The sequence below is a fragment of the Giraffa tippelskirchi genome, chromosome 4, assembly GCF_054371585.1.
Source record: "Giraffa tippelskirchi isolate mGirTip1 chromosome 4, T2T-mGirTip1v1.2.pri, whole genome shotgun sequence".
Classification (NCBI taxonomy): domain Eukaryota; kingdom Metazoa; phylum Chordata; class Mammalia; order Artiodactyla; family Giraffidae; genus Giraffa; species Giraffa tippelskirchi.
In genome coordinates, this window is record NC_137278.1 from 27,282,232 (window position 1) to 27,343,179 (window position 60,948).

At 53.0% G+C, this 60,948-nt stretch overlaps 1 protein-coding gene across 3 annotated transcripts; it reads right to left on the reverse strand.

The window, feature by feature from the left end:
* Positions 1 to 23,171: 23,171 nt before the first annotated feature.
* Positions 23,172 to 57,504, reverse strand: HS1BP3 (HCLS1 binding protein 3). 3 transcript variants are annotated; one of them, XR_014051718.1, is made up of 8 exons: positions 57,406 to 57,504; positions 50,695 to 50,860; positions 45,827 to 46,034; positions 44,058 to 44,271; positions 32,113 to 32,273; positions 30,681 to 30,816; positions 25,115 to 25,441; positions 23,172 to 24,462 (listed from the first exon to the last, which is right to left on the reverse strand). XR_014051718.1 is itself a non-coding variant. In XM_081483953.1 (7 exons), the coding sequence occupies exons 1-7, from the start codon at positions 57,435 to 57,437 to the stop codon at positions 25,177 to 25,179; spliced, it is 1,182 nt and encodes a 393-aa protein (XP_081340079.1). In that variant the 5' UTR covers positions 57,438 to 57,504; the 3' UTR covers positions 23,172 to 25,176. The 3 variants fall into 3 exon arrangements, 1 of the variants encoding a protein (XP_081340079.1); XR_014051719.1 differs by having other exon boundaries at positions 23,172 to 25,005; XM_081483953.1 differs by having other exon boundaries at positions 23,172 to 25,441.
* Between the last annotated feature and the right edge of the window lie 3,444 nt (positions 57,505 to 60,948).

A 60,948-nucleotide genomic window follows, 5' to 3' on the forward strand; every position in this document is an offset into this window, starting at 1 on the left:
TCTCCTGCTTTATGGAAAAAGGGCTGAGTCTGGCTTGAAGCCACCCACCACCAGGTTACAGAGAGCCTCAAAGGTGATGGTGGCCACTGGCCCTCAGAGAGCCACAGCCACTCAGAATCTGGGAGCCCCGAGAACCAGAAGCTGCCCCAGGATTTAAGGCCAGAGTGTCTGTTGTCAGACTTCTGACGGGCCACATGTGTGGCCCGTTGCCATCTGGCCCCTTGGTGCCTCAGATCGTCCAAGGGCAGCAGAGTCCTGGCACGGAGCCCACACTCCCTCCAGAGGCTCCAGGGGAGACTCCTTCCCCACTTCCGTGGCTCCTGGTGTTCCTTGGCTTGTGGCAGCATCACTCCAGTCTCCACCTCTGTGTTCCCATGGCCTTCGCCTCTGTGTCTGTCCTCTGTGGTCTCCTAAAAGGAGACACTGAATGTAGGTCCCCCTTGGATAATCTTGAACAATCTTATTTCAAAATACTTAATTATCTCTGTAAAGACCCCATTTCCAAATAAGGTCACATCCACAGGTTCTGGAGGTTAGGATATAGACTATCTTCTGTGGGCCACAACTCAACCCATGAGCCAGTAATAACACACCCCAAGTCTTCACACTGACCAGTGAGGCTCTATAGGATCTGACCCCCCATCCAACCTTGGCATCTCCCATCTCACCCCTCAGCTCCCAGGCCTCAGACCACAACGCTCCACCCTTTGGCCCCCTCTCCTCCCACCCCAGGTCTCCTGCCCCTCCTCTAGCACAACAGCCTCATGCCTGCCTGGGCTTCACAGATGCTAGTCCCTCCATCTAGGATATTCTTTCCCCAGAGATCTGCAGGGATTTCTCCATCACTTTCTGCAGGTTCAGTCAATGGTCTGTTACTGATGGGGCCTTCCCTGGCCACCTGGTCTGAACGGTGACCCTCTCTGGAACACTTCCTGTCTCTCTCCTGCTTTATCTTTGCCAGCACTGGTCACCATTAAACACACACGCATTTCACTCATTGGTTGTCTGACCCCTTCACTGGACGGGGTCTTCACTGGACCCCTCTGACTCATCTCTACTCCTGGGCACTCAGCACATCAGAGGGGGCTAAAATAGTTGCCTCTTATCTACAAACTCCAATACCTCTGTTGTGACTGCCTAGAGCACTGTGTTGAGGAGGGTTCTGAGATTCTGTCCAGGCTTAAAAGGTAAAGAAGAGCCGTGATTAATCAGTGATGTCTGCCGTGGAGGCAAGGGAGAAGAGTGAGTGCCAAGGCGTGTGAAAGCTCAATGAGATGATTTGGGAAGATGCTCCATGCTCAGATCTATGTGTGTCTAAGGAGGTCTGTGTACAGAGAAAATCCTGGAGAGGTAAATGGGCCAGAAAAGAACAGCTGGTGGCACCAACAATGCTTGCTGAATGCAGATGGTGACTAGGAGGCAGTTGGTGTGGGCTGCCTGCCTGGAAGCCTCGATGACCCTGTGGAGAGACAGCTTCTTCCCTAGGCTGGGCTGGGTCAGCTGAGAGCCGTGCTCTTTAAGGCACTTCCCGTGTGGCCATGGTGCTTGGCAGCAGAGGCTGGTCTCTGGCTTGGCACTTGGATCAACAAGGCCAGGGGGTACTTCCCTGTTAGTCCAATGGCTAGCACTCCTCACTTCCAATGCAAGGGGCCTGGGTTTGATCCCTGGTTGGGGAACTGGATTCCACATTTTTCAACTAAGAGTTTGCATGCTGTAACTGAAAAAGATCCTGCATGCTGCAACTAAGACCCAGTACAAATAAATAAATAAATAAATATGTATATGTATGTAAGACCTGGGGCACTGGCTTGGCCTGGCTGGGTGCCGTCCATAGCTGCTGGGAATGAGGCCTCCCCAGGACAGCAGTGGACCCCAGCACGACCCTTCCCACAGCATAATGAGCCTCAGTTTCCCACCCTTGAGGTAGAGATCACACCTGCCATCAACTTTTCAGGCAGACACCTGTGGCTGTGCTTTGCAGTAAGGCAATGACTGAGAGAGCAAGTAGGGGTCACTCACCCTGGAACAGAGCTGTACACTCCCAGAGAAAAGGGTGCCTTTTTCCAATTTGCACAAAAGTGCCCCATGAGCCAGTGGCAGCTCTAGAGTTCCACATCATGCAGAACCATCATCATCATCATTACAATTACTCATGCAGGTAGGTCCAGTAAGAGCGAGTTGTTCCTACACCACACCAGGAGGGCTGCCTGGAGGAGGTGGGATTTGAGCTTTGCCTCACAGGGCCTGTAACAGCCAAGGATCACATCCACAGCCTGTGTCTGGCAACTGACTCAACCAAAGGATCCTGATCTGGTCTGTACTGTTGCCCTTCCCAGCATGACTGTTTTCTTTCCTATATCTATTTTTTGGTTCCCACTGACTTCTGTGACATAAATGCAAATGAGACAACAGTCACACCAGCTTCAAAGCCAAGGGAGCCAGCAGCTGAAGTCATTTCTGTGGGACCCTGCTGGGCAGGGAAGGTGGGTGGGGTGACGGCCACCTGTGTTCATCTTGTTCGCCCTCCAGGGCTCAGCCAGGTGAGGAGGCGGGGCCCTGAGTCCTCTGAGCGGCCATCTAGAAATGGTGGCCAGGAGGCAGAGCCCTGGACTAATCGACAGGAGCTTCTAGCATGGCTTACAATTGATAGCTCGGGTTGTGTTTTTAATCACTGGGAACTTAGTTCAGAGATTTTCCTGTGTGCAGGTCCACAGTAAAAAGTAGAAGAGGAAGTGACCCAGGTCTTCCCCATCCACTGCATCAGGGCCCCAAAGCACTCCCACCAAACCCAGGGCTCCAGGGGTTTGATGAGACCTAAACGTCCACAGTTCTTCATGACTTTCCTCTCCGTCCCGCCAACACCCCTCTAACCCCACCTCTGGCCATAGTAGATTCTCCCTGTTCCTGTCCTGGCCCTCTATGTTTTGAAACTCTGCTTTGTCATCTTGGAATGCCCAGTCTCTCTCCTCTTCTTCCCCTCTTCCCTCTCATTCTTCTCCCGGAAAACTACCAGTCATCCTTCAAGACCTCAGCTCCTCTGAGACGCTACCTCGATCTCCCTCCTCCCTGCTGCCCACACACAAGCGAAGTGGTCCCTTCTTCCTCTTTCTCTACTCCATCGTGTCTTTTCATCACTGTGTTCCCTGGCTAGGCCCTCAAGGTACCCCACTGGCAACTGTTTAATGTAGACTGGAGGCAACCACCAAGGACCTCAGCAAACTGGACCCTGGGTGGGATTTGGGCCACTTGTGTGTGTCTAGGGTCCAGCTAAGGGCTCCCCTCATAGCCATAGAAAGTGGCTGAGCCTGCATCACTGCTAATCTCCACCTGAAGGAGGAAGCCCAGAAGAGCTGCGAGAACACACCACTCAGAGGTGCCTCATCATCCATCCCAGGGCCCCTGGACTCCCTCCATGTTCGTGGTGTGGCCTAGAAACATGGGATTCACAGGCCACAGGCAGCACGAGGCCCTCAGCCTTAGCCCTGGCCATTTTCCTCCAGTCCAGCAGGAAATAAGCATCTGTTCTAGGATTCTGGAGCAAAGGGTCACTTCCTGGGCTGAGGTAACCACAGCAATGTCATCTCTCCCTACCCCTCCTCTCCCAACCCTTCTCCAGCAGCCTCAGACTAGTGAAGGGTCCTCCTAAGCTCGGATTTTGTCCATGTTTCTTTCTTTCCTTCAGGCTGAGGAAGGTCTTGTGCTGGTTTTTTGAGTGCTGGCCAGGAGTCTGGGGCAATCTTGGATCTGCCGCTGACTTGATGGGAGCTCCAGCGAGGCCCTGAGTGTCTTTTCTCCATTTTCTCAGCTGCAAGAGGAGGAAGTTGATTCTGATGAGTGGTGATCAAAACTGGACTATGGGAACGTTAGGGATCCCCCAGACACAAGAGCACTTTTGCCAAGCAAAATACTTTGCCTGGAGGAAACTTCTCTGATTGATATTTTTTTATGGGCAAGATTTTTTTGCCTGAGAAAAAAAAAATAAATATTTTCATTAATTAAAAAAAAAAAAATCCCGAGGACCTCCCTAATGGTCCAGGGGTTAAGAATCCACCTTGCAATTCAGGGGATGAGGATTCAATCCCTGGTTGAGGAGCTAAGGTCACACATGCAGGAGAGCAACTAAGCCTGGATGCTGCAAATAAGACCTGACACAGCCAGATAAAGAAATTTTTTATTTAATTTATTTTTAAAATTCCTGAAAACTACTGGATTTGATTCTATGAGACACAGTTTCGAACCTTGAGTCACAAAGATCCCCTGGAAAAGGAAATGGCACCCCACTCCAGTATTCTTGCCTGGAGAATCCCATGGACAGAGGAGCCTGGTGGGCTACTGTCCATGGGGTTGCAAAGAGTTGGACACGGAAGTGACTTGGCACGCACTCACGCATTTAGAAATCCAAACAGTAAGCGCCGTGATAGGTTCTCAAGGACTTAGACTGAGAGAATTCAAGGGAAGAGAGAGGCTTTGTTTTCCATCTCATAAACTTGTTGTTGTTTTCATTCTTAATTATCTTTTCCATGTGTGGCTAGAGGTACTGGCACCCTCCTTATTAGCGGCTTCATCGCCTCGATGCCTGGAGCAAGGCTCAGCTCCAGGTGGTTAGGGAGACAAAAATGGGGACCCCCCCAAGGTTCTCCCACTTGGTGTGAGGTAGGTATGCCAGGAAGACCTCTTTCCACCCTGAACTTGTCTTTAATGTTGGAATTTCTCTCGTATGAGTTTAACTTCTTTGAGCATCTGCGTGTGTGCTAAGCGGCTTCAGTCGTGTCTGACTCTTTGAGACCCCGTGGACCGTAGCCCGCCAGGCTCCTCTGTCCATGGGATTCTCCAGGCAAGAGTACTGGAGTGGGTTGCCATTTCCTCCTCCAGGGGATCTTCCTGACCCAGAGACTGAACCCTCATCTCCTGCATTGCCGGCGGATTCTTCACTGCTGAGCCACTGGGGATGTCCCCAACTTCTTTGAATATATCACTATGCAATTTAAATTCTTCTTTTAAACCTCTTCTTCCTTATCCAGGGGGCACTGAGAGGGTCAGCTGAGCTTCTCCCTGGCAGGAGGTCCTGAACGCCTGGGAGGGAGGGGACTGGTGCTGGGGAGGTTGGGTGAGGGGTGGGGATTGACGGGAAATGGTAGAGGGTGGAAATCTGAGACAGACACAGGAACCCAAAGTCTGAGCTCTGTCCCCTGGGATGAGCAGCCTGTTGGAGAGATTGCTAAATGCTGGTGGAAAACTTTCTATTTTTCAGCTTAGACTTCTGGCATCCAGTCCAAGCCAGTAGCAGAGGCTGTTGGGATTCCGAAGCAAGAAAAGGGGCAAGAAGATGGAGGAGCTGTCACAGCCCAGGGCTGAGTGAGGACACCACAGTGCCAGCGTGTCACACACTCAGTGCCACCCTGGGGCCAAGGAAGTGTATCCTGTGTGGGCAGTCCTGCCAACCACTGCGAGCCACCTGGACTCATCCCCAGTTGGGGACATGGGCCTGGATCACCCCAGCTGTCCTGGCCACCCAAGTAAATGAGATTTGGGTAATTTAAAATCAGATTTGGATGCCTACTAAACCAGGACTCTGTCTCAGGGGATAGAACTGGGGCTGGAGGCAGAGACCAAATGAGGCTTTGTGCCTCCTCTGAAAATTCCCATTTTATTTTTTATTTTCTCAAGAAAAATGTATTCATGGGTAAGAATGAATACATTGGGTATGTATTCGTACCCAACTACTTGGGTAATAATAAAAAGAAACTTAAAAAAAAAAGATCAGACCTTAAAAACTTATTATAAAAATATTAATAGTCTAAGAAGGGACTCCTGTGTTCCTTTTCAGCCCTGGAGGTGGGGACTGGCTGGTTGAGACAGTGCTCCTGACTTGCCGAATGGTTTGGCATCAGATCTGGTCCTTGGGCTTCAGTTTCCCCATCTGTACCAAGGGGAGGTGGACCCAATAGTCTCCGAGAGTCTTCGGCCCTGACATCAGGTAACGAGAAGCTTCACTGTCTGGTTGGGTTATGCGGGGCCTTCTCTGCACTGTGAGGGTTCCCTTCAGAAGCAGAGGCGTGGGCCTTGGTTTGGGAGTGGGTGCCACCCACCCAGGTCTGTGGGTGAGAGCAGAGCAGCCCTGGGCTCTGTGGGCAGACCAGCTGAGCTGCCCGCCTGTGGGGGAGCTCTGCCAGGCCCCTGAAAGCCTTCAGAGATCCCAGGCCTCAGGACAGTCAGGCCAAATGCCGGCATCGCAGTGAGGTTGATTGTGTCTCTCTCCGGGTTTGGGATTGAACAGCCGTGACCTGTGTGTGTCATTAAGACAGAGATGGTCTGGTTAGGGACATTGGCCCAGTGACCCTGCCCCCCAGCACCGATCACTATGACAACAGCTCAATAGGGTCCCAAGGGCCCAAGAATCCGGCTTCTACTGAGAGCGAGGTTGTCTGAGGTCAGACAAAGAGGGATTAATAGAGCCCTGTTCTCATTAAGCCACAAAGCACCATTATTACCAGTCGCAATGGTCCTACCAGGAGATGTATCAAGCTTTCAAGTCACAGAGAGCCCAGTACACTGAAGAGAATGGTTCCAGCCTCAGCCTCAAAGTCACCCCACGCACAGAATCAGAGGAAGAGGAGAAAAACCAGAAAGAAACCCAAATATCTAACAGTGACATAAAGAGCACAGACAGGCGAATGATAGCACAGATTGCACTCATTCAGATGACGGTGTCAGTTATATTTATTACATTAAAGTCCCTGTGATTCACAGAAACAAGGTCACAAGACTGTCAATAAGATGTTATTTTTGTAAAAAAATAAAAATAAAAAAAGATATGTATGTATCCAGTAAAAATATAGAAGAAAATATTTCAAAATGTTAGCAGTGATTATCTTTGGAAAGTGGGATCATGGATAATTTTCTTTCCTTTGGTCTATCTGCATTTTCTCTAATGAACACACAGTTCTCTTGCATTTCTAAAAACATTATTTTTTTAAAAATTGGTTCAGAGAATTAGAGGGTGCTCATCCTTTCCCTCTGTAATCAAACTTCAGTTAATAAAACTCAGGAGAAGGCTTTGTTTTGGAGAACCAAGTTTTCTTTATAACTAATAATTTATTGATTCAAGAACAAATATTTTTTAAATGTTATATCAAAATGTATATAAGAAAATCATTCTAAACAACACCATATTCTCATGCCTTCTTACAACAGAGTACCATGTAAAGAATTTATCATTAACTTTATCATTGCAAAGGGTCCAAATTCCAACTTTTTATATAATAGGCTGATCTTCAGGGCTGTTGGATGAGCAGAAATATTTGTGCCTGCATTAAATGGCTTTAGATTACTCAGCTTATTGTGTATTTAAATTTGCCATCTATAATTTATCAGTCTCTTCCACTGTTGATAAACTGACAATCTGTGTCCCACCTGTAACAACTCTTGTACACTGTTTTAAATTTGGTGCTTTTAATCTACTGTCATCTTGGGAAAAAAAGCATACACTTGTCAGAAGTGTGAGTAAACTAAGAGAATATCGATCTGAGTGGGGGCTTCAGGGTGGAGGCATTGATAAGCTGAGATCCAGAATGGGAAAGGGTTCAGAATTCATGACTCTTATATGCTGGGGTTAAATCATACCCAATCACATAAGTCATGTTAAAGAATTTGAACTTTATCCTGAAGGCAATCGGGAGCTACTGAAGGATTTCAAGAAGGGAAGTGAGATTCTCATACTTGGGTTTTTAAAAGATGACTACAACAGGGACAGTTTCATGCATGGGAAAGCTGTCAGCAGGAAGAGATGTGGGTCTGGAAACACAAAGAGAAGGGGGACTTGGGCTAGGAAGAGATAGCTTATCGGGGATGTTATATATGTGCTCTCTTTTAGCCAATAAACCCAAACATATCCTCCCTTTAAGAGAGCCATAGGCCTCTGTGCCAGGAAAAGCAATGCCTCCCCTAAGATATAGACATATTTTCTAATCTCTTGGGCCTGTGAATCTTATAAATAATTACATTTTCTCTTTGCTTTGGTCACTAGGAAGCTCTACTGTATATAATTCAACACACTGACTTTCTCCTTGGCTTCATTGCCGACACGTGTTTTCCTTTTGCCTAGAATTTTTAATTTATGGTACACTTTTTGTATCATTTGAATCTTCACAAGTGGTGTAAATTTTTTTTTAGATGTATACACACTGCTTTATTTTATTTATTAATATTTATTTTTGGCTGCCCTGGGCTTTTGTTGCAGCATGTGGACTTTCTCTAGTTGCGGAGAGCAGGGGCTACTCTCTAGTTGCGGTGCACAGGCGTCTCATTGTGGCGGTTTCTCTTGTTGTGGAGCACAGGCTCTAGGCACACAGGCTTCAGTGGCTGTGGCACAGGGTCTCATTAGCTGTGGCTCGCAGGCCCTAGAGCGTGCAGACTTCAATAGTTACAGCATGTGGGCTCAGTAGTTGCGGCTCAAGGCTTCTAGAGCACAGGTTCAGTAGTTGTAGCACACAGGCTCAGTTGCTCCACAGCATGTGGGATCTTCCCAGACCAGGGATCAAACCCATGTCCCCTGCAATGGCAGTGGATTCTTATCTACTGCGCCACCAGAGAAGTCCTGGCATCATATTATTTTTGGAATGCAGTATAATAAATAAGAATTCTTTAAAATTCTGAGCTTGAAAAAACAGAAGAAGAATTGATACTGCTTGCTATTTCGGTATGGGCATATTTCTCTGTGTTAAATATTGCTTTAAAAAACTTGAAAGTCTGTGACACCAAAAGCATAAACTGCCAAAGAGAAGCTAGATGAGTTGGATTTTTTAAAAATTTAACATTTTTATGCTTCAATAACCTCAGATATGCAGATGACACCACCCTTATGGCAGAAAGTGAAGAAGAACTAAAGAGCCTCTTGATGAAGGTGAAAGAGGAGAGTGAAAAAGTTGACTTAAAGCTCAACGTTCCGAAAACTAAGATCATGGCATCTGGTCCCATCACTTCATGGGAAATAGATGGGGAAACAGTGTCAGACTTTATTTTTTTGGCCTCCAAAATCACTGCTGATGGTGATTGCAGCCATGAAATTAAAAGACGCTTACTCCTTGGAAGGAAGGTTATGGCCAACCTAGATAGCATATTTAAAAGCAGAGACATTACTTTGCCAACAAAAGTCTGTCTAGTCAAGGCTATGGTTTTTCCAGTGGTCATGTATGGATGTGAGAGTTGGACGGTGAAGAAAGCTGAGCACCGAAGAATTGATGCTTTTGAACTGTGGTGTTGGAGAAGACTCTTGAGAGTTCCTTGGACTGCAAGGAGATCCAATCAATCCATCCTAAAAGAGATCAATCCTGGGTGTTCATTGGAAGGTCTGATGTTGAAGCTGAAACTCCAATACTTTGGCTACCTCATGCGAAGAGCTGACTCATTGGAAAAGACCCTAATGCTGGGTAGGATTGGGGGCGGGAGGAGAAGGGGACGACAGAGGATGAGATGGTTGAATGGCATAACCAACTCGATGGACATGGGTTTGGGTGGACTCCGGGAGTTGGTGATGGACAGAGAGGCCTGGCGTGATGCAATTCATGGGGTCGCAAAGAGTCGGACATGACTGAGCGACTGAACTGAACTGAACTGATGCTTCAAAGGACATCATCAAGGAAAAGATGGCCTACAAAATGAAAGAAAATATTTGCAAATCATATATCTAGTAATGGGCTTGTATTTAGAATACATAAAGAAATCTTAGAATTCAATAATAAAAAATGTAACCCCATAAAAATGGGCAAGTGATCTGAATAGACATGTATTGAAAGAAGATATGAAATGATTAATAATCACATGAAAAGATGCTTGGTATTATTAGTCATCAGCAAAATGGAACTCAAAACTATAATGAGGTATCACTTCATATTCCAGCATTTGCTAGAAGCAAAAAGACATATTAATACGTACTGGGGAGGCTATGGAGAAATCAGACCCTTCATATACCACTGGTAAGATTGTAAAATGGTGTGTCTACTTTGGAAAACAGACTTGGTAGTTCCTCAAAAAATTAAATACGGAACTACCCAATGATCCAGCAATTCTACTCCCAAGAGAAGTATCTACCGAAGAAGTATACTCCCAAGGTATATACCCAAGAGAAATAAAAGCATATGTCTGCACAAAAACTTGTACATGAATATTCATAACAACATTATTCAGAATGGGTTTCCCTGATAGCACAGTTGGTAAAGAATCTGCCTACAATGCAGGAGACCTGCATTCTGTCCCTGGGTTGGGAAGATCCCCTGGAGAAGGGAAAGGCTACCCACTCCAGTATTTTGGCCTGGAGAAGTCAATGAACTGTATAGTCCATGGGGTTGCAAAGAGTCAGACATGACTGAGTAACTTTTACTTTCACTTTTCACTTTCATTATTCAGAATACCAAAAGGTAGAAACAACCCAAAAATGTCCATTAACTGGTGAGTGGGAGATGAAATGTGGTCTAACCACACAATGGAATATTATTTGACCATAAAAATGAGTGAAGTACTGATATATGCTATAACCAGCTGAGAATTGAAAACAGCATGCTAGTTGAAAGAAGCAAGCAATAAAAAGCGATACACATTCATCCCACTTGTATTAAAAGCCCAGAATAGGCAAATATAGAGAAAGAAAATAGATTAATGATTGCTTAGGGCTGAAGGAGCTGGGGGAATTGGACCATGACAGCTAAGGGCTGTGGGTTTCTTAGATGATGAAAATGTTCTAAAATAGATTGTGGTGGTGATTGAGCCACTTTGTGGATGTAACGAAAACCACTGAATTGTACTCTTTAAATGGGTGAATTGTACAGTGTGTGAATTATATCTCAATAAAGCTGTTTTTTTAAAAAAACTGCGAAGTCACCATGCTTGGCCCAATCTGTAGGCTGGGCGTTAATGGGAACCCAAGTCTACATGACAGCACAGAGGTGGGTTCCTACATGACAGCACAGAGGTGGGTTCCAAGTCCAGCTTAGCCACTTCCCAGCCATGCAACCTCCTCAGAGAAATAGTTTCATCTCTCTAAAATGGAAACAGTGGTATGTGGTGCAAGGTGGGCTTGTGCTGGGTGGAAGGGTGCTGGTGACTCAGTAGGAACTGAATACACTGCTCCCCAGAGGACTCTCCAAGGCAATCGCCCTTGGAAAGTGCAAAACTTCCTAAACGAGTGGGACCTGCAGACTGTCTTTATTAGAATTGACTACCATTGGCTTTGTTGATGTTTCAATATTTAAATGATTCATCAGGCTTTACAGCTCTGAGAAACTCAGGGAGGGTACTAGAAGGCAGGAATGTAGCTGGGACCATCTTTTCCGTCTCTGTTCCCTGGGAACCTGGCCCAGAGTGGGACTGGGTTTTGTTGTCTTGGGAATGGTTTGAGAGGCAGCCTACTGCCCTCAGTGGTCATTCAGCTGTTTGACTCTCAGCTTTTCAGTCAATACCCTGCACCTTGTTTCTCTCAGCTCATGTACAAGCCACCCTCCTTTTAAACATTCCCCAGGGACAGCCCTGGATCTGGAGTTCTCAGTCATAAAAGTAACAGTCAGTTCCAGGCCCCCTCATGTTCATTTGGGAGACGGCACAGAGATGACTCTCGAGCCCAGTTCTCTGGAGGATTTGGAAGCATTTTCCTAGACCCTCCAGTGTGCTCCACTCTGCATCGCCTCACTTAATCCCAACAACCAACCTGCTGCTGCTGCTAAGCCGCTTCAGTCATGTCTGACTCTGTGCGACCCCATAAACGGCAGCCCACCAGGTTCCCCCGTCCCTGGGATTCTCCAGGCAAGAACACTGGAGTGGGTTGCCATTTCCTTCTCCAATGCATGAAAGTGAAGTCGCTCAGTCGTGTCCGACTCTTCGCGACCCCATGGACGGCAGCCTACCAGGCTCCTCCGTCCATGGGATTTTCCAGGCAAGAGTACTGGAGTGAGTTACCATTGCCTTCTCCAACAACCAGCCTATGATGTAGATATTACTTCCCCCTTATACAGACGTGAACACAGAGAGTAAAGTCAAGGTCACATAGAGAGTAAACAAGCTAGATTCAAGCCCAGGTAGTCTGATGCCAAAACCCCTGCTCGTTCTCCTAGGCTGCTTCCCAATTTCTCCATTTCAGAAGTTAAGAAGGTCACAGAGAAGAGGGGTCTCCTCCACTCCCCCCACCCCAAGAGGGACTCTGCTCCCAGACTCCAGATTCTCAGGACCTTCTTGGACCTCACCTGCTTGTGCTGCCTGCCCTCATTTGCTCATTTCTCTCCCCTAACACTGGATTCTCTGTAGCTCAGCCTCCTCTGGTCTGACCCTCTCTAAACACGAGCTTGGGAACTTCCACTGAAACTCCCATAGGAGAAAAGGAGAAAGAACTATGGATGCTCCCAGTTGTAAGCCTGGGTCTATCTCTCAGGATGCCTTTTGTTGCCAAGGAAAATGAAACAGATGTCTTGGCAATAGTTTCAAATGTTTCCTGCCAAACCAGAGGAGAGCCTGTCTTCAGTTTAGATGCAGCCAAGAAAGAAAAGTCCCAGCCCTTAGCATTCCCAGGAAACATGCAAACACATAAAACCTGGGAGGCCTATACTCCCAACGGCCCTTCTTACCAGGATTCAGCATCGGCTGTAAAAACATGCTGCTTCCCTCTGCCTTTACTGGCTTCACAGCTTCCATCCTCCATAGCCCCCCAGATTTCACATCACCCCCTGGTCCCTATCATCGGATGACTCCTGGGACTCATGGCCAGGTAGGGGCAAGGCTACCTTCCTCACTGGGCTTGTTCCTCCATCAGGTCCTAGAAACATTTGTGTGTATCTGTGTTAAAATATACACAACATAAAGTTTACCACTTCAACCATTTTAAAGTGTACCATTCTGTGGTATTTAATACTTTCACAATGCTGTATAATTATTACACCATCTACTTCCAGAACATTTCATCACCCCAAAAGGAAAGCCTACACTCATTAAGAGAAAGTTTTCAGTCTTCCACAAAGTACTCCCTATTGGTTCATCTCCCCACTCTGTTCAGGCTGCCTGTCTCCTTGCCTTCACCCACTGCTCCCCCAAGGCAAACCACTCTTCAGTCTTGGTCACACCCTCCACTACCCACCTCTTGCTCTCTGCGATCCCATCAAGTTCCCCATCCTTCAAATCTAGAGTTTTTTTTGAGGAGTTCTTTGAATCTCACCCCCGTGGCCCCAGATAGGCAGTGTCTCTCCTCCCTAGTACTCTGATTCGGTCCTGACCATAAAGGGGACAGGAATGAATCGCATAAATGCTGAAGTCTTGAAAAGCATCTGTTTTTCGAAAGTCTGAGAGGTCGGCTTGCTGAAAAGAACTATGTTGGGACTTGTCTGACCACAGGAAAAATAAATCACCAGTTCTTGTTGGCCTGATTGGCAGGAGCCCAGAGAGAACCGATTGTCATCCAAGAGATACAGGTGTTCCAGGGCACCTGTTCCATGGCAGGTGGACCCTGCCAACTTGGCATGGAAAGCTTTTGGGCTAGACCCTTTGCTGTTTTCCCTCCTGGTTGAAGGGGACTACTATCAGTGCCCACCCTGATACCCATGCCCCTGAGGCCAGGCACCTCTGTGAAGACAATGGCTGGAACCACACACACACAAAAAAAGCAGGCTTGGAGCATAAGTCCTGAGACGGGAGCCAGGTGAGCCCAGGACCATGAGCTCCTTTGGTTAATGAGAGGTCATCTCCTCATGGGAGCCCTCAGCATCTCTGAGACCACAACCAACATTGTGCCTCAACCACTGCTGACACTGACCAATTCCCAGGAGGACTGGAGAAAACCATCCTGTCGGTGGGATGGTTACAATCCCCACCTCAGGGCCAAGTGCACCCAGAGGAAACAAGGATACAAAATTCTAAAAAATATAATCAATACTTTCAAGATTATATGTATATATGTTCTACAAATAGAATATATATTTAAAAATATCTACGGAACATTTGAAATTTGGCTACATCCTAGATCCCAAGAAAGATTTTTTTTTGTGGCTGTGCTGCCCGGCATGTAGGATCTTATTTTCCTGACCAGGGATTGAACTCTCATCCCCTGCATTGGAAGCACAGAGACTTAACCACTGGACTGGAAGTCCCAAGAAAGGTTTTTGAATTGCAGAAAGTCGCAGTCATACAGATTTGCATTCTGAGACCATAATGCAATAAGGCTAGAAATGAATTACAAAGAGATAATAAAAATTGTGCTAAAATCTTGGAAACAAAAGTACAAACATACCAACACTACTAGTATTTAAAATAGCTTTTCAGTTTTAAATAGGAGATAAAAACTACACATTTAACTTCTTGGAAATTAATGAAAACAAGAACATTATGTGCTTGCCAAAACTCTGATAGAGGAAATTTTGTAGCCTTGTTTTTAAAATTAACAACAAAAAAGGAAAATAAAAACGTGACTAAAAAAAACTAAAAGGAGAAAAAGATAAAGCTAAAATAGAAACGAATGAATTAGATGGGAAAAAAAAGTAGTAAAGCAGATCTTTAAAACCCAAGACTGGTTCTTTGAAAAAATGAAAAGGATAAATTTCGGATGAATATAACCAATTAAAAAAAGAGAGAGAACACCACTAGAAATGAAAATTGGACCATAACCACAAACATGATGATAATTTTTAGAGTTAAAAGAGAGTATGTTATGTATTTGAAATCTGGATGAAGTATACAATTTTCTAGGAAAATATAAAGGATCAAAATTAACTTGAAAAAAGTTAGAAAAACTTCAGCAGATTAATGTTCATGGAAGAAACAGAAATAATTACTCAGTGAGCTAAGTCCCTCCTAAGACCAGGCCCAGGAAGGATTACCTTTGAGTGGCAGGTGAAGATGAAGCCCCGAGGTGGAGAGGAAGGGGTCGGCTTGGGGAGCTGGATGGATTTAACCCCCAGCTCTGTCTTTTTTAACTGTTGGCCTGCTGTCCTGTTCTCCACATGAGCCTGGAGACCCAGTTCTTGGATTTGGTCTCTGTTGGGCTTCCCCGGTGGCTCAGAATCCGCCTGCAATGCAGGAGACGAGGGTTCGATCCCTGGGTCAGGAAGAGCCCCTGGAGGAGGGCATGGCAACCTACGTCAGTATTTTTGCCTGGAGAAGTCCATGGACAGAGGAGCCTGGCGGGCTGCAGTACACGGGGTCGAAAGTGACACACACACACACACACACACACACACACACACTTCACTCTTCTCCCTCAACTAGACTTGGAACCTTTGAGCCTCAGGTCTAAAGGGGTCCTCCTCAAGCCGAGCCCAAAGGCACCAACGTCAAGAGAAAAATGACTTCAAGAATAGGCGGGTGCATCAGCCGGACTGCTTGCAACTAATTAGTAATAATAACGCTTTCGGCTTAGATTAAGGGAAAGTGAGGTGCTGTGTGTAAAGCTGCTGGCCTGTGACTGTGCAGTGTGTCCATGCTCATGTGACCACGAGACAGCACACAACACCTCCCCCCTCTCTGATCAAAGCCTGCGGCAGGAAGAGCCACCCCACCCCACCCCCAGGATCCCACCCACTGCTCTTTGAGAGGCTCGGTAAGCAGTCTTCTCTCTGGCCCTTGAGAACTCTGCCAAAGCACTTCCTTGACCCCAGCAAGCAAGGCTCCGTGCACTTTCCAGCCCAAAGGAAGAGCTGGTGGACACCTCTGGCAGCACTGAAACCTGAAAACTGCTCCAGGGGTCCAGGTGGACCACTGGGTCTTTTCCCAGGAAGGCTCATTCTCATCAAGGCCCTTGTAATCCAAGTCCCTGGGGCTTGATGAGGCCCTTGAGAGCACCCTGGGCGTGTTTTTCTGATTCTGAGGCCCTCAGCCTCATTCCACAAAGGGAGGGAATCCATGGATTTGCTCAGGCCATCTCACCTACCTCCGAAAGGTGGTGAACCACCTTATAATAAATCCTCTGTATCTGCCTGCCCCAGACAACACAGGGCTGCAGGAAAGTATAAGGAAAGTTGGAGGAGGAGAGATAAGCCTTTGATGAACTATGCCAGTCAGGGCCCAGGGCTTCCAGGCCTCGAGGATTTGGGCCTCTCATTTCCCCAGAGGACTCTGGGGGCAGGTCCTCCCCTTCATCACGTGCCCCCAACTTCTTCCCTCCATTTCGCGTGTCTGCTGAACCACAAGCCCCTTCTACCACCAAATGTTCACTGAGCCTCAGCTGGAGCCCAGGGAACCTGGAGGCTATGGGGAAGCTCACTGAAGGTAGGGCATTGTTCTGGGGAGACAGAGCTGGTCTCTGAGACTGCTGAGTGTCTTCTGGACTAAAGAACTTTCTCATTGTGGCTCATTTTTTTAAAAAACAAAAATAGATTTTTATATTTATATGCGTGCTTTATATTTATATGGGTGTTTCCCAGGTGGTGCTAGTGGTAAAGAACCCCTGTGCCAGTGCAGGAGATAAAAGAGACTTGGGTTCGATCCCTGGGTCAGGAAGATCCTTTGGAGGAGGGCATGGCAACCCACTCCAGTATTCTTGCCTGGAGAATCCCATGGACAGAGGAGCCTGGAGGACTACAGTCCATAGGGTCACAAAGAGTTGGACACAACTAAAGTGACTTAGCAGGCATGCACACACATTATACTGTATGGATGTACCTGCTAAGTCTATCCATTGCCTTTTGATGGATATTTGGGTTGTTTCCGTTGGTTGTGGGTGGGGCTGTTTGGAATAACTGCTGCCATGGACATCTGTGTGTAAGCCTTTGTGGGCGTGGCTTTTCAAAGGGGTTGCTGGACACCCTCTGCCCAACGGTTGCCCTGAGTGAACCAGGGATGATGAGGAAGTTGGCGGCGGAGGCTCCAGGAGAAAAGAGGAAGGGGTGTCAGTGCTGAGGCTCCTCATGCCCTCTTCACAGCCCAGTCAGGCCACAAGGCTGCCAGAAAACTCTCCCTGACCTTCCCTTTCTAGTCCTGCCCCACCAGTTGCTCTGAACAATAGGTCGGGGGCAGGGAGAGGAATGTGTGATGTTTACTTCCTCGTCTCCATGGTGAGGGGAGGGCTGCACCAGGTCTGGAGTGTGGGGATTGTAGGGTTGAGTTCCTGGGGCCACAGCCCCCGCTGGGGTTATTAGGAATCTGCATAAGAATGACATCTTTCAGCAGCTCACTTCCAGCACGTTCCATCTACTGTGCTTCCTTGGCCTTCCAAGGCCCATCCAGATCTAGGCTCCTGCTTACCTCCCAGAGCCTGCAGACACCAGGAACCTCAGCACCAGGGCCCCTCAGTGGGTCTCTGATGGCACCACCGATTCGATGGACATGAGTTTGAGCAAACTTCAGGAGATAGTAAAGGACAGGGAACCCTGGCGTGCTGTAGTTCACGATGTCGCAAAGAGTCAGACACGACTTAGCAACTGAACAACAACAACAACAAATAGTTTTGCATGTAGTTCTTTCATGATCCCTACCCTGTGAGACAGCAGGAGGAGACTATCTTAGCCCTCTAAGCAGACGGGCAGATAGCGGTTCAGAGAAGCTGAGAGGTTGGCATAGATTGACCCAGCCTCTCCTCTCTCCAACACCCATCCTAATACACAAGCCCCAACGGCGTCCCTTTCTACCCAAAGGTCTGGCTCTCATTCCGAGGTCAAGAGAGGAATCCTAGAATTCCTTACAGCACAAAAAACAACCAACAACTCAATATAATTTTGACTATTCATATAAAATGTGTACTGATCAAAGAAGTTCACAAATATTCATTAACTTTCTCCCTAGAACTACCCTAATGAAGCAGGTACAATTATTATCCCCATTTTACAGGTGAAGAAACTGAGGCACAGAGAGAGTAACTAACTGATCCAGGGCCACACAGCGAGGTGGCTGGAGAACCAGGAGCTGGCCCACACTTTCAGCCACTGCCCTTTGCTGCCCATGGATTTTTTTTCTTGTTTGTTTCATTTTCCAGTCATTAATTTTCTTAATGGTTTTACTGAGGTAGAAATTACTGGTATAATTTAAAATTCACTCCCTTAGAGTGTACAATTAAAGGATATCAATAAATTTACAGAGTTGTGTAACTATTACAACAAACCAATTTTAAACATTTCCCAGTCCCCTCCCCAGCCCCCAAAAAGATCCTTTGTGTCCATTGGCTACTGTTTCAACCCCAGTCAAAGGCAACTACTAATCGTCTTTCTGTCTCTATAGATTTGTCATCTGGAAATTTCTCATGTAATATATGGTCTTTCAAGTGTAACTTCTTTAACTCAGTATAATATTATTGAGGTTAATCTGTGTTGTAGCATGCCATTCCTTTTTGCTGCTGAATAATATTCCATTGTGTGCCTGTTCCACATTTCATTTATCCGTTCACTAGCTGATGGACTTTGTGAGTGGTTCCACTCTGGCCATGATGAACAAAGCTGCTGTATTTGTGCACAAGTCTTTGTGTGGATATATATTTCCCTTTCTCTTTGGGTATATTCCTAGAAGGGGGAATGATGGGCTGTGTTGTAAATCTATGCTCAGCTTTTTAAAAACCTGCCGAACTCCTCCCTCATCCCCGCCAAGGTGGTGCAACATTTTCCATCCCCATGTCTGTAGATTTTATACAGTCTGTGAGGCCAGGGTTCCAATCCTAGGCCCACGCTAGGGTCACCCATGCAACCTGACTGAGCCTCATTAGAGCCTCAGGCAGGAGGAGGCGGCCCTCAGGCCAGAGGTTGAGCTGAGCCTCCACTGCTCCTGGTGGTCCGAGAGACAGGTGGACAAGAAGTTAGCTGTTCCGAGCTTATGGCTGCCGGGGGGAGGTATGGGGGAAGGGATGGTTAGGGAGTCTGAGATGGATATGTACACACTGCTGTATTTAAAATGGATAACCAGCATGGACTTACAGTACAGCACAGGGAACTCTGCTCAATGTTATGTGGCAGCCTGGATGGGAAGGGAGTTTGAGGCAGGAGAATGGATGCATGTATATGTATGGCTGAGTCCCTTTGCTGTTCACCTGAAACTATCGGAGCATTGTTTGTTAACTCCAATACAAAATAAAACGTTTTAAAAACTAAACTAGCTGTGACACTCAAAAAAAAAAAAAAAATTGTCCCCTGGGACTGAGAGCCCTTCTTAGGGATAAATGAGCCAAGTGGCTATTAGACTGAAAGGAAAAACAGAAACATACACGTGGAGAAGCCAAGAGCAGCCTCGTCAAGGGGCGAAAACCAGCTTGAGAAACCGAGGCCGAGGCAGACCCCTCAGGCGCCCGCGAGTTGGCCAGCAGCAGCTCTCAGGCTCTGGAAGCCAGTCCTGCTACCTGCTTTGTCGAGACTCTTCCATCTTCTTCAGGGGCTCAGAGGGAGGGTGGTGGGTGCTGGGGGGAGGGAAGATGCCTGGGAAAGCCATCAGGAGGCTCTGGAGCCAGGGCTCCAAGCAGGAGGCTTAGCAGGTCCCCAGGAAAGGCCCTCAGAGCCGGGCGACCCTCCGGGGAGGGAGTCTCAGCCTGCGGTGAGCCAGGACGATGGCTCTGAGCTCTGCTCAGTCTCCATCTTGTCTCACATGGTGCTCTAGAGAGTCATTCTTACTAAGATTTGAAGAAGTTTTGACATTTCTGGTGGCGGCCACAAATGAGAGAAATCTAACCCTGGCACCAGGAACATCTGCAACAGAGGTTCCTCCCTTCTGGCTCCCTCCCCGACCCACCCATCCCCTCCTCAGACAGAGTTGGAGGTGGGAGAGGGGTGGGAGTGATGCTGGGCACTGCTGAAATGCAGCGCCCACAGGGCCATCACAGAGGCCACGGCCTGGACGGGACAAGGTGGGACGCTGCCTGTCTCAGCTCACTCCTGAAAGGCATCCACTCAGAGAAGAAGGTCACCAGACCCACCGGGGGCCTGCCATTGCCCTGGAGAAGGAGCATAAGGGCCCAGGGGGTCAGGCCCTGGGCTCTACAAGTCACGTCCTCAGTGTGTCCTGCTCCCACCACTGGACACAAGCGATGTACACAGACCGGGGACGGCTGTTAGTGGTGGGGAAGATTTCCCCAAATTTGGTGTGATTACAAGGCCCCAAGCCCACATGGTACCAGATAGTACCCAATAAGCCTGGAAGCTGATACAGGAGATAAGAAAGTCCTCACTTCTGCACTCAAGTAACTCAGATTCCTGAAAGGTACCAGACCGTTCGGGACTGAACTGGGTGGAAGAATGAACTAGGTGGAACCTTGTGAATGAGAACTTATGTGGAAATGGGGTCTTTGCAGAGGTAACTAAGGGAAAATGAGGTAATGCTGGATTCGGTGGTCCTGATCCAGTGACTGGCTTACTTACAAGAACAAGGAATATTTGGACATGGATACAGAAAGGATGCAGAGGAGACAACGGTGTGAAGACAGAGACACACAGGGAGGAGGCCGTGTGAAGACAGAGACTGTAATGATGTAGCTATAACCCAAGGAACTCTAAGGATTGCCAGCAACCTCCAGAAGCTGGAAGAAGCAAGGAAGGATTCTCCCTAGAGAGCATGGCCCTGCTAACATCTTGATTTTAGACTTCTGGCCTCCAGAACTGAGAGGGAATAAATTTCTGCTGTTTAAAGCCACCCAGTTTGTGGTACTTGCCACGGCCACCCTAGGAAATGAACACAGTGATCAAGGACTGGGGTCATGTGGCATGTAAAGCTGTATGTGCTGGAGCAGCAGGGGCTGGGGGATGGGCAAAGAGGGCTACATGGGAGGAACTAAGTTGCAATTGTGTCTGCTGTTTGGGCAGGTGGTCCAGGGAACAGAACAAAACCTATGGCTCAACGTGGCTCATGGTGGATTTGGCTTTGATGGCTCACGTTTTCTCATTTTTACATCCTCCATTGTTCCTGGAACAGGTACTGCAGGAAACGTTCATTGGCTGGGTCGCCCTGATCTCTCTTGCCCTGCATCCCTGGGGCACCAAGGTCTACACAGTCTTCGCCTCCTTCTGCTTCATGCTGCATTGTTCATGCACTTTTCTTGCTCCCTGCATTTGCTTATTCACCAAACTGACTGGTGCCCAACACAATGGGGAGCTTCTAGACTGGAAGGGCTGACCAGCATCTCCCCTGTCCCTCAACCCACCAAATTCCCCGGGTGCCACAGGTTACAGTGCCTGCACACAGTAGGTGCCATTAAATGCTTAGTGTTTTTGGATAAAACTTGGCATGTGAAGAAATAGATGTGACTGGCTAGCTGCGCTGGAAAAAGCTATTCCAGCTTTCCTTAAAAAGGAATTTGGAGGCTGCTGCTACGAATATTTGCTGAATTAGCAAGAAGCATCAGCACCTCTGAAAGTTGAGCCCGTAATTCCCACTCCAGAAATGCGGCGCTACCCTGAGTGCGACCTGAGAAATGACCCGCCTTGGCTCTCACCGGTGGCCAGAGCTGTGTTAAACCAGAACCAGAGGCCAGCCGGGAGAGGCATGAGCACTGTTGTACATCTTGGTCCCCTTCACCACAGCATACACAGCAAGATGCCTGGACGTCCACGTCGGTGCCCGTGGCTGGAGGCAAGGCGGAGCTGAGGCTTGTCAGTGCCTCTGACCACCCAACCTCAGCCTGTCATGTCCACTACACCCATCTTGTCCTGGGCAGGGGGCCCTCCGGGACGAACTGGAGTGACCAGACACAAATAGGATGTTACAGTCTACCTTACCCAAGGAAGTCTCTTTACTTGGTACTGCACGGCGAGGGGACATCATATAGCTGAGCTGGACGTAAATCCCTCCAGGCCCACGAAGCCTGGCCCTTTGGTCAGCTGCCCCCAATTGTGAAGCCTCAGGGAAGGGTTTGGAGTGATCAGAGTTTGCACTGAACGGCACTGTCCATAACTTAACACCAAGAGGTCAGTCACTCAAAGGGCTCTGAGCATTGACCACGCCTGCTCTGGGCAGCCGTCAGCCCACACAGAGACGCAGCAGCGCTGGGAGGTGCCTGTTGTCTACCCAGGGCCACTGACCAGGAGAAGGCAGTTCTGCTTCCCTTCTCTTGTCTGCAGGTGATGCTCCGCTGGGCAGCTGGTGAACTGGAGAGCTGAGCATGACTTTCACATGAGGTTTCCCTGGAGACAAAGTCTAACACTGAAGGTTGAAGCCACCGCATGGAGTCTATTGACACCACCAAGCTGGCCGTTGGGCACGAGGGCCACGGAGCCCTGAGAGGCACCTGGACTTCTGCTGGCTCCTCTGAGTCTGGGAAGAGCTCAAGCCTCGGGGCCGCCCCAGGGCACAGGGAGGTGGGCTCCAGAGTGTTACAGGAGTCTACTGTGCCCCCACGGAGCTTGCCTTCTGGCCCGGCGGGGTCAGGCATTACGATGGGGACTTTCCAGGAGAACAGGCCGGAGTTCCCGGCTTCCTGAGAGGAACAATGGGGGACAGGAGCGGGGGCCCCCCGTAGCAGCCGGTACATCCTGTCCACAAGGGTCACACGGCTTCGAAACAAACAAACGCTGCCCTCCATGGTGCTCCCTTTCTTTCTATGGTGAGCTCTCTGCTGCAGGCTCGTGGGCTCTGCAGTCCTTCGCAGAACAGCCCCTCTGCTGGTCCCTCGAAACCACAATACCCCCATTTGGAGCTTAGCTGCAAGATCCAAAGCCAAGTAGTGGGGGAAGGCCAGGTGGGCTCATGGACTGCCCTGTGTGGAGCTCCCTGGCTCCTGGGGACCTGTTTCTAGGTCTCTAGAGGTGTCAGCTTGCAGAGCCATCTGCTCAGAACCTCTGGATCCCGGGCAGGAAATGGCATCTCGGAATCTGACTTTGGGAGGAAAGCAGAGTCCAGGGCAGCTCTGGATACAGAGGGATGGGTGTATTCGGCAGGGCTGTCTGGTGTCAGAGCCGAAAGTGCCTCAAAATGGCCTGGTCGAGCCCAGACCAGTTCCCACGCTGAGGAGAGACGGGTGTGAGGTCTGGAGAAGGGCAAAGTTCTCTTTCCAAGCCAGTGTTGGCTGAGCAGTTACTGACCAATGGCCCCACCCGGCCTGGGGCTCTGGCCCCTCTGCCTGCGTTTATACATGGGAATCCTCGCTCTGTCTGCCCCCTCCCTATCCAGCAGCAGCCTGGAAGCCTCAACATACCCCAGGTCCTTCTGGGGCAGCCTTGTTTGTTGAGCCCACCGTTGTAACGACAGCCTCCACATGGTCCTCCGTCAGCCCGGGGAACAGAAAAGACTGCCACTAACAAACATGGGATGAGCCCCGACATGGACTTTTTATTGGATGTCCAGGTCCTGGGTTGGCTGGTAGGTCACAGAGCATTCGTATCCGGAGACAGGCATCTCTGCTGAGGGGTCCCAGTGGCTGGCCACCTGGGAGGAGGCCAGGCTCACAGTGGATGAAGGCACCCCAGAGTGGTGGGTTCTGCCTGTGACCCCCACAGGAGGACCAGCACTCCCCCCCACCGGGCTCCTGCCAGCAACACCCTCTGTTCCTATGTCACATGTGGTGGGGCGGGGCGTGGTGGAGGGGAGGGTGCCAGGGAGGGATGGACCCAGAGGAGAGAACAGGGAGGGGAAAGAGCCCGAGGTGGCCCCTCACCCAGCACTGCGCCTTCCTTCGGGGGCCCTCCTGCAGTCAGACAGGTGCAGACCCCAGGGCAGGGTCGGGGCGTCCACCTGTGCTTGAGGGATGGGGGTGTGAAGGCCTGGCAGTGAGAGGGAAGAGGGGTGGCACGTGCTGGAGGTCCCCGGGGAGAGCACCCTCGGGGCAATGTAAGGCAGGGAGAGGGGGCCCCCAGAGCCACCTGTTTCTTCTCACTCTGGCACACGTGGTGGGAGCCGATGGCCTTTTCACGAGGGTGCATGAGACACAGGACAGACTGAGGGCTCCCACCTGCCTGTGGGTCCTGGCACAGGGCGCTGGGTGCTACAGACAGAGACTCTAACACCAGCCCTGGTCGGTGGGGGGGACTCTGTCAGGGTTGGCTGTTGGTCCCGATCAGGAAGGGCCTGGGGTCCTAGCCCCAAACCCCACCTTCCAATCCTCTTGTCAAGTAGCACACCCCCAGGGATGACAACGGTTGCATTTCCTTAAAAACCTGTGTTTCGTTAAAAACTAACTCTGTACGTGAAGAATGTATCAAAAAAAAAGGCATTCTTTCCTCCATTAAACATCACTTGTTCACGGAGAATTTCCTGAGCGCCGCAGTACGCCCTGACCCCGATGCTGGGGCGTGGGGCTCGGGGAGAAGTCTAAGGCACTGACTGGTCCTGCCCGGCCCAGGGCTCCTGCTCTCCGCCCGGTGAGCAAGTCCAGACCCCGAGGACGGGGGGAGGCCTGACAGACAAATCCACCGTCAGACAGAGGGACCTTCCAGAGCAGCCCGAGAGCAGCCAGCCCAGGCCTGCCGTGAAAGGGAGAGGCAACTGGGCCGCAGGGGGACCTGGAGGACGTGGGGCCCACTCTGCTTGAAGCCGCGATGGCGGACACTATTCCTATGGCCGGAGGCCCAAGAAGGCTGTGGTCTGGCCAGGCCTTCCCTAGGAAAGGAAGGGGGAGGAGATGGAGGGCTTTGTCAGGCTGTCCACACCCCGGGGGCAGGGCCAGGCCTGACATCTCCCTCAAGCTTTGGCACAAGGGAAGGCACCCCGCTCAGCGCACTGGTAAGCAGAGGTGGCTCAGGGCCAGCCACCCCAGCCAGGCCCTTCCAGGCCCCCACTCAGCATCGCTCTCCTAGGGACCCTCCCAGGGCCTGCAGGCCTCCGGGGGCTGTGCTGACTGGAGACTGCAGAGTGCCTTGGCATGCGGACTCCCACCCCAACCCCAAGTTGGCCAGGGCCCCCTGTCCTGTGCTAGGGCTTCCAGACTCAGTGGGCATGAGTGGGCAGAAAAGTTTCCCTGCCCTGAGTGGAGCCTCCCTGCCCCTCCACCAGTCCCATGACATCCTGGGGGCTTGGGCTCCTGGTCAACAAGCCTCCCCACGTGTCGCCCCCTCCCATCCACGTGGCTGAGACAACCGAGGCTCCAGGTCCTCTGGTGACCTTGTTCTCTGCATGGTGCAGGGTTCCATGACCCCGCAGGCCCTGAGAACAAGGAAGAAGGCAGTACAGGGGTCCTCTGACCCGGGCTACCACCCTCCCTCCCTTGGGAACAGATCGGCTCCGGCCCTGCAGGGCAAAGCCCGCCCCTCACCAGGCGCCCCTCCACGGGAGAGGGTCTGCTGGCCCGGGAACAGCCTGGAGGCTGGCAGGTGGTCAGAAGAGGCTGGGGGCAGCCTGGCCAGGCGCGTCGTGGTCCCGGATGTACTGCAAGATGTCCATCTCATCCATGGCTTGGATCTGCTGCTGCCTCCGCTGCTGTGTGGCCACAGCCTCAGGTGGACCCGCTCTAGGGGGCACGGCTGGCTTTCTGGGCAGCGCTGGCTTGGCAGCCACTGGAGGCTTGGGCTTGGGCCGGGGTTTGGGCTGGGGTTTGGGCTCAGCCCCCAGGTTCAGAATCTGGTCCAAGTCCTCTTCGATTCTAGAGAAGCAGAGGGAGAAGTCCCTGAGCAGAGCCTGTTGCAACAGGAACAAGGTTCCCCGGCCAAGGCAGGCAGCCCCACAGGGCACCGTGCCCCCTCGCTCCTGCCCTGCACACCGGCTCCCCCAGCCTGGCCCTCCTGCCCACCCCGCCCCTGGGGAGGAATGGGAGGGCAGGCCTCTCCTTCCATGTAGCCCCACAGCCCAGGGTGAGGGGAGCTGGCCCTTCAGCATCCTCTGCAGAATGGCTTCTCGGGGGACCCCACCCTAGACAAGCCAGCTTCCTCAGGTGACTTTCCCTTCAGCCCCTCAAGAAGTTAACAGCTGCCACATACGGTGCTCCTGCTCCGGGCCAAGGAGCTTGTTCATCCCCTGATGACCCCTGGGGACGTACAGCCCCATCTTCGCCCCACAGAGGCGGACGCTCAAGTCCCAGGAGGCTGAGCCACCTGCCTGAGGTGACAGCGTGTGATGGGCCCTGAGTTGGAACCAGGAGGGCTGACGTCAGGAGCTAAACTCTCATCCAGACCCAAGTTCGGCCAGAGAAAGAATGAATGAGGGGCTCTGAGCAGTGGTGGGGTGGGGTCTGCCTGCCCACGGTGTCGCCTGGTGGGCCACCTGTGTGCTGGACAGCCCCCCAACCCCACCCCGAGGGCTGGAGCTGGCCACACCCTGGACCAGACAGCCCATCGGTGGGTGGGACTGAAGGCGGAGGCAGGGTGACGGTCACACGGGACCAGCCCAAGTCCTGAATGGCAGGAAAGAAAGGCACCCTGCTCTGCACTCTGTCCAAGGGAGTGCCTGCTGCCAGCACTTCGTGCAGGGACTCAACGCCTGGAGACCCGTTCAACCCATCCCCAACCCAATCAACATGGTGCTGAGTACCCACACATCACAGCCATCTCCATCCATTAATTCATCTAGTAATCAAAGACCCTGATGCTGGGAAAGATTGAAGGCAAAAGGAGAAGAGGGCAGCAGAGGATGAGATGGTTAGATAGCATCAACAGCATCAATGGTTAGATGACTCAATGGACAGGAATCTGAGCAAACTCTGGGAGATGATGAAGGACGGGGAGCCGGCCATGCTGCAGTCCACAAGGGCAGCAAAGAATCAAATACGACTCAGCAATTGAACAACAATAATCATGAGACACAGTCTGGTAGCAGATATTAGCTCCATTTTGCTGATGTGAAAACTAGGGGCACAGCAAGATGAAGGGCCCGGCCGGGGGCCCACAGCCAGCTGGGGACGAGGGAGGGAGGGCACAGGCACTGGAGGCAGAAGACCAGGAGGCCTCACACAGGCCACATGGCCTCTCCAAGCTTTGGTTCCCCATCTGCCAAATGGGAACAAATGGCATCACCCCCACGGGGCTGTAATCCCATGTGCAAGACACACAGTCCAGCAGGCGGAGTGCAGTTCCCTTCCTCATCCTGCCACTCCCCACCGCCTGGTCCTTCATCTCCCCATCTGTGAACCGGATCCAGCTCAGACACTGGCTGGGCTGAGTAAAGGCAGGAGCAGAGGGGCAAGGCCTCTGGTCAGAACAACTCCTGGCAACACAGGGCCTGGCAGAGGCTTGCATGATGGCGGAGGTGCCCTTCCTGGGAGGGGCCGCCTGCTAGGTACCAGCTACTGAAGGAGCTGTCACCTGCCCACTTCCCGGGTCAATCTCCTGTAATGGTTCACAGATCCACCAGGAGAGTGCAGGGTTTCCTATGGAAGGCAGAGAAGTGAGCAAAAAGGGGTCCTTCAGACCCAGAGTGACCGGCCCAAGCCAGGCCTTGAAGGAGTGACTTCCAGGCAATACCTGGAGGCATTACTGGGGGACAGGCTGCTCCTGGCGAGCTCAGCTCAGCTGTCTCGGCTCCCTCCAAGCGGCCGCCCTTCCTCAAGCTCCCCTGGACAGGTGCACACTCGTCCCGCATCCTCCACTGGAGGCTGGGTGCCCAGGAAAAGCTCTGAGGGGGTGAACTACCCTCAAACAGGGAAACAGAGTGGCAGCTAAAATCTTGCATCAGAATTCAGGATTTATACTGCCTGGCATAGCAGTGATGCTCCAGAGCTAACCAGAAGCTGGATTTGCTGAGTTGGGAGGTGGGGCAGCTGCACTGGGGATCCAGATGGCCACCCAGCACCCCTTACCAAGCACCCCATTTCCAACTGGGCTCCCTAAAAGTGTTAATCGCTCAGTCCTGTCCAACTCTTTGCGATCCCATGGTCTGAAACCCACCAGGCTCCTCTGTCCATGGGGTTTTCCAGGCAAGAATACTGGAGTGGGTTGCCATTTCCTTCTCCAGGGGATCTTCCTGACCCAAGGATCAAACCCAGGACTCCCTCACTGCAGGCAGCACTGAGCCACCAGGGAAGCCTGGGTTCCCTGAGTCATGGCTAGAAACAGCTCCCACTGATGCAAGGTTCAGCTCCCCTCTCTTCCAGGCCCTGAAGACGTGAGGCTAACCACTGAGGGGCTGGAGAGAGGTCTGAAGACCCCTGGCCCACTCCTCCTCCTCAGGTCCCTGCAGAGAACAGAGCTCGACTGAAGACTAAAGCTGGGGCCCCATGGCAAGAAGGAACGGGGGCTTCTCAGACTCCAAACCCTGTTCAAATGCCCCCCACTGCCAACGCTGCTCGGGAGGGCTGATGCCAGCTGTGGAATGAACAGGTGAGGAAAGCATTGGAGGATGAAAGAATATGAGAAAGTTCATCATAAAGACACCTGATCACCACCTGGAGAGTCCCAGGACACACACAAAGAAAAACAAAATACGGTTCCTGCTCTCAAGAGGGTAATTCCTTCTTCACCAGATGTCTGACGGAGTGAAGGCAGGGCCACGGGACTCACATTCTCTAAAGCAGTGACTCCCAGAGTGGCCTGGGGGATGTAGGAGGCGTTAACCACGAGAGGGTCCCCGGCACCAACTGGAACGTGAAATGCCACGTGGTCTTCCCCTCAAGCCAAGTGTGCCCACACAGTACAGGTGCAGAAAGTCCTGCTTAACCCTGGTGCTGCCCCAGCCCTCCGGCCACAGAAAGACTTTGAAGGTGATACCTTTCAACACCTCCAACCCAGTGTTCTGCAGAACGCTAGTCTGAAAGTATGTGTATGTCTGTGTGCTGAGGTTGCACTGTGGTATGTCTGTGTGTGTGTGTCTGCGTGCTGAGGTTGCACTGTGGTATGTGTGTCTGTGTGTTTGTGCTGAGGTCACACTGGGATGTATCTGTGTCTGTGTGTGTGTGTCTGTGTGCTGAGGTTGTACTGCGGTATGTGTGTCTGTGTGTTTGTGCTGAGGTCACACTGGGATGTATGTGTCTGTGTGTGTGTCTGTGTGCTGAGGTTGTACTGCGGTATGTGTGTCTGTGTGTTTGTGCTGAGGTCACATTGGGATGTATGTGTCTGTGTGTGTGTCTGTGTGCTGAGGTCGCACTGCAGTATGTGTCTGTCTGTGTCTGTGTGCTGAGGTCACACTGCGGTGTGTGTGTGTGTGTGTGTGTGTGTGTGTGTGTGTGAGCGCGTGCGTGCACGCTGAGGTCACACTGGGATGTATGTGTGTCTGTGTGTGTGTATCTGTGTGCTGAGGTCGCACTGAGGTATGTGTCTGTGTGTGTATTTGTACTGAGGTCACACTGGGATGTATGTGTAATGGATTTAATATTGATACTAATGAGGCCCAACGCTCCCACTGGCCCCGCCCCTCTAGGACATGCTGCGTCCTCAGGACAGCAGAGGCTCCCGGGGCTGACCTTCCCTGGGCCTCAGAGTCACCCGAAACCCAGAACAACAGTCCCAGCTTCTTCCAGGGAGGACCGCTGCCAGGACGTCAGCGGCGAGGACACAGGGATGAGAGTGAACAGCTGCCAGGGGCCTCGGGGACGTGTAATGACAAGGAGCCGTCGCGGTGACTCAGGCCCGGCGGGCACTCAGGGGGCTAACAGCCCATGGCTGCTAACGAGGGTGCGGATGACAGTCTCCTGGGACCTCAGGCTGGCGCCACGTAACCGTCCCTGGAATGAGGCAGCTCGGCGTCCTGTAATCGCCAGGCTCAGTCTGCATCCCAGGGACGTGGATGACGTGACGATGGGAGGCAGAGACGCACGGTGCCGAGGGTGCTGAGAAGGCAGCCCCACAAGCCCAGGGAGGGCCCGCCGGACCCAAGGCGGGAGGTGATCTACCAGCCTCTCATCCTCTGAGCGCTCAGGGTCCCGGCAAGGTGGGAGGGCCAGACACAGGCAGGCTGACCCGGGTCCCCTTCCTGTCACTTGGACTTGGGACCTATGGTCTTGGGCCAGTTACCTCTCCCACCCTCCATTTTCTGTAAAAAGGAGATAACAGCACCTACATGGGGGGTGGGGGATGGGGATGGGAAGAGGATGTTCTTATGAGGATTAAATAAGATAACATGTAAAGAGCCTGGCAAACTTGTCTGAGGCACAGCATGTACCCTGTGGCTATCAGTCTTGCACATTTTGTCAGTCAACCTCCATGTAACAGATTAAGTCTCGTTCTCCCCTCTGTAAGATCCCCTGGAGAAGGAAATGGCAACCCACTCCAGTATTCCTGCCTGGAGAATCCCATGGACAGAGGAGCCTGGCAGGCTACAGTCCATGGGGTCGCAAAGAGTTGGACACGACTGAGCGACTAACACTTTCCCTGCTGTAAAATCTGCCGATGGGTCCCTGCTGCTGTCCAGAACATCAGGACTTTGCTCCCTCCCTGTGAGCTATATGCTACCCACAGGTCAGTTTTATTTCTTTTGAAACCTATTTATGCCAGTTATACTTGCTCTTGGAATTATGTAATTTAATTATTTTTTATATAAACTGCTTGCATAAATGAAGTTCTTTCTAGACCTTGCTGAGCTGCTAACAGTCCTGACCCCTCCCTCCAGCCTTTCCACTGAATCCCCTTCACTGCCTCCCGATCAATCAGCTCTCTCCCACAGGCTCCCACCTTTTTTTTTTTTTTAAATGATTTATTTATTTAGCTGCATCAGGTCTTCGTTGCAGCATGTGAGATCTAGTTCCCTAACCAGGGAACGAACCTGGGCCCCTTGCACTGGGAGCTTGGTGTCTTAGCCGCTGGGCCACCAGGGAAATCCCGGGCTCCCACCTGTGATGGGTCAGGACTCCCTCCCTCCAAGCCCAAGGGTGCTGAACTGCTACCACCCAGGGAGGAGTCCCTGGTTCCGTGGGACACACCCAGACCTGGGGAAGTATCACTGGAGACAAGTGGTACCTGAACAGCTCCTCGGAGGCCTCCCTGTGGCCTTCATGGGGTGTGGGTCCTCCACTCTGGGGGGCAGCTGGCAGCAGTAAAGGGTCACCCAGGGGGACAGCTCCACCAAGGTCAGGATCGTCAAACAGCTTCAGGGCTGCAGAGAAGGGAGCAGCAGAGTGGTCAGAGGACATGCTAGCCTGTCCTCGGCTGCCTGGGGGGTGCAGGGTGGAGACTGTCTGGCCCAACCTCCTGGCCCAGCTGAGAGAAAGGGAGTAAGGTTGTCCCTTTGGTCTGCAAGGCAGAGTGTAGAAAAACCAGGCACTTGTGGGGGCCTGGTGCACCTGTGTGCCTAGCCCCGACCCCACCTCCCTGCAAGCTGGGCCAAAAGCCACACGGAGGCACCTCCATGGTTACAAGTCCTCACAGCCTCCCCACTGCTTTGAGGAAGAACCTAACTCCTGAGCTCACTGCCCCAGGCTCCCCAAGCACCCCTCCATCTCTTAGCTCAGCCCCCAGGGCTATGGCCCTGTCTTCCTACAAGTATTCACTGAGTGCCAACCACCAGCTCTGGAAGTTGAGGTCTGCTCCCCACCCTCTCCCGTCTCAGTGCTCAACGCCGCCCTTTGTGACAGGCAGCTGCAGCCTCTTTGCCTGGAACCAGCTTTGTCAGCAGCCATGGCAAACTTCGCTGACCCCTTGGGATCCAGTTCCTCCACCCGCCCCTCAACCAAGAAGCCCCTCAGCCTGGGGGTCCCCACAGGCACTGACATTCTGCTTGGACCTGTTACAGGCCCAGGCCACCCCCTAATGGTCAGGAGATGTCCTGTCTACCCCATGAGAGACCCCGAGGCCGGGACTGCGTCTCCCTCTTCCAGGCGTTCTTGGGCCCCCGCACAGAGCCTGGCCCTCACTGGGTGCCCGGTGCCAACTGAATTAATGGGTGACATCAATTCCCTGCCCTGGACGTAGACCTGGGAGTTGGGGGGAAAGATCAGACCCAGGAGTGAGTGCAGAAGTGCCAGGGCTTCCCAGCTCCAACTCCACACTGGATCCTCTCGTGGGGTCTCTGCAGGGGACACGGAGTCTCCTGTTACAATCCAAGCCACACAGAGCCCCAGCACCCTCTCTCTATCTGGTGGCCACATCTGGCTGTGGAGGTAACAAAGATACTTTTAAACCAGTCAAAACCCACACTTTCCAAAGCAACAAAGAAAACCACCCTTTGCTTCCGAGGGATGGCTAGCATAAACACAGCCCCAGAATGTTCTGGGCTGTGGGGACACAAGGTGCAAGACTAGATTTCTCCAGCAGAAAATCCCCACCAGCCGAGTCTGTATCGTGTCAAGACTGGCATCCTGCTCGTGTGTGGTGGGCCCGATGCCCCTCGCAGAGGTTGGTGGGTCACCCGGGAGACACTGAGAACGAAGGGACACCCTGGGGCTCTACTTACGGTCCCCGGGGTGTGAGTCCTCTGCGTGGCCCCGGGGAGAGGGCTTCCTGCCCGGGCCGAAGAGCCCCTCATCAGGGTCAACTTCCTCATCAAAGATGGTGAGCCGGGGCGTGGCTTTGGGCTTCACGGCCACTTCGGGACATTTCTTGGGCTTCTTGGAGCTGGAGAATCACAGGCAGAACTCAAGGTTGGGACCTCTCACGAGAGCCCTGCTGGCCCAGGGGCACCCTGGTCAGACCCACACAGGCACGCGGCAGGCTGGCGCTTGTGTCAGTACACATGAGGCTGCCAACCCCAGGGCCTGGGCCCAGGGGAGAACAGAAGGCAGCCTTGGTCAGTGCTCCGTTTACCCCACACAAATCCACCTCCTTGATGGAACCTCCGTCATTCTAGAAAACATTTCAGCCTCACGGAGCAATGCCCCCCCCCCCCCCCCCCCCGCTACTCAGAACCCAAATCGGCTCTGCACCCCCAGGTCCCTTTATGTCTCATTCATTGACTGGCCAAGGTCCTGCTCTGGGCTGGACATTGCTGCGGGAAACCAGGAAGGGGCTCAAGGGAAGTTTCTGGGCCCTGGGAGGGCTTTACTTCCTGATTGGGTGGACACGTCAACCTTCAGGGACCCAAAGGCTGCAGACCTACACACGTCACTGGAAGTTATCCCGCCAGTAAATAAACAAACTTGGTTTTATTTTAACAAGGTGATCCAGTCCCTGTTGGTGATGCCTAAATTAGCCATTTTAAGGTTCATGCAAAGAACAGACATAAGCTTTTAACTGGAAGCGGGATTTCCATGGGCCAATCTGCCTGCAGGGCAGTTCCACTGGACTGAGGTCACCATCTGAGCTCATGCTGGTGATAACTATGCAGTTGAATTACGCTGATACCACCGTAAACAAGGGCACAGATCAACCAGCAGCAGATAAAAATAGCAGCGGGGTGGCCCCGGGTGCTGGAAGGCAGGGCGTTCAGAGGCGGCCGTTCCCATGGTCTGGATTTAGATGTCTGGGAGAATTTTGGGGTCCTGGTGGAGACGGGGAGAAGCTGGGAAACGTGGGGTGTACCTGCTTGAGGCCGCAGGACCCACACACCTCCACGCTCAGGGCCAAGACCCCAGTGGGAAGGTCTCTGTGGGTAGATGAAGAAACAGTGGTTCAGAGAAGCTGGGTGTATGCTCAAGGCCACAGAGCAGGCAGGCAGGGCCAGAGACTCACTAGCTGTACCCAGTCCCTGCTCTTTCTTCATCCCGGGCACAAGGCAGACAGGCTCCAGCCCTAGGCCACCAGGGCCATGCCTCTGCCGCGAGGCCAGCCCCCGGCCCTGCCCGTGATGCTAGGTGAGGTGAAAGGGGCCTGGGCTCCTCCAGAAACCTCACCTCAACTTCCTCACACACCTTAAGGAGGCGAGGTATCCTACTCGTCCTGGGATGCTTTCCCCTTCTGTTTCACAGACCAGGCGGAGCCAGGGCAGCACAAATGACCCCTGAGAAGTGGGCACCAGGGAGGCCCTGGCCTTCAAGGCAGGCCAGCTGAGACTCACTGAGTCAGAACCCCAGCGGCAGGCCCTGGGCACTGCTTGTGTCCCTGTGGGCTCTAGTGACCAGCTGTATTTGGGAGCCACTGGACCAGCCTGGCTTTGCCCCATGGCTGTCCCATCTCAGCCGCCCTTTTCTTGGCCCTGCTCACGGATTCAGCAGGGGCTGCAGCAGTGAAGCGCGGACAGCCCCTAGCATCCCCCTGCCAGGGTGCAGCCCCCAAGGAAGCAGGGTCAGGCCAGGCCACTCCACAGCCACCATCCGCAGGTCCATCTCACTCTGAACCACCAGCTCTGAGACCTCACGTTTGCAGCCTCCCCAGCAGATGGGCCCCCGGGGCAAGGGCTGGGAGCTTCCCACTGACCAGAAATCAGAGGGAGCACAGAGAGGCAGGAGGGTCTGAAGAACAAAGGAAGAGAGTAAACAGACATGATTGATTATCGCGAGAGAAGCTGCACAGAGGCGGCGATGACTTCCCTTCCTGCACCTACTTCTGGTTCGGAGAGCACAAATGAGGCCTGGCTTTCCCGCTATGTAAGTTTTCCTCTCAAATTGGATGAATGTTCCTGTTTTTCTCCCTGGAGACATTTTTTAATCTTCGGTTGTCTTGAATTGAAATAAGGCGACTCTAACGGCGCACGGGGCTGCTCTGTCAGGCACCATCTGAGCCCCACCCCGTTCCACCCGGGTTGTCCCCAGAGGAGACAAAGAACAAGAAGAGATACCAAGCTCTGACGGCTGAAAGCCCCGGGGTCCTGTCCTGGCTGGCCCCAGATTCAGTCTCTAGGCGCTCAGTAGTGTGCCTGGTAGAGGAGATGCTGAATAAATATTAGATGAAGGAGTGGGTGAATGGAGGGGTGGCGGAAGGATGGACAGACAGACAAACAGATAGGCGGATGGACAAGGTGACGGTACACCTCTAATTCAGACTTATTTCTACCTCCTCCCCCAGGGAGGGGGGCAATGGGAGGGAAGAGAGAGGGGATGCCAGCAGACAGAGACCCTCTTCCATGGCCCCTCCTCCCAGGCACCCCCACTGGTCTCTCTAGCAGCCCCTTGCCCTTCTGTAGGGAGCTCATCCTTTCACTCCGAGTGCCTCCTATGGCCCAGTGCTCAGTAAGTGCCCCTCCAGGGCAAGAACCTGTGCTGGGTGATGAGAGCCCAGAGACAGGGGAGACCTGGCACCTTGGAAGCTCAGAGCCGAGCAGAGTCACAGACATATACCTGTCATCACCACATGGGGCAATTGGACAGCCGGAGCCCAGAGGACGGAGTCAACCCAGCCCGAGGGCTTCTGAGAGGAGGTGGCACAGGGGTGAGCAGTGATCTCTGGGGCTCCGGGCAGAAGACTGGCACAGGCAGAGAGGCCCTCAGTCTGGGAGAGGCTGCGGCAGGTATGACTCAGGCACGATCGCGTCCCCCGTGGAAGCTCTGCTCCTGGTCTAGGGAGAAATGATCAGGCCCCAGATGAGGGAAACAAAAGCAGGGAGAATGTCAGCAGGCAAACTGCCAGTAAGCGGACGGCCGAAGTGACCCGAGGGTAGAAGGGACAAGTGAGGATGGTGCTTGATTCCGATTCAGAGATAGGATGGGCATTTCACATAAGGTGAGTCACTTGGACTCCAAGCCTGTTCCTGCCCCTTGCTCACAGGTCATGTGAGCATAGACTGAGCTGCACACATGGGCCACGGTCCTCGCACACCCTCCGTTTCCCTCTCATCTCCACCTGCGTCCACCCAGGTGTCCACAGGACACACTACCCAGATCTGCTGAGCCCCTCGTTGGCCATACAGAGTTTTCCCGACCGCCCTCTCTCTCCTCTAAAGGAAAGCAGAGAGATCAGACCTGTCACCAGGGATGGGGCAGCTGAGCATCAAACAGAGGGGTCCGCAGTGGACAGAACCACAGCTCTCAACCTTGAGAGGGTTGTGGGAGGTGGTGGTGGTGGTTGGGGGCGGTCCCTGAATGGGTGCAGGCACGTGGAAGCGTGCTCCTGCATTATATATGTGTGCGCATGGTCAGATGTCAGCTTTCCTGCCGTGTGTGCCTGATCGAAGACAGATGTCCCGGCCAGGCCGCATCCTGAGCTTGAATGAGAGGCGGCAGGTGCCGCAGTTGACAGCTCTGACGGGCCGAGGAGCAGCCCTGCTCCACGGGGTTCAGGCGACCCTGTGACAGTGATTGACATCAGCGCGTCCTCCCCTCCGGCCACCCAGGGGGCTTCTGTCACTGTTCCTGGGAGTGCCTGCCCCCATGGTAGACCCCTGGGGGGGAGACCAAGAGCCCCAGGATCCGTGGGTACCGAGTGACAGAGGCATCTCTTAGACTAAACAGAAGATGGTGGGTACTTCTGAGCAAAGGCTCACACACAACATGACTGTTAACTTTCAAAGTCAGGGTGATGCTAAACTAGACACGGAAATCGACCTCTTTCCCAAGGACGTAACTTTCCTGCTTCAAAATACGGCACTTTTCATCTTAAATTCAGTTTTTTGGTTTTTTTTCAATTAGAGAAAATTCTCAGTGTGCCAACAAATGAGCCTGTGAAGTTCATTCCAGGACAATGTTAATCTCAGCAGCACTGGGCAACGGGCTTCCACGGTGATCGGATCACAGAGTTGTGAAAATCCCGGAGGAAAAGCATTGATGCTGTGGACCCAGGCGGGCCTCACTGGGACAGGGGTTCAGGGACACAGTGGAGAGGGATGGGTAAGAGCCCTGTGAAAACGCTGAGGTGGGAAGGGCTTGGCACGTCCAAGTGCCCAACAGCTGGATGGCAGGTACATGGAGGGAGGAGGGGGAGGGTCTGAGAGGAAGTCAGGGCCGGGAGAGGCGGTGGGGGGGACTCTGATCATTCCTGAGAGAAGACCCCTGGAAAGGGATTCAGAACCTGTGTGCGACCCCAGGTCGGTCATTTCACTCTCTGAATGTTTCCTTATCTGTCTGGTGGGAATAAGGAATGCTCCAGCAACTGCAAAGTGGAGCCCGGATGCCATCTTGGTGGGCAAAGCAGAGGCCTGTGATCACTGGAGGATGTCTAGCTCACACTGTGTTTCAACCCAGCAGACTTCGCCCTGGGCCTGAAGAAGTAAGCTGGTCCAGGTGTCTACCCTGGACGCCCATCATTTGCCATTTTCCCAGAGTCACCCTCTCAGCAGCTCTAGCCTGCCTCTCCAGGACCTCAGAGACCTCTCTCTCTTCTCACTTGTGGGGGATGCCATTTCTCTTTCTCTGCACAGGGGTCAAACACTGCCCCTCACCTGGCCCAGCAGCAGCACCATCAAGAAACCAGGACAGCCTGGCCCTGCCAGCCCGTTGCTCGAAAGCAAAGTGCCCTTCGCTAGTCACCCTCACAACGGCCCTAAGAGACTGAATCCAGATACAAAACAGAACTCAGCCCCTCAACCTGCAGCAACTGGCCTAGGAAGCCTCACTACAACCTCTGCAGCACGTGGCCCCAGTGGCCAGGTGATTAATAGCTGCCAGCTTCCCTAGTCTTCCCTAAGGCTACCCTGGTGGCTCAGACGATAAAGCGTCTCCCTGCAATGCAGGAGACACGGGTTCGATCCCTAGGTCGGGAAGATCCCCTGGAGAAGGAAATGGCAGCCCTCTCCAGTACTCTTGCCTGGAAAATCCCATGGACTGAGGAGCCTGGTAGGCTACAGTCCATGGGGGTCGCAAAGAGTTGGACATGACCAAGCGACCTCACTTTCTTTCTTTCTTTCCCTAGTCTTTACCCTGCTTCTCGCTTTCTAGGCCCACGACAAAGCCAAATATGCTGACCTGACCAACTGCACAGGACCCCCTCCTTCCGGTTAGGCCTCTGGCTTCCCCGTGTCAGCAGCCTCCAGTAGGGCCGACTTGAGTCTTCCCGTTTGCCACCAGTCATCTCTCCCACTCCCTGCCCGTCTACGAGTCTCTGTAAAAGGGTGGCTGAACTCCTCCCTTGCTACAGCCCACCCTGAATAAACAGCTTTTGCTGCTTCTCCTATGGGCGGTCTTTGTTTATTCAAACACCCCCCACAACACTCCAGATGCTGGTATGATCACTGGACGCTGGCAGTCCCCACAGTGGAAAATACCCACCCCACACCACCCACCATGGAGAGCAAATGGACTGGGTGAAGTCGGCACCCGGCACAGGTACAGGCTCAGTCAGGGGTAAGTCCTGGCCAGTAGGCAGGAGGCCAAGGTCCTGCCTGGATGGTGCCCCAGACTGCGTAATTTTGGGAAGGTTCCTCAATTGCAACCACAAAGATGCTGGAAATCAATCCTGCATATACACTGGAAGGACTGATGCTGAAGCTGAAGCTCCAATACTGTGGCCACCTGATGTGAAGAGCAAACTCATTGGAAAAGAAGACCCTGATGGCTGAGAAGATTGAAGGCAGGAGGAGAAGAGGGAGCAGAGGAAGAGACGGTTGGATGGTATCACTGATTCAATGGATATGAACTTGGGAAAACTCTGGGAGATGGCGAGGGACAGGGAGGCCTGGCGTGCTGCAGTCCATGGGGTCACAAAGAGGGGGACAGGACTTGGCGACTCAACAACGACAAAGATACGGAGGGAGGTGAAGGCCTTTGTGAGCACAACTCCCAGGGCTGATATGTACATAACAACAAGAAGTGGAAAAGGTGCCTTTTTCATTTTAATTGTTTAAACACTCAAGAGCTTCTGGCTTCTTCAGAGCAAAGGAAACTTGAAACAGTGATAATATCATACAAAGGAAATTTCCTGTATTTCATCCCATTTTACTTACAGCCACTAGGCTTGGACTTCACCTCTAATTTACAAAGAGAGAAACTGGAGGCTCTGGGAAGTCCAGCAACCAGCCCAGTGTCCACCGGCTGCTAAGTGACAGAGCTGGAACTTGAACCTAGGATGGTCAGCCTCCAACCCTGCTCTACGGTGACCGCACACTCTAGGTTTTCTAGCTTCTGCAGTGGCTTTCAAACCACACTCGGGGGCCCTGACCTTCTGCAAAACTGCCCACGGCCACCAGAGATGTGGGCTGAGGCTGAGGAGACAGAGATCCAGAGTCCGCTACTCCTGTCTCAACCCGGGCCAATTCTACTTCCATGTGTTTTATCCATCAGGGTTCTGTACGCGATTTCTCTTGCACCAAAGTGTCTGCTACTCAATGAAAGAAGTGGAAGGCGCTGTTTCCTGTGTTGTCCCTGATAGTATTCATTCAGGCCAGACACTGCACTGCTGTGGACAGAGAAATACAGCTGGTGCCGCATGCCTGGGCGGGGGTGGGGTGTGCTGTGGTCACCCCAACGGCAGCTGTTGCTGCAATCACTGTGACGGCTCTACGGTGAGCCGAGGGTGCCCACTGTACCCCCTGCACCCTCACCGTTTGGTCCCAGGACAGATCAAGGGTAAGTGCTGTCTGTGGAGGTACAGTGTGATGCCACCAGCCCTGGGCCACAGCCCCAGCAGCGATCAGGAACGGACCTCTAGCACGTGACTAGAGAGGGAAACCTGGGGGCTGAGAGTAACAGGAAGGCCTCCCTGAGCCTGCATCCTGGAAGCCTCTGTAGGCGGCAGAGCCTGGCGGCTGGTGGGGCTGCTTTCTGCTGTGTGCCCTCCTGCTTCTCCAAGACTTTTGTTAGGCTTGGTTTTGGGGGCCCCTTAGACATGAATTTGCTTGCAGAGCACATCAGGAGCTTGTGAAAACACAGGTTCTAGGGCTCCACCTAGGTTCCTGGGGAGCCTGTGAATCTGCATTTCTAATCAGCTCCAGGGTGGTGGAGAATTCCCAGCTGGGCTCTGCTATCCTAGGCGGGGCTGGAACACTACGGGGCCCTAAGCCCAAGGGTGACAGATGCGCTATTTAGAAAGAGGCCTCCAAGGAGAAATGGCCAAGCTCCTGTCCTTAGGAGCTGCCCCACTTCTAAATCTTGGAAATAGTATTAATAGTTAGGTGAGGCGATAGGTGTCAGCTGACCTTAGCATGGTGATCATTTCACATCGTAGGTGTATCAACATTGTACCCCTTAACCTTACACAATGCCATACGGCAACTTCATCTCAATAAAGCAGGTGTTGCTGGTCATTCAGTAGTGTCTAACTCTTGCAACCCCATGGACTGTAGCCCATTGGGCTCCTCTGTCCATGGAAATCTCCAGGCAAGAATACTAGAATGGGTTGCCATTTCTCTTTTTGAGGGGATCTTCCTGACCCAGGGATTGAACCCAGGTCTCCCACACTGCAGGCAGATTCTTTACCATCTGTGCCATCAGGGAAGCCCCTAATAAAGTTGGGGGTAGGGGGGGTGGTTGGATGAATAAACCTTGGTTAGTAGATCTGGAGGTACCTGGCAATTTGCCAGAAGCTTTCAAAACCACACAATCATCCCAGAGCAGAAACTTCATCCAAATATAGGAAGCAAGACATTTTTATGCTAAAACACATATGGTCATTTTATGAAAGATAAAACAACATTTGGATAAATAATTAGGACAAAACACACGATTCACATCCCAAAGAAATGTCCAGCCTCACCAGTCGACGCCATGGCCCAGGGCCTGGGTGCTTGCTCCCCGTCCTCTGAGCGGATAGCGAGAAGCCCAGTCTCACAGGACAGTGTGTTCATGCAGGAACCAGCCTGTCCCTCGGGAAGCTGAGGGTCCTCAGGCACCTGGGGCCTGGAGGGGGGCTCCCTGGGCACTGGGGGAAGAGGAGGGGGCAGTGGGCCTTGTAGATGGGTAGGCTTTGGAAAAGCAGAGAGGACGTCCCAACACAGGGGAAATTAAGTCCCTAAAGACCCCTTCCCTGGAAAGGCACAACCAAGACCCCTCACAGAAGCTTTTGGGACCTTGCTCTGGGGCAGGCAGCTGGGGGAAAAGCTCAACAGAATAAACACTCCATACACAAACAAGTTCATCATTGCCTGTAACTGCAAAAACCTACAGAAAACACCACAATGTCCCCAGTACCATTTACAGCACATCAGTCTGATGTACTAGCACCAAGTTAGGAAGGTAGAAGCCTATTTATTCTTACGGAAAGACCTCGCTGAAAAAAAAGCAAATTATGGAATGGCGCACATTAACACAATCCCATTTTGTTAATACAACATGTGTAACCAGAAGCATATACCTTCATGACAAAAGGGCTTTTAAATGTGCTTTTACTTTTTCTACGCTAATTGCATATTATTTGAGTTACAGTTAATGTTCCTAGCAGAGTATTTCCAGCCGAAGGCAGAACGATTATGGGAGAACTTCACCTTTCTTAGAACTGTGAAATCTCTAAAACAGAAAGTTAAATACGAAAACTATGTTCCACATGGAAAGCGATGGTGAGGACATTAAGTGAAAAAGAGTATAAAAGGCATGTGTGCTATGTTTGCAGTTATGTGGATCAGCCTGGGACAGGGATGCAAAAAAAAAAAACTGCAAACAGGAGAGTGGCTGGGTGGTGAGGGTTTTTTTTCTATCTTAAGGCACTTTCTAATGGTGTAGTAACGCCTCTTTCCCTAATCAAAACCAGGTTTAACAGACAAAGGAAAACCAGGCTTTGTGCCACGGTGCGCACCCTCCCAGCAGCCCTGCAGTGGAGCAACAGCGCCCCATAGTGGCCGCAGTAGGAAGGGCCGACACCTGTCGCCTGGAAACGTGGCTGTTCCCCCGAGCGCCAGGGCCTGGCCCAGATGGCGCTCAGGGTGGGGTGGCTGGAAAAGCAGAGATGCTGCATCCACAGAGGAACCGAGGGCACAGGGTGGAGAAATGAGCACGCAGAGCATACGACTCCTGCAAAGATCAGAGTGTTCCTCACCGCAGGGTGGGGTGGGCCGCACTGCACCAAGAGGGTTAACAGGCCCACCAGGGGGTCCTAGGAGAGGCCGAGGGGAAACCTGACTTCAAGGCATGGCTCTGCCACACCTAAGGCTCTGGCCAAGTGCCCGCTCAGCTCTGTCCTCTATGTTCCCATCTGTGAAAGGGGGGATAATCCTAGAGCCCTGCTGGAAGACTGGATCGAGGGCCAGGGCAGGGAGGTGGCATCAAGGCCTGACTCTGCCATTTGGGGCTGGATGAATGTGGATGAATCACCAGACCCCAAACATCAGCCTCTTCATACACAGAATGGGCCTGATGCCAGGGCCAGTTTCCTAGGGCACCATTTCCCAAGCCAGGTTCACAATGGATCCAGAAAGCAATGTGGTGAGTCATGACCTTTTGAAAAAATAGAAGATATCTATCCATGTAAAGGCTAATCAATTCCTGGCATTTAATACATTTTCCAAAAATGTTAGTTGTTATTATTCCCAATGGAGGCAATAGCACTTACTATTGTCACATTGGTTAAGAAAAGACTGACAGAAGGTCAAAAGCCTCTGGGATTCCTTTCAGGTGCTCAGCTCTCCTCAGATTCAGGAAGGAGGCCCCTGAGTGCAGAGCTGGAGATGGCACTGGGGGGCCGAAGTGGGGGTCCCTGGACAGTCAGCACCTCGCCTGACAATCTGCTACTGAAGTAAAAGCAGGAAATTAGAGGCAGCCCTCGCCAATCCCAAAGAGCATTTTCCTACCCAAAAAAGGAGCCACTTTGCTAAGGCACGTTCTTCAGCCAAAGGCTGGCACAAACCACGCAAGCCCATCTCAGTCTGACGGCGAGTAATGCGTGGTTACTCAGAAAAAGAAGAGAGGATGAGTTCAAACAAATACAGCCCAACAGGGCCCTCGGGCTGCCCAAGGCTGACAATGAACTTGTCCCAACACGACCTCCCTGTTGCTCCCACAGGGCCACTGACCCCCTCCCAGGTCAAGGCCAGCATGGGGGTCTGGGAGGCGCCTGACTCCTGGGCACCAGGAGCTGCAGAGCCTCCGGCTCTTGTCTCCCATCTCCCTGAGCACCTGGGATCTTTCTCAAGTCTGGCTCCTTGGCCCCTCTAGGCTGGCCTCATGGTGACCCTGCGCCACATGTCCCCATGTGCCCACCCTCACCGTCACACAGGAGAGAAAGGCCTGCGGGCAGTGGGCAGTGCTCTCTGGACTGTACTTTTCATGCTGTTCAAGTTGAACTTGCCTCTGCCCCATCTCTCTTCGGCTCTAATTTCTTTCTGGAACAGGACTTGCCAGACGGGCAGAGACAACGTCACCCTGGATCTGTGGTCTGACTCTGCGGAGGTGGAGGGGCAGAAAGACGGGTCCGTGACATCTAAGCCACTTACCCTACATGAGAGCCCCAAGAGACCGGTTGCCATCACTACCCTGTGCTTCCGCTGCAGAAAACCAAAGGAGAGGGAAAAACTGCCAGCACTCCAGCCCAGGCAGTTGGCTCCAAGGTCTCGGACAGGATTCCGAGCTCCATTTGTACCCCAGCACCATTGTTCCCCAGCCCTCTGACCGCGGGCAAGGCATCTGGCCCCTGCAGACATCAGTCTTTAATATGTCAAGTGATGTGACAATAGCTGTTTGCGGGGAGGGCTGTCAATGAGACATCGGAGACAAAGGGCACGGTACATCACCTGGTGCGTAGTAGGTGCTCAAAACCAACAGTTCCCACTTTGTTTCTTGCTCATTTGGGCCAAGAAGTGAGGGTCCTGAGGGGGGTGGCGGGTGATGGTGCTGAGTCTGTCCGGTTCCCCTATCTCCTTCTGGTTGGGAGGTCCTGCCCACCACCGCAGCCAGTGCCCACTGGAGGGGCTTGGGGAGCTGATGTCTTGCTCTCTAGTCTCATCTAGCCTGCAGCCCCTCCCCCAGCTCAGGGTGCTCACCATGGGGACTCAGGGGCAGCTCACTGATTAGCTGAAGGCAGTCGGAGGGACAGGATAGGAGATGGAACAGGAGGGTGCCAGAATCAGGACACCGAGGGGCCTTCAAGACCACAGCGAGCTGTCTCTTCTCCACTGCACGTGTGTGTGCACATGTGTTCATGCATGTGCGCAGAGGGAACCACAGTGTACACAGGGCTTACTCTACCCCCTTCCATCACTCTCAGCACCTAAAGGGTCACCAGTCCCCTCCAGCCTTACCTTGGGGAGGCAGGGCCAAGGTAAACAGCTACCCGCTCAGGGCAGCGGGACCCCGGCCACGTGAAGCAAGTCACAGGCTCTATGATGAGCTGGACAGAGAACCCAGGCCTCCTGGGCTGGGTTCAGGATGCCTGGGCTGCTGAAATGTCAGGGTTGGGGTAGCAGCCTGCCAGGCCTCAGTGCAGAATTGGGGTGGGGGGCAGGGGGCCACCCTGTGACCAGGGAGGGGCAGGCGATACCTGGGCCCAGCCCCCAAGACCCAGGAGCTGTCGAGGATGAACAGAGAGCTGGTCCTCCTGAGTACAGGGATCCCTTGGGGTGATGATCTAGGGAGATGGGTTTTCTCCGACTCCCAGGAGAGAGGGAGGAGCCTGGAGCAAGTCAGACAGCGTGGGCGGGGAGGGCCACCCCACCCAGAAGGGGAGACGTACCGCATGATGCCCAGAGGGTCCAGGGCCTCCTCCTCCTCCGAGGATTTCCCTGCATCCCCGTCCTGGTGGCCCAGCGTGGGGAGACCCTCATCTTCCACTCGGTCCTGCTGCTGGAAGAAGTCCAGCACAGCATCCTCGTCCCCCGCTTGGCTGTCTGTGTCCAGGACCGAGACATCTCTGCTGCTGAGATCCGCGGCCCCGGGGGACCTGGTGCCTGTGGAGGGAGACAGAGACGGCGCTTGACACCCACCGCAGGGAGACGAGGAGGCACCTCCCGGCACGCAAGCTCCTGCACCAGCACCCGGGGCTGGAGGCCTCCTGCCACGTCCTAGAACCAAGAAGGCAGGTCTGTGTGGGTGAGTGTAGGCGGGGAGGTCAGCAAAGCATGGGGTGGAGCAGTTACAAGCGGGAGCCTCGGAAGAGAGACAGCAGTTCCTCAACCTCTGCAGCCCGGGGCCCGTCAGGACTACAGACAACAGCTGACGGCGGGAGACCAGCCAGTGTCTGGGGTTCTCACAGAATAGGTCTGGAAAAGATGAGCACGTGGTGGGGCACATCGGGGAGCTCTGCCTAGCCAACCACTGATGAGACCTGCCCCGAGGGTCTAGACTATGAACTCCATGATACACAGTGATCAGGCAGAAGATTCCAGAACAACCTGGGACGGCTTCACCACAAACTGGCTTACATGAGCACTTCTCAAAGTGTGGTCCGCTGGCGGGTGTCCACAATGAGGCAACTACAGAAAGGGGGAGCAAGCATCCAGAAACTTCCATAGCACCTTGGAATGCTTGTCTGTGACAGATCAGGAATAAAAAAGTTAGCCTTTCCCCCACCGATGGTTTGAAAAGCATGAGTTTAGAATGCTTGTTTCACTCTATCCAGTTACTGAACAGCATATTTTTGAAAGCAGTGAACTTCTAAGATACATCACGCTGTGGGTAAAGAACCCATCAACATGCCATAGAGTGCCTTGCACACAGGATGTAATATGTATACTGATATGACATGTGGAACTAAGTGGTAATGATTATGTTGTATTATATTATGCTTTGCTATTCTATTAAGACAAATGTAAAATCCCTTTCAAAATCTCATGTACCTTCAATTCCATGGGGTCAGTATCACACAAAGAATATTTTTACAGGTATGCTCAGTTGCTCAGTCGCATCCAACTCTTTGTGACCCCGTGGACTGTAGCCCACCAAGCTCCTCTGTTCATGGAATTTTATGGGCAAGAATACTGAAGTGGGTTGCCATTTGACAGGTATAAACTCATTTAAATATTGCAAAAATCTCATGTGAGAGATCCCAATTGTACTTTCATTTTAGAGATAAGGAAACTGAGGCACAGAGAGGCTAGGAAAGTCAGACCACCTGATCCTGCTTCCCCATAAGTGTGTGTGTGCACGTACACGTGTGTGTGTGTGTGTGTGTGTGTGTATGGGTGGGGGGGTGCTCTAGAAGGGGCTGGCCAGGAGGGAAGCGGGAGAGGTTAGACTACAGAGAAGGCCCCTGGGTGAGCTCCATCTAGCACCCAGGCAGTCAGTCCTCCAGGGCTGGGTCCCAGGCCCCTTTCACCCATCACCCACGACCCCGGTCCAAGCATGGCAGTGAATGAAGCCCACGTGCCTCAACAGCCTGGCCGAGGTCTCTGGGCTGCAGAGGGTGCTGTGGACCACATCCCGCCCCTCTCCCTGCAAGCCCAAGCAGCGAGGCCTAGTTCTGGGCCAGGGGCCCATAGGGATTTGGGACAGGGCCTCAGGTACCTAAGAATTCCAGCAGCTCGGGGCTGCCTGCCAGCTCGGCATCCTTGGAGATGCAGCGCAGAATCTCGTCGAACAGGGCCCTCCGCTCCCGGATGTCGCCCTCCCCAACAAACAGGACCTTCCTGGGGAGCGGGGGCAGGCTGGCAGTCAGGTAACGACTACAAAGTTTCTGGTAAAACTCTTCAATGTCACTGTACTTTTTGGAGACCTGGAATGAGAGGAGCAGGTGGTTTCCTGAGTGAAGAGGGAAAACAGAGTGCTGCGCCCCGCCCCCCAACCCCAACAGAGGTCCCCACAAGGGCCGGGTTCTTTGGTGGGCCCTCCTCTGGGACCAGATGCAGATGCCTCCCTCCCGACCCTCTGCCCCACGCCCCAAGCCTCCTGAGCAACACTGGGCACAACCCCCGAAGCCCCAGTGGCCCAAAGGAAGGATGCAATCGTGCTGGATTCAGGGCCCTGGCACCAGTCTGGGTAGATACAGGGACTCGGCCTGCAGGTGACTGTGACCTGCACCTCCATTCTGGGCTTCTGTGCATTAGCAGGGTGCCCTCAAGGTCTGGCCGGCTGTTAGGTCCTCTGCCGGCAACGAGTCACCTTTTCTCTGGGTCATTCTCCTGTGAACTAGCAACAGCCTTCAACAGGGCTGGTTCTTACAGTGCTCAGATGGTGGAGAACAGATATTGCAAGGCTGGTTTCTGGTCCTGGGGCCAGCCAGGACCCCTCTGCACCCCGGAACCTCAGGGAGGCAGGCCAGGGCTCCTCCTGGCTGTCAGAAGGTGGTCCTCGGCCGTCAGAGTCACCCCGGGTCACTCAGCTTCCTGAGGAGCTGGGGGGTAACTGCAACTGCCTCTTGGCCTCTCCCTGGAACTCCCGCTGCAGCTAAGGGCTTGGCCACTCATCAAGCTCTTGCTGTGTGTTTACTCCGTATGGGGACATCCAGCATGCTCTCTGTCCCCGAGGCTCCAGGTTTCCAGTTAAGGGACCAGCTGTAGGGCTGGGGATGGGCTCCATCACTGTGGTCTGTGTAAGCAAGGCAGGCACTCAGAGAAGCCATCCTCTCCACGCCACATCCCACAACAGCTCAGTGTCCTCCCTTGTCCTGGACTCTTCTGTGCTCTCCCCACACACTGGGCCTGTTCCCTCAACTCCTTGGGAGCATTAGGGATGAACACAGATATTCCCACTTCTGCTCCCAGACCAGGGCTGTGTGCCCAGCACACACTGAAACGCTGCCGTGGCCAATGGGCTGCGGGGCGTCTGGATGCAGTCAGGCAAGGGACACCCAGCAGTCCGGTCACTCAGCTCTGTTGGAGCACACAGTCCTGGCTATCGAGCTTGAGCATCAGGCTGGGAGAGGTCCAGATGCTGGCAGGTGGCTGGGGCACTGGGAGACTTCAGGAATCCCCAGGGGGAAGTCATCTGAGACAGGAGACTGTGGCCTGCAGTTGTCATCGCAGAGCTTGACTCTGGAGCTTTGCTGAGAACAGCTTTCAAGGAAGGCTTTCAAGGAAAGGTAAGAGCATCCTTTCACAAAAGTGATGCAGGCTCCAACTCCTGCTGGTCCCCAAAACTTGACTCCACCAGGTGGGGGGGGCCACAGCGCCCTCTGCGGGCCTGACTGCTCCATGCAGGCCAGGCCACCAGGCCCACCAGGACCCAGGTTCTGGGAGCCAGCTGTGGGTCCCCAGGGTGCTGGTAGTATGGACAGCCTGGGGTATCACCCCATCCCGGGCCCACACTTATCAGTGCTCCAAAGCAAGGGCTGCCACTCCTTTTGAGGAACAGAAAGCAAAATGCTCATTCTTTTTTAAAGCTAAATCATGAAACTTCAAAGAAAGTTCAGGTTTTGGGTTACATCCCCAGATCTCATAGGGTATAAATGCATGCTTGGCTCCCACAGGTGGTTCAAAATGTTTGAGAGGCAACTCCCTGCACAGGCACCCTTAAACACAGCTACCTACAGGGCAAGGGTATCACTGGTCAGGAGAAAGTGGCACAGGTGTGACCATGGAGGTGTCAGAGGTGTCCCCACACACCCTGGCTGGGAAGGCCAGCCAGGACCCAGCACTGTCAGCCGGGGCCTCTCACAGGCCCCCGAGTGCTGCCTCTCCGTCTTGCCCAGGGACTTGGGTCTCAGATAGCTCTTCTTTGCTCCCATCTCTGAAAAACATGGGTGCACTGAGCTCCACTGGGGTCAACTCAGATTTGACCCCACCCAGTGGAACAAAGCTGCAAACCACCCAGTGGAACAAAGCACTTCCTACCTGCTATCACATTGCACCTTGGTTCTCACCAACAGTCCACGTAAGAAGCAAATGAAAAAATCACACTCTTCAGACACTTTCCAGGATGTGCTGAAAATCTCTTAATCAAAAAAACTGTGCCATAACTTCTTATCTCTTAGAATCTAGTATGTGAAGAGTTAGTCGCTCAGTCATGTCTGACTCTTTGCAGCCCCACGGACTATACAGCCTTCCAGGCTCCTCTGCTCATGGCATTTTCCAGGCAAGAATACTGGAATAGGGTGTCATTTCCTCCTCCAGGGGATCTTCCCAACCCAGGGATCGAATCCGCATCTCTTGCATCTCCTGCATTGGCAGGTGGATTCTTTACCACTAGCAACACCTTTTTGCGCTGAGGCAATCAGGTGTTCTCTTGGCTTCATGGACTTGTATACCCAATTCCTTTCCCCGGTTTGAGAGATGTTCTCCACTATCATTTCTTTAAATAAACTCTCTACTCACTTCTCTCTCTCTCTCCTGCTTCTGGGACACCCAATATCCTAAGGTTGCCCTTCCTAAAAGATTTGGATAGTTCTTGTAGAATTTTCTGTTTTTTAATCTTAATTCCCTTTCCTCTTCTAACTGTATCATTTCTAGATTTTTATCTTTAAACTTGCTAATTCTCGCTTCCATATGGTCTTCTCTACTTCTAATTCTTTCTAATGTATGTATTCTTCATCTCACTTACTGAGTCCTTCAGATCCAGAATTTCTGTTTGGTTCTTTTTTAGAGTTTCAATCTCTTTGGGAAAGTATATCTTCTGCTCACTAACTTCATCCCTGAGTTCTGAGTTTTCTTGTCACTTGTTGAGCTTCTTCATGACAGTCGTTTCAAATTCTCTATCAGGCTGCACTGTTCTGGGACTTCAAATCTGGTTTCTAGAGAATCATCATTTTCTTTTTGTGCCAGTGTTACTGTGATTCTTCATAGTGCTTGATTAGTTCTTCCTATGCTGGGACATCGGAAGCATGAAACACCTTTCTTCCTTAGATAAAGCTTTTTCGTTTTTAAAAATTTGATTTCTAACAAGTCAACAGGTGAGAGGCTTTTCTTTTCTTTCCAGCAGGTGGCGCCACAGCACAAGTTTTTGGTTTTTTGGGCTCCCAAAGCACTGCAGATGGTGACTGCAGCCATGAAAGTAAAAGACTCCTGCTCCTTCAAAGAAAAGCTATAAGAAACATAGACAGCATATTAAAAAGCAGAGACATTACTTTGCTGACAAAGGTCCATCTGGTCAAAGCTATGGTTTTTCCAGTAGTCATGTATGAATGTGAGAGTTGAACCATTAAGAAGCCAGAGTGCCAAAGAACTGATGCTTTTGAACTGTGGTGTTGGAGAAGACTCTTGAGAGTCCTTTGGATGGCAAGGAGATCCAACCAGTCAATCCTAAAGCAGATCAGTCCTGGGTGTTCATTGAGCTCCAATACTTTGGCCACCTCATGCGAAAAACTGACTCACTGGAAAAGACCCTGATGTTGGGAAAGATTGAGGGCAGGAGGAGAAGGGGACAACAGAGGATGAGATGGTTAGATGATATCATGGACTCAATGGATGTGAGTATGGGTAAGCTCCAGGAGTTGGTGATAGACAGGGAGGCCTGGCGTGCTGCGATTCATGGGGTCGCAAAGAGTCAGACACGACTGAGCAACTGAACTGAACCGCACTGCCTCTAGTTATACTAGAAGCCTGGCACTTTCCAGCCCTCCGATGCCCTGTTGGAGGTGTGGCCTGGTGCCCCTGTTGTCACCACTTGTGCCTCCATGGTTGTCGGTGCCTTGCTGTCAGCACTGCCTAGGACACGAGGGTGATGGGCCGTTCTGCTGTGTCATAGGCTCGGCCTCCCATGGGAGCGGGTGGGGCTGAGGTCACCTGCACTCATGCCGTGTCTGGGGTTGTCAGGTTTAGGGGTGCTCCCACTGTGGTTGGGGGGTAGGGAGGCTAGAGCTGTGGGTCAGCCCTGCACCTGGAGGGACTAGGCAGCAGACACGGCTGTCCAGTTCCTGTGGCTGCAGGCGGCTGATGAGGCCAGGAGGCTGGAGGTGTGCGTGCCGCCTCTCTGATGCCACTGGGTTCCGGGGGCTGTGGGCTTGGCCCCCAGGGCTGGGGATCCATGACTGCACATACTACCTCTACTATTCCCCCAGCTCCGATCAGCCCACCTCTAGACGGACAGATGTGCGGGACTGCGGTGGGTGTTTTACTGGCTGTAGACTGAAGGGGAGAGACCAAAGGAGTGTCGCATCCGCTCTAATGCTGATGGCTCCACCTGCTCTTCACACCATAGCTCAGCCCTGACCTCTCTCTGAACCCTTCCCCTAGGATGGCTTAGGTGCCCCCTCTCGACACCCCCACAGCCCCCACGCCCCTCCCCTTGGGCTCCTGTCTCTTCACAGTTCTGTCTCCCCACAGACTGTCAGCATCTGATTCACTGGTGTCCTTACTGCCAACGCACTCTGGCATCCTCCGATTGAGGGCTGGCTAGAGCACTGCTCACTCCCTGTTGCTATCTGCACCCCGGTGGGAGGTGTGTTTGCCTCCTTGGACCCCTGGACCTTGGGGAGCACCCTGCCAGAGCCCCCAGCTCACCAAGAACTGGACGACGTCCTCAGGCCTGTGCTTGGCCGACTTGAACGCAGCCAGCCGGGTGACCACCAGGATCTGGTACTCCACGTGCCCCGACATCATCTTGCCCCGCACCTCCTGGTGCTGTGGCACGCTCAGGTCCAGGCCTGTGTGGACATTCTGAACTCGCCTGCAAGAGGGAGAGAAGGCAGAGGAAGGTCAGGTTCAAGTCCGCAGGCTTCTCGAACGAAATGCTGCTAAGTCCTCAGGGGGTCCCGCGGGCCTGGGTGCAAGGCTGCTCTGCTGGGCAAGTCCTCAGGGGTCCAACTCCAGGCTACCTGCCCCACCACATGCCAGCCCCTCCTGAAGCCTGGCTTCCCAGGCCAGGGCCCTGCCTGGGGGTCCCTCAAGAACAAAGGCCTGTTCACAGCAGGAAAACAGGTGACAGCAGAGAAGATGGGGCTCGTGGAAACAGCAGATTCTTTGCTCCGACGGTAAAGAATCTGCCTACAATGCAGGAGACCTGAGCTCGATCCCTGGATCGGGAAAATCCCCTGGAGAAGGACATGGCAACCCACTGCAGTATCCTTGCCTTGGAAATCCCATGGACAGAGGAGTCTGGCGGGCATTCGTCCATGGGACTACAAAGAATCAGACATGACTGGAGAACTAACACAGGCTTTGAGTGGATACTTGACAAAACGTTGCAGCTCTTGGAGAATTTTTAAATGCTACACAAATGCAATGAATCACATGGTGAGCAAAGAAGTTATAAAATGTTTTCCCTGAGGTGGGAAAAAAAGGCTAAATGTATTCCTCATTCTGGGTGAAGGTATCATGGAGACCTGTGCACATAAACATAAACCACACAAACACCTGTGACAGGATGCGCTGGGCACACCATTACCAGGGTCCAGACCTACCCTGTGCAGGGCAGGAGCTTCAGAAAACAAGAAAGGGGAGGGCCTGAAGGGTTGGGCTGGGCGACAACTGGGACATGGCCCTTTCTCCCCCCGGAACTCTGCCCCAATCCGGCACATGACACCCTGTACTCCTTCCACACAGGTCCCCCCTTCCACACAGGTCCCCCCTTCCACACCGGGCACATGACACCATACCACGATGCCACTTATCACCAGCTGGGAGGACAACCCACCATACAGCCACCTACTACCACACGTAGCAACCTCTACACCCACAGACATTTTCACAGGGTGGAAGGCAGGGGCCCCCAACCCTGGACCACAGATGGTTACTGGTCCAGGTTAGAAACCTGCCCGCACAAGAAGAAGTGAGCAGTCTGCAAGCGAGGGAAGCTTCAACTGTATTTACAGCCGTTCCCCACGGCTCGCATTACTGCCTGAGCTCTGCCTCCTGTCGATCGGGGGCAGCACAATAAATGTAATAAATTTAATGAGACTGAACCATCCCCACCCACCCCCACCCCCATCCCCAATCCCTGGAAAAATTGTCTTCCACGAAACTGGTCCCTGGTGCCAAAAAGGCTGGGGACTGCTGGTATAAGGCCTGCTGTAACGAGTACGAATCACTGAGAAAGGCATGGGTGAACTGTCTTCAGGTGGGTGTTAAGTGAGTTCAACATTCATGTGCCACATGGAAAACAAAACGATCAGCCCTCCTTTCCTTCCGCCAATAACCAGACGAGCGTCCTGGCCTTCCCACCAGGCGCTAGATGTTCCGCTCCTGGAGCTGTGCGTGGTGTCACTGTGACAGTGTGACGGGCACAGGACAGCAGAGGGGACTAAAGGTGAGAGTCACCCCTGCAGGCTCTGCCGTGGGGACCTCGCCTGTCTAAGGTGCTCCCACGGCCCTACAGAGGGACACCACCACTGAGACCCGCTTCAAGTCAGGGAGTGTTCTGATCGCTCAGTCGTGTCCGACTTTTTGCGACCCTATGGACTATACAGTCCATGGAATTCTCCAGGCCAGAATACTGGAGTGGGTAGCCTTTCCCTTCTCCAGGGGATCTTCCCAACCCAGGGATCGAACCTGCATCTCCCACATTGCAGGCAGATTCTTTACCAGCTGAGCTATCAGGGAAGCCCAAAGTCAGGGAGTGTGTTAGTTGCTCAGTCGTGTCCGACTTTTTGCAACCCCATGGGCTGGAGCCTGCCAGGCTCCTCTGCCTATGGGATTCTCCAAGCAAGAATACTGCAGTGGATTGCCATTCCCTTCTCCAGAGGATCTTCCCGACACAGGGATTGAACCCTGGTCTCCTGCATCGCAGGCAGATTCTTTACTGTTTGAGCTACAGGGAAGCAGACACAAAAAGGGAGTCAGCTGTACTTAGGCTCAGCGGGTCAGAGGTGGAGCCAGGGTTCACTGTAGGCTGGCCCCTGCCTCCCCACTGACCCGCACCTCCTAATAGCTCCGCTAACTGCTTCGTCTTGGAACACCACACCCGACAGTTTCTCCAGGGCTTCCATCCGTGACCCCCCTCCCACATTTCCACTGTACCCCCCATCCTGTCATACTGCCCCAGTTGACAGGCCCCACCCCACAGCTGGGATCACAGACTCAGGTCCCCTGCCCGTTCCCCTAAACCCACCAGTTCTCCATGTCCTGGGCACCAGAGTCCGGCAGTGGCAGGCCACTGGGATAAACGCACAGACACACCGGCTAAAGCGTTAGTGGCTCAGCCATGTCTGACTCCTTGTGACCCCCATGGACTATAGCCCGCTAGGCTCCTCTGCCCCTGGGATTCTCCAGGCAGGAATACTGGAGGGGGTTGCCACTCCCTTCTCAGGGGATCTTCCTGACCCCGGGAACGAAGCCCAAGTCTCCTGCACTGCAGTTAGACGTGTTGACTGGTCCCACTTGAAATTCATGGCCACAACCGGCAAGCGGCGGTGCTGGGCTGGGCAACCCCAGCTTGGTCTCAATCTAGGGGCTTCTCCAAGTGTGGTCCGTGCCACATGAGCCCCACCTGGGAGCTTGTGAGAAAGGCAGATCCAGGCTCTGCTGAATCATTCCTCACGTTAGCAAGCCCCCCAGGGCACTCTCATGCCCCTGAGCCTAATCCACTCTGTCTCCCACTCTCCTCGGACCCCCAGGGAAACTCTTTTTGTGAAAGGGCCAGATAGCAAATAATTTAGGTTTTGCAGGCCACAGGGTCTCCATTACAACCAGACCCAACTCAGCCGCTGTAGAGCGAAAGCGGCCACAGACAGTACATAAACTTGACTTAAAAAGTGAGTGGGGGGTAGGCTTTGGCCCATGGTGTAGTCTGCCCACCTATACCCCATACCAAACTTCCCGAACTGTGACGTATCTTCCCAGTTCCCCCGGTGATCTTGTCAACACACAGATGCTGATCCAGCGAGGGCTGAAAGTCTGCATGTCTAACTAGCCACCAGGCGATGCAGGTACTGCTCCCAGGACCCTCCCCAACCCCACCACACAGAGTCCAAGTCGCCTAAATCCGCGAACCCCCAGGACCTGCTCTCTCCCCACAACCCTGCTCCCTGTACTGAGAAAAGAGAAGCGGTGGGAGAACTTCCAAGCACATCCCTTCGTATCCACACCTGGCCTGCGTCTGCCTCCTCTGCTGTTGGGGACAAACTGGCTGGCTCCTACCTGAGACAACCCCTCACCTACTCAAGGACGTCAAGTCTTCTGTCTTCTCTGCGCCATCGATCCCCCTCCTTACTGGATCACTCCCACTTCTCTGACAAACCAAAGCTGTCCTTCCACCCAATCTCCCCCTCGAGCTACTGCTCCATTTCTGCTCCTCCTTCCAGCAAAACTTCTCAAGAGAATGGCATCTCGGGCTCCTCTCCTCTTTGATCTTGAACTTTTTCTAACCAGTCTTTTGTTCTCATCATGCAACCGAAACAGCCCATGCCCAGGTCACTAGTGACCTCCATGTTCAGTTCAGTCACTCAGTCGTGTCCGACTCTTTGTGACCCCATGGACTGTGGCACGCCAGGCTTCCTTGTCCATCACCAACTCCCGGAGCTTACTCAAACTCATGTCCATTGAGTCGGTGATGCCATCCAACCATCTCATCCTCTGTTGTCCCCTTTTCCTCCCGCCTTCAATCTTTCCCAGCATCAGGGTCTTTTCCAATGAGTCAGTTCTTCGCATCAGGTGGCCAAAGTATTGGAGTTTCAGCTTCAGCATCAGTCCTTCCAATGAATAATCAGGACTGATCTGCTTTAGGATGGACTGGTTGGATCTCTTTGATGTCCTGAAGGATAATTCTCCCTCTCCTCTTACTCCAGAGGTATCTGATGATTCCTCTCTGCTCCTCAAGGCTCTGGGACCCCTGCTCTCTCTCTCGGTTCTCCAACCTCCCTGGCCACTCCTACTCAGCTTCCTTGGATGGTCCCCAATCCCACCCCAAGTGCCCGCCTTAGACCTCTTCTCTCACTCACCTTCCCCAGGTGATCTCAAACATGTCCAAGGTTTTAAATCCCATCTATGAGCCAGTGGTCCCTCACTCCACTCTCTGATCCGGACTCTCCCCTCAAAGCCACACTCCTCCCAGCTGCCTGCCCGATGCCTCCACTTGGCTGTCAGAAAGCTTCTTAAAGAACATGTCCAGACCAATGGTGAGTCTCACCGTCCTAAACCTGCTCCATCCATAGTCTCCTGGGCTGGTCCATTGCAATGTCCCTCTTTCAGGAACTCAAGACAAGTCTTGTAGTCAATCTTGACTCCTCTTTCTTGCTCTCATGGCCCACATCTAATTATCAGCAACCCCCGAAAGCTCAATCTTCAAAATATAGCTAGAACCCAAACATTTCTAAGCCTCTCTGCCAGCATCAGCTCTCACGTGGATGACTGCCAGAGTCTCCTGAACGGTCTCCTCACTGCACTCTGCTCACCTCCCTTCTGCTCAGCACAGCGGCCAAAGGACCTTTCTGGAGTCCAAAGCAGGTCCCACCACGCCCAGAGCCTCACCCCAGCCTGGGGAGCCTGTCCTGACTGTCCTCTGCCTCGAAGCCCCCAGATGTGGTAAAACTCTGCACCATATCACCCAACTCCCTGCTGGCTCACTGCACTGCAGTCACACTGGCCTCCTGGCTGGTGCGCAAACATCTCTCTGCCCCAGGACATTGGCTCCTGCTGTCCCCTCTGCCTGGTGCCCTCTTTCTTAAGATTTCTCTTTCACTTGTCAGGGATCTACCCAGCTGCCACTCTCTATCAGAAAGACACTCCTGGACCACACCATATAAAACAGCATTCACTCCTCCTAGCATCCCATTCAGAGAAGGCAATGGCACCCCACTCCAGTACTCTTGCCTGGAAAATCCCATGGATGGAGGAGCCTGGTAGGCTACAGTCCATGGGGTCGCTAAGAGTCGGACACGACTGAAGCAACTTAGCAGCAGCAGCAGCATCCCATTTCCCTACCACTTTAGTTTCCTTTATACCATTTAGCACCCCTGGCGCACTATATATTTATCTATTACTCATCTGCTCCACAAAAGCTCATGAGAGGGACTGTGTGTGGTTCACTACAGTATCCTAGAACTGCTCACCTGGCCTTCACCACCAGCACCTACATTTGTTAAGAAGCCCTGTTCAGGTGGGGCAGAGGGGGAAGCCCCTTCACCCCCTTCCCTGGCTCCCAGCACCAAGGTCACACCCTCACTGGTCTGCCACTGGCCCTGTTCACACCTGCCAACCTCAAACCTCCTATCCGCAGAAAAGGAAGCTGAGGCTCAGCGAGAGGAGGTGATTCACGTGGCACTAGGGAAACCTCTTCTGCCAGCGAGGACGTGACCAGCCACCACGGAGAGGAGACCAAGCAGGTTCTGACATAGAACCTTAAAGAATCACTCTTCTAGATCTTAAGCCACAAGGATGTTCAAATTACAGCCGGAAAAATTTTACATTCATTTGTGTAAGAGACTGATGTCTTAGCCTAAGATTTTGTGTAGGGGGAACAAGGGTGGAGTGTGTGAAAACACTTGCAGTGAGTCACTCGACAGATGTGAGAAAGGGGGAGACGGTAAAACCACGCCCACCCCAGCCTTCCCATCCCTCTTGTACTGAGTCCCCCAGGCCTGGGTCAGGGTGGGTTCACCCTGACCCAGGGATCCTCGGCCTCCAGGGACCCTCTGGAGGCCTCTGCAGTAACTGCATCTTTCCTGGGCTACCTGTTAGAGCAGCTGCCACCTGTCCCCTCCCCTTCCCCTGGAGGACCTGGCCTCATGCACCCCCACCTCGCAGAAGCCGGGTTACACCCTGCCCTGTGTTCCCATGGCAACCTGAAGCCACCACCCCCTGCTCAGCATCTGTCCCCGGCCCGTTTCCCCTGACGGGCCGAGCCTGGTCTGATTCACCCCGTCCCCACTGCCGTGCCCCGGGCCTGGCACTCAGCCAGCGCTGCCAGGATGCATAACTAGATCTTGGAAAAGAAAGGAAGGCAGGTCAGCGGGAAAGGAGTGAGGAGAACCCCCTCTTTGACCACCGTGCAGGATCGGCCAATCCAGGCCTTCCACTTGGTCTTGGATGAGTTCGTTACCCTCTAGGGACCACAGTTTGCCCATGTGTAAAACCGGGGAGGGGGCGGGCGGCCTCTCCAGCAAGGCCGGGGAGCGGCCGAGCCCAGGTCCACGGCCGGCGGCGCTGGGGACGCCGGGCGCCGGGCAGGATCCTCGGGACCCGCCGCCTCCTCCGCCCGGGACACCTAGGGCCGCGGCTCCCGGGTCCTCCCGACTCCACGCGTCCCGAGATGCGGCCGGGGCGCGGGGTCTGGCTCACCTGGAGGTGACGAGCACCGCCGGGGACTGCATGACGGCGAGGGGCTTCGGGCGGGGCGTGCGATCACGGGACCGCGGGCGCCGGCGTCGCAGCGTCTCCGCCCCGCGCCCCGCCCGCCCCGGCTCGGGCTCGGGCTCCGGCCTGGCCCGCCGCCTAGTGGCCGCGGCTCTCAACCGGAGGCGGCCGTGCTTTTCCAGGCCTTTCTGGAATTCTGGGAGGAGATTCAGGGCTGAGGACCGCGGGCGGGCTCGGCGCTGCTGGAGGCCCCGGCCGCGCCGAGCGCGCCCCCGTCCTGCGCCCGATTGTCCCGAGGCATCCCGAGGCGAGCGCGTCCTGGTTTGGGTCTGATGTCCCGGCCTTATTAGTGACAGCGCGCCGTTCATTTTTAGGAGTGCCCCAAGTGTCCTGCTTCCGGTCGATAAATCATTCGGTTCTCGTTCCTTGGGGAAAGCGTTGGGGAAACAACCCAGCCATGTACAGGGCCCCAAGGATGCTCAGAGAGATGTTTCCAGCGTCAGACGAGGTCAAACGAGAACCCATCAAACAAGATAAAACAGAGACCTCTGTGCGGGGTGATCTAAGGAAACAGCAGTCTGACCACCCCCCACCCCCGACCCCCAGGCCTTCCAGGGGCTTTCCTTAAAGAGGCCAACAGGCCCTTCCCAGAGAAAGCTTCTGAGAACTGGGTTTCTTCCTCCTCACTAAAGAAATGTTCTGAAGCTTGTTAAACCTGTAAGGAAGACTTTATTCAAGACTGTTGCAACAGGAGTCAAGACTTTCCCAATGAGGAGAGAGTTCAGGCTCAGCCCTGAATACAGCAAGGCCAGTAGGACTGGAGCCAGGGGGCAGGGGGAGGTCAGTGATGGAGGCTCAGGTAGCCAAGGGTGAGGATCCTGTCTGAGTCCTAGCCTGAAGGCAGGCTAAGGGCTTAGACATCAAAACGGGTGGGAGGTGAGGAACTTGATCAGATACCAAGGGTGATCAGGTATCAAAGGGAGAGAGCCTCTCTCAACTGACTTAGCAGGATTCTTACTGAGTCTGGCCTGGGCAGGCCAGAGACAGGGCAGGCACCAAGGTCAAAGGCCCAGTTGAGAAGAGGGTTCAGAGGAGCCTAAAGTTTGGTCAAGAAGAGGGTCTCTGTCTCCCAAAGTTTCCCTCTCAGACAGCTGCTAAAACTGCCTCCCCCCGCCCCTGCTCTCCAGGCACCATCTCCTCCTTGCCTGCCTTCCTAATGACACCCTCTTCCCCATACTGCTCCCTGCCCTCCGGCTCTAACAGGCGGGGCTTCTGCTGGACTGCATTCTCCCCAAATGCCAGCCTCCCGCCCCTCCTGCACCACCCTGGAACTCTAATCACCAGTGTCCCAGCTCTTTGCAACCACCTGTAAAACACTTAGCTCAGGGCCTGGCTCACAGCAACATCGAATCCCTGTGAGTGTTTGTGTTGCTAAGTGCTAAGTTGCTTCGGTGGGGCCTGACTCTTTGTGACCCCATGGCTGTAGCCCACCAGGCTCCTCTGTCCATGGGATTTTCCAGGCAAGAATACTGGAGTGGGTTGCCATTTTCTACTCCAGGGGATCTTCGTGTCCCAGGGATTGAACCGAGGTCTCTTATGTCTCCTGCATCGGTAGGCGGGTTCTTTACCAGTAGTGCCACCTGGGAAGCCTGTGTTGCTCTAATGTTCAGCAACTGAAATGACAGGTATCTCTGCTTCTGCTACTAGTCAGAGTTCCTCAAAAAGCTACTCTCTTCTCTCCCTCATGACCTTTTCATTCATTCATTCAACAGTTATCTACTGGACTGGGCCTCTGTTCGGGGCCCTGTGGAGGTTCCTGAGCTATTCGTGACAAGGACACCATGGCCCAGGGCTCCCACAGTGCGCCCGTGGACTTGCTGCCTCCAGCTTCCCCTTTCCTGTCCTCTCTTCAAGGTTCTGGCTCCTTCCTACTGTCTGCTCACTCCCCTTTGTCCACAGAGGGTCTTCAGGGAGCCGCAGTTTGGTGGGTGATGGAGTCTGTGTCCTGCCTCCAGTGGCTGCCTTTGGGTCCACCGCTGGAGACCCTGATAGGTGAGGTCACAAAGCTGTTGGAGCTGAGAGTTAGGCTGAGCCTGCGGAGAAGGCAGCCCAGGAGGGTGCAAAGAAGCACACACGTTCCAGTGCAAGCACAGGTGGGAGCTGCAAAGAAGGGGACCCAGTGCCCCCACCGGAGCTGGTGGCATGCTGGTCACCAGTGCCTTGCAGGCAAACTAGTCTCATCCCTGGCCCCAGGGTTCCCAAGTGCGCACTGAGGGGGGACTTGGCACACCCTGCGCCTGCCGAGAATCCCACTGGTTCCCCGTGAAAGAGTGAGCCTGTCCAGAGAGCAATCCCATTTTCTGCCTCTGTGGGTCCCACACACCCCTCTGTGGCTCCAGTGGATAATTGCACACAATGCATGGAATGTGGAATCTAAATCTGATATTTTCTGCTTCCTGCCTGACTCAAGGAGCCTTCCATGGCTGAAGCTGCAGTAACGCAAACCACATTGCAGAGGACCTGACAGTCCCCCTTCCCACTGCCCTGGGAGGAACGCTCCAGTCCTCAGTCACCCCCTGCCCCAGGGGCCAATGGGGTAAGTTAGAGACACCACAGCCCACAAAGAGTCTTATCTGAGCTCTGGTCAACCTTGCCCTGGTTTCTGGTGGGGTGGGACTTCTGGGGACCTGCTGATTTGTCTCTGTTCTCTGTAGTGATGCTTTAGTGCTCCGGGGGGGGGCTGGGTACCCCAAGTCGGGCAAGGCCACCATCTCATCTGTCCCTCAGCAAATGCTCCTGGGCACAGCTCTGGGGCTGGGACTTTATACCAGGCCCAGGGGATGCAGAAGACACAGGCCTCCCTGGCAGGGCTCACACGCCACTCAGGGACCCTTGGAGATGCCAATGCAAGTGCTGACCCACAGAGCGCAGAGAAAGGCACATAGCCAACTCAGATAGAGGTAAGGGCATACAGGAGTTCTTCCAAGAGGAGGCAGTGCCAGACTCAGGACATGAAAAAGTGGGTTTTGTCTCTTTGAGCCTTGGTTTTCTCCTCGGTGAAATGGGCATGATGGAAATCTTTAATCCATAGCACTGCTGTTACTTAAACGAGCTCACCTGTGACTGAAATGAGAGGAAATGTATGGCAGACACTGTAGGTGAGCTACCCCAAAGCCATTCAGTCATTCCTGTTTGCCTTTTACTACCATAGAGGCTGCAGTCCATGGGGTCACAAAGAGTCGGACATGACTGAGAGACTGAACAACAACCATAAAGGCTAGGCAGGTATAGCATTCATGCTGCTAAGGAACTGCAGTTAGAAGATGCTTTGTGACATAATTCTGGCCATATACATGGAAGTTCCTGCAGAGGGTTTACCTTGCTAGGAGAAAGCTCTTTGGACCTTTCTGGTGCTGAGTCAAAGAATTTCTGCCTTAAAGTGTTGCGTCTTTCTGGAACTTCCCTGATGGTCCAGTAGCTAAGACTCCACACTCCCAAGGCAAGGGACCCGGGGTTCCATCCCTGATC

Excerpts from the sequence above, each read along its gene's own strand:
- HS1BP3 (XM_081483953.1), bottom strand. The coding sequence starts at position 57,437 with ATGCAGTCCCCGGCGGTGCTCGTCACCTCCAG. Across the intron at positions 46,035-50,694 it reads AGGACGTCGTCCAGTTCTTG|GTCTCCAAAAAGTACAGTGA; the intron begins GTGAGCTGGGGG and ends CTCTCATTCCAG. Across the intron at positions 44,272-45,826 it reads CGAGCTGCTGGAATTCTTAG|GCACCAGGTCCCCCGGGGCC; the intron begins GTACCTGAGGCC and ends CTCCCTCCACAG.